General features: G+C 37.2%; 1 long non-coding RNA gene across 1 annotated transcript; it reads right to left on the bottom strand.

Annotated features, from left to right (window-relative positions):
* Positions 1-24,628: 24,628 nt before the first annotated feature.
* On the bottom strand, positions 24,629-54,793 carry LOC128626708 (uncharacterized). The gene is made up of 3 exons (XR_008390750.1): positions 54,705-54,793; positions 25,669-25,941; positions 24,629-24,751 (listed from the first exon to the last, which is right to left on the bottom strand). It is a non-coding gene; the product is annotated as an uncharacterized LOC128626708 (long non-coding RNA).
* Positions 54,794-72,089: the final 17,296 nt, after the last annotated feature.

The raw sequence follows: 72,089 nt of genomic DNA on the forward strand, positions 1-72,089 counted from the left end.
TAACATTTTTTATTATTATTACTCAATAAGATAGAAATCATTAGTGATTGTCATATTAACAGCATGGTTTAATAGTGATATTTGTATATGATAATTATACAGAAGCTCCATGCTTATTGACTCCACTTTAAAACAAGCTTACCCTTTCCTTTGGTTACTTTAAAAAATTTCCATAGGTAGAAAATAGATAGGGGGGAGGGCAAGAATAGTAGGGGAAATATAGAATCTAAAGAACTCGAGACATGTGGTCATAAACTAAAGGGGGGGATGGTGGGGGAGGGGGTGTGCAGGGTGAAGGGGAATGAAGGGGGGGAATAGAACAACCATAATGGAATAATCAATAAAATATATACTTTAAACATTTTTTAAAAAAAGAAAATTTTCTTAGCAAATACTCTCAGAAGAAATGTAAAGTTAAATTTCAGTGAGTCATGACAAACTCTATGTTACTAGAACACCAAAGTGTTGCTGTACCAGCAAGTACCTTGCAACCATTCTCATTAACTAGTAGCTTTGCAAGATAATCTTATTTTCTTCTACATAAGTTAGTTACAGAGCTCTAGCTACAATGTAAATCAATACTTCTAAAAGAGTGACATATTAAGGGAATGTGTGTACATTAAATTCTGTTTCTGCAGAGTATTACACATCTAGTGTTGGTTATGCCTTTGCAAATTAACCTTGCATCTCTTACTAATCATATTTTTAAAATTCATGTATTGCCTTTCCATATTTTTGTTCCATACTCCTCTTTTCTTTGTGGTGAGATCTTTTCTTCAAATTCTTTTTATCTTATTTTTGGAATTCTAAATTCACCTCTTTTTCATTTTTTGTCATCTACCAGGTCTGATGCAATTGAATTGCAGCATCATATTTTTGTCAATGAGGACTGTATCTGGTCTGAGGTAGATAACACCTAATTTAAATCTTAATTATAGAATATAGTTTATAAAACAATTCCAAGAGGAATGGGAAGCACGGTAGCTGATTGGAAGACTGTCAGCAATTCAGCATCTCTCTATTTTTAGAAATATGGCATATAATATTCACTGTTATATATATATATATATATATGTGCCTATATACATACATATAAGTACAGTTGAACATATGAGATCTGTCCGGAAAATATCCAGCCACTCTTAATATAACAAGAATGGTTTGCACAACATTGATGTAACCTAGAAGCCAAGAAGGGTGGACTGGAATGCACATGTGTGAACAGTGATGACTTCATTGTACTAGTCAGTGGGGGTAGAAGACACTATTGAGTGAGCATGTGTACTGTGCAGCCTCCATATTAAAAAATCACTGAGCAAGCAGATCGACTAATCTGCATCAAATTTTCTGTTAAGCTTGAACATTCCTCTGCAGTAACTACTTGGATGATTGAGAAGCATGTAGCTATGGATAACCAGTGACTGGAAGCTTCATTACAACAACATACCTCCTCACGCGTGACATCTTGTGCAGTTTTTTGACCAAACATCAAATCACCCAGGAGACTCAGCCCCCGTGCAGCCCAGATTTGGCGCCCTGGCTGGAGCCCAGATTTGTGACTCTGGCTTTTCCCAAAACTATAATCACCTTTGAAAGGGAAGAGATTCAGACTATCAATGAGATTCAGGAAAATACAACTGGGCAATGGATAGTGATTGGGAGAACTATGTGAGGTCCCAAGGTGCCTACTTTGAAGGGGACTCAGGAATGCTTGTCTTGTGTACAGTGTTTCTTATATCTTATATATTCTTCAATAAATGCCTCTGTTTTTTATGTTACATGGCTGGATAAATTCTGGACATATCTCATATGTACATACATGTATACACATGTATGAATTATGTATTTATTTATAAATGAAGCAAATGAAAGAATTTAACAAACCAGGTAATGGGTACAAGAGTGCTTATTTTATTTTCACTATATTTCTCTGTGTTTATATTATTTATTTTAAAATATTTTTAAAATATAACTGATCTAAGTCCATGAGTCAGAGGGTCTAGATTTTTAAATTTGAAGTTAAAACCCTACTTCATTATTTCTAAGGTGAAATTGTATCTTCTTTTACATTCTTCATTTACTTGCAGCATTATCAAACCAAATGCCTTCTCCAGTGCTTCTAAAGTCATCCCTTTTTTGGAGGACATTCCCATAACTTGATCATATCTTACCTTTGGCTCTTGATTTTCTTTTAGCTTCAGCAATTACTTGCTTTGTAATCTTAGGCCGCTTATTTAAATTTTCTGCTATATGCCTTCAATATGACATGAAGATAATAGTAGAAGGTAGCTCCTAAAATAATTTGGAGGCTTACAGGAACTAATGTATGTAAAGCACTTAGAAAAGTTTGTGCCAAACGGCCAGTGCTCCCTAATATTTGCTGTTGTTATCTGCCTTACAGTGTGGTTGTCGACTTATATGCTATTAAACCACTTGAGGGTAGGGACATTATATTGATTTTGAATATGCTCTTAAAGTGAGATTCATTAAATAAATTGGTGCAGAGATTCACAAACTACATTACAATAAAAATGAGAGTTATGGTGATTAGCACACAAAATCTAGGACTTTCAGGTTTTTCATACTGAAATAGCCCTGGAAAGCCTGAAGTGAGACTTAGTGAAAGGTGGCTGAACTGTCTATGACAAGTAGTATGGTTTTGCAAGACTTTAAAAAAAATTTAATTGTAGTAAAATAAAACTTAGCATTTTAACCATTTATAAATCTACAGGTCAGTGGCATTCATACATTCATGTTGTGCAGCCATCACTGCTAACCATCTCTAGAACAATTCCATTTTCCCAAAGTGAAACTCTGTCCCCATTAGACACTATTCCCCATTATCCCACCCCCAGCCCCTGGCAATCACCATTCTACTTCTGTCTCTATGAGCTGGAATATTCTAAGTCCATCATATACATAGAATCATATAGTATTTGTCCTTTTGAATATGCCTTATTTCATTTAGCATAATGTCTTCAAGTTTCAATTAAGTTGTAGCATTTATCAGAATTTCATTCTTTCTGTGGCATGTGGGACATGCCATACAATATCCGATTGTACGTACCGTATATCCACCCATCTGTCAATAGCCACTTGGTTTACTTCCACCTTTTGGCTATTGTGAATAATGCTACTACAAACACTGCTATACAAAATATCTCTTCAAGACCTGATTTCAATACTTCTGGGTACATACCTAGGAATGGAAATGCTGGGTCATATGGTAATTTTACCCTTAAGTTTTTGAGGAATTACCATACTGTTTTCCATAGCAGCTACACCATTTAAATTTATTTTTGGTTTTGCCATTTTACTTATTTTTTAAGTATAATTGATATATAATATTATATTAGTTTCAGGGGTACAACATAGTTGTTCAACATTTATATATCTTATTAAGTGATCCCCACAATTAGTCTAGCAACCATCTGTAATTGTACAAAGTTATTATGATATTATTTACTCTATTTCCTTTGTTGTACATTACATCCCTGTGACTTACTCATTTTAAAACTAGAAGTTTGTACCTTTTAATCTACTTAACTCTTTTTGCCCCTCTTGCTGGCAAATCATCAGTTCATTCTCTGTTTCCTTTTGTTCATTTGTTTTGTTTTTTAGACTTCACACATAAGTAAAAACTATATTCCACATATAAGAAGACTTTTTTCTAGAAAAGATGATCATTATTTAACAACAAAATCTTTTATTAGTTCCAGTAGTACATATTTTATTTCTATTTTGGAAGTATTTTTTATTCTACAAGTGTATATATACACACAGACACGTCAAAGATTTAATTGTGATCTGATCTGGAAGATAAGTTGATATAAGATTAAAGTTGGAAACAACCAGACTTGAGAGAAATTAGATACCTGTTTTGAAAGGTGGGAAGATGGGGTGGAAGCAAAATGGATGACAAGCAGAAGATCCAACCAAGAAGGCAGAGTATAGTGGAGGAAGACCTGGGACTCAGGAAACCTAAATTCCGTACCAAAGAACAGCACAGGCTCACCCCTTTGAGTCCTGTACATTCCTGGGTCTCAATTTAACTACCTTTAACATAGTTGTAACTACCAATAAAATATTGTGGAAACATTTATTCCTCTTTCACATGACACCACTCCTCACATGAAATGTTGGATTAAAAAAAAGCAATGGCATATTGTGGATGTTGATGTGGCCACAGCATTAGTCAGAAAGTCCTAACCCTGCTCACAATACCAGTTTTCAATACTGTATCTCACATCTGACAGTAGGATGTTAGCAGGACCTGTACTGCTGAATTCCATGCTACTCTGAGACTATTGCTGAATAGTTCTCAGCAAATGGTAACCTTTAGCATTTTCTCTTCCTACTTCCTGATTCTCAACCTTTATTTTTTATTTCTTTTATTTTTATTTTTAAATTAGTTATCTCTAAAAAGCACTTGAATTAGTGCCAGGCAGAGCCAGCCTCAGGGGACCATACCATTGGCAAAACTTTTACCAGGAAATGTTCAGTGCTGGCCTGTGTCTTTTACAATCAGGAAAATGGGAATTCTGCCATTGCCTCTGAATCAGGGCCCTACTGGCAACCATGTTGGACTGTGCCTCTCAGCTCCAACCTGTGCAATTTTAATGTCATTTTAGGTGAGAGGCTTTGCCACCAGTGTTGCTGAAGCTAAACAAGGGATACCTCACTGTGAGAAAAAATATTCCATCTCTTCCTTGATGGAAGTGAAGATGGTCTCCAGACACAGAAGGTGACAGGTGTCAGGGAAGCTAGATAGAATATTTCTCAACAATGATTTGGAAGCACGAACAAAAACCTATAATGATCCTAGAGAAGGATCTGTATTTACACAGAAAGAGGGGTTTATGCTGGCAAGACTAAGGCAACTGAATTCATAGAAAGAAACCCCAATAGAAAGAAAAATTTTAAATTCTTTAACAGTGAGAACAGAACATTAACTCTTTCTTTATTAGGATCACTGTTAGCTCTTCATATCTTAGAACAGTGACTTTCTAACTTTTTCATAGCACACATAAATTACTAAGATTCTTCAGCACACCAAAAAGTGTATTATATTTTTTGCTGATCTGACAAGAAATACATATAATTTAAATTGATTTACAAAAAAAACAAATAGACTTCTGCCCAAGATGGAGGCATGGGTAAACATACTGTGCCTCCTTGCACAACCAAGAGAAGGACAACAACAATTTAAAAACAAAAAACAACCAGAACTAACAGAAAATCAAACTGTATTGAAGTCTGACAACCAAGGAGATAAAGAAGAACCATTTGTCCAGACCAGTTAGAGGGGCAGAGATGAGTAGCAGAGCAAAGAGGACTCCTGGCAAGGCAATTGCTGGTGGACCCAGTAAGGTGGCAGCTGGTGGAGCTGGCAATCCCACCTTCAAGTGCAGATAGACGGGGAGGAACAATTGGGGAGTAAAACAGACCATGCAACCCAGGGCTCCAGTGCAGGGAAATAAAGCCTCAAACCTCTGATTAAAAACACCTGTGGGGGTTGGGGCAGCAGCAGGAGAAACTCCCAACCTCACAGAAGAGTTTATTGGAGAGACCCACAGGATCCTAGAATGTATGCAAACCCACCCACTTAGGAATCAGCACCAGAAGAACCCACTTTGCTTATGGGTAGTGGGGGAAGTGGATGAAATCCATCAGAGCAGAGCAAGTGCCACTGTTCCCTCTCTGACCCCTTCTCCACATATAGCGTCACAATGCAGCAACAGGGGTTAACCACCTTGGTGAATACCCAAGGCTCCGCCCCTTACTACATAACAGGAGAGTTGAGACCCCCCCAAAATAATGTCCCAAATGAAAGAACACATCAAAACTCCAGAAAATATACAACTAAGTGTTGAAGAGATAGCCAATCTATCAGATGCACAGTTCAAAACACTGGTAATCAGTATGCTCACAGAATTGGTCAAATTTTGTCACAAATTAGATGAAAGAATGAAGGCTATGATAAGTGAAATAAAGGAAAATGTACAGGGAACCAATAGTGATGGGAAGGAAATTGGGACTCAAATCAACATTGTGGACCAGAAAGAAGAAAGAAACATCCAACCAGGAAAGAATAAAGAAACAAGAATTTAGAAAAATGAGGAGAGGCTTAAAAACCTCTGGGACATCTTTAAATGTTCCAGCATCTAAATTGTAGGGGTACCAGAAGTAGAAGAGGAAGAGCAACAAGTGGAAAAGTTATTTGAACAAATAATAAAGGAGAACTTCCCCAATCTGGCAAAGGACATAGACTTCCAGGAGGTCCAGGAAACTGAGAGTCCCAAAGAAGGTGGACCCAAGGAGGAACACACCAAGGCACATCATAATTACATTACCCAAGATTAAAAATGAGGAGAGAATCTTAGAAGCAGCAAGAGAAAAGGAGACAGTTACCTACAAACGAGTTCCCATAAGAATGTCAGCTGATTTCTCAAAAGAGACCTTGCAGGCAAGAAGAGTTTGGAAAGAAGTATTCCAAGTCATGAAAGGCAAGGACCTACATTCAAGATTGTTCTATCCAGCAAAGCTTTTATTTAGAATGGAAGGGCAGATAAAGTACTTCTCAGATAAGGTAAAGTTAAAGGAGTTCATTATCACCAAGCCCTTTTTAAATGAAATGTTAAAGGAATTTATCTAAGAAAAAGAAGATAAAAACTATGAACAGTATAAGGACAGCAAATTCAGTTATTAACAACCAAACCTAAAACAAAAACAAAAATGAACTAAGCAAACAACTAGAACCAGAAGGAGAACCACAGAAATGGAGATCACATGAAGGGTTATCAATAGGGTAGTGGAAGCGGGAGAGAGGGGGATAAGATACAGAGAATAAGTAGCATAAGTAGTAGGTAGAAAATAGACAGGGGGAGGGTAGGAATAGTATAGGAAAGGTAGAAGCCAAAGAATTTATATGTATAAACCATTGACTAAGAAGGGGGAATGTGGGTGGGAAGGGGTGTGCAGGGCAGAGGGGAGTGAAGTGGAGAAAATGGGGCAACTGTAATAGCATAATTAACAAATTATATTTTAAAAACCCAAAGAACTACCTACCTTTTTTGCTCTAAAATGACTTTTAAAAAGTCAGGTGCCTCTACCTGTATATAAGGATTTCTGGTACCAATAATTAACCAATCATCAGTGGATTGAGCATGGGCCTGCGAACCAGAGTATCGCGGTTCGATTCCCAGTCAGGGCATGCCTGGGTTGCAGGTCAGTTCCCAGCAGGGGACACATGAGAGGCAACCATACATTGATATTTCTCTCCCTCTCTCCTTCCCTTCCCCTCTAAAGATAAATAAATAAAATCTTAAAAAAAAAAGAATTAACCAATCAGACACACCTTATTATGTGAAATGAACAATAAGATGGACTCTATTATATGAACTATATATTTTATGGCTCAAGACAGGGCATTCATACTGGATGGCTATTGTTGTGTCGGCTGTTATGATTTTTTTCTTTTTTGTTTTTTTAATGTATTTTATTGATTATGCTATTACAGTTGTTCCATTTTCTCTCCTTTATTCCCCATCACCTTGTACCTTCTCTCCCACCACCACTTTCCCACCTTAGTTCATGTCTGTGGGTCATACATATAAGTTCTTTGGTTTCTCCATTTCCCATACTACTCTTAACCTCCCCCTGTCTATTTCATATCTACCAATTATGCTTCCTATTTCTTGTACCTTTTCCCCCATTCTCCCCACTCCCCCTCCCTGCTGATAATCCTCCATGTGATCTGTATTCCTGTGAATCTGTTCCTGTTCTAGTTGTTTTCTTAGTTCATTTTTGTGTTTTATTTTTTAGGTTAGGTTGTTGATAGTTGTAAGTTTGTTGTCATTTTACTGTTCATATTTTTCATCTTCTTTTTCTTAAATAAGTACCTTTAACATTTCATATAAAAAGGGCTTGGTGATTATGAACTCCTTTACCTTATCTGGGAAGCCCTTCATCTGCCCTTCCATTCTAAATGATAGCTTTGCTGGATAGAAGAATCTTGGATGTAGGTCCTTACTTTTCATGACTTTGAATACTTCTTTCTAGCCCCTTCTTGCCCGAAAAATTTCTTTTGAGAAATCAGCTGATAGTCTAATGGGAATTCCTTTGTAGGTAACTGTCTCCTTTTCTCTTGCTACTTTTAAGATTCTCTCCTTATTTTTAATCTTGGGTAATGTAATTATGATGTGCCTTGAGTGTGTGCTTCCTTGAGTCCAGCTTTTCTGGGACTCTCTGAGCTTCCTGTACTTCCTTAAATTTTATTTCCTTTGCAAGATTAGGGAAATTCTCCTTTATTATGTTTTAAGATAAGTTTTCAATTTCTCATTCTTCCTCTCCTTTTTCTGGCACCCCTGTGATTCAGATAGTGGAATGTTTAAGGTTGTCCCAGAGGTTCCTGAGCCTCTCCTCATTTTTCTGAATTCTTATTTCTTCATTCTTTTCTGGTTGAATGTTTATTTCTTCCTTTTGGTTCAAACCATTGATTTTAGTCCCAGTTTCCTTCCCCTCACTGTTGATTCCCTGTACATTTTCCTTTATCTCATTTTTTATAGTTTTCACTTTTTCCTCTATTTTATGACCATACTCAGCCACTTCTGTGGGCATCCTGATTACCAGTGTTTTGAACTGTGCATCTGATAGTTTGGCTATATCTTTATTGCTTAGCTGTATTTTTTCTGGAGCTTTGATCTGTTCTTTCATTTGGGCCATACTTATTTGTTCTGGCATACCTGTTAAGTATAAGGGGCAGAGCCTTAGGCATTCGGCAAGGCAGGACAACCCACTTTGCTTTGCTGTGGTGCCATATGTGGGGGAGGGGTCTGAGATGGAAAAATGCCACTTGTTCGGTTCTCGGTCAGCTTTCAGTTACTTCCTCTACTACCCACAAGTAAATCGGGCCCCTCTGATGCTGATTCCGAGGTAGGTGGTTTTATGTAAGTTCTAGGACCCTGTGAGTCTCACCAACAAACTCTCTTGTGAGGCTGGGAGTTTCTTTCACTACCTCAACCCCCATAGGTTTTTTCAGTCAGAGGTTTTGAGGCTTTATTTCCCCACACTGGAACCCTAGGTTTTGTGGTCTGCCTTGCTCCCCAGTTGTTCCTCCCAGTTTATCCACACACAAATGGGAGACTGCCCACTCCACCAGCCACCACCTCACCCGCTGTACCAGCCACCACCTTGCTGAGAGTCCTCTTCATGTCCTCTGCCCATCTCTGTCTCTCCTACCAGTTTGGATAAATGTTTCTTCTTTAACTCCTTGGTTGTTGGACTTTCATACAGTTCAAGTTTCTGGCAATTCTGATTACTTTAAAAAAATTAGTTGTTCTTCTTTTGGTTGTACGAGGAGGCAAACTGTGTCTACCTATGCGTCCATCTTCTGTTGTCATTTTTTATTTGACATTCTAAGGAAAAAGAAGTCAGTATCTCTGACAAAATAGTCAGGTATTGTGTATTTAAAAAAATTTATGGCACACCGGTTGAGAATCACTGTCTTAAAATAATAGAGAACAGGCATCTCCGCATAGAAAAATAGAGGTCATAATAACCTGAATTATATCTCTAAGCAGTAAATTGTAGACCTGGCATATGAAATGAAATCTTCAATTTCCAGTGTAAATTTGGTCTCAGTTTTGTTATTGTTTTTTGATCTATAACAAGCATGTAATATTTTCCTTTAATATGAGACTTGATCACTATTATATTTGATATACTGCATATAAATTTTTTACATAACCAAAAAAAAATTCTACTTTCTAATCTATGTTTTATTGTGGAAAATCAATAAGGTGTACTAGTAGAACCTTTCTTTAAAATGTCTTCAAGTTCAGTCTGTTATTGATACACTCAGACTCACATATACATTTGGATACATATGCAATAGCCTTCAGGAAATAAACACATGTAATAACATCTCTATAATGTCTACTTTTATCTCCAGTTTTGGAAGTGATGTGGTTTTTTTAGGGCTTTTCTTTTTTAATTTTATTTAGTTATTTTTCAAGTACAGTTTTTTGTCTATTTCTCCCATCCCAGCCCCCCCGCCCCGTCTCCCCACCTCCCTCCCATTTCCTCCCCCCCCCCCAGTCCTCATCCCTGTGTCTTTCATACTTGTTCCTCAAAATCCCTCCCCATTTTTCCCCTTAAATTCCCTTCCCTCTCCCCTCTGGTCGCTGCCCACTTGTTCTCTATTTCAGTGTCTTTATTTTTATTCTGCTTGCTTGTTTGTTTTGTTGTTTAGCTTCCTGTTAAAGCTGAGATCATATGGTATTTGTCTTTCAACACCTGGTCTATTTCACTCAGCATAATGCTTTCCAGTTCCATCCATGTTGTTGCAAAGGGTAGTAGCTCCTTCTTTCTCTCTGCTGCATAGAATTCCATTGTGTATATGTACCACAATTTTTTGATCCATTCATTTACTGATGGGCGCCTAGGTTGCTTCCAACTCTTGGCTATTGTAAATTGTGCTGCTATGAACATTGGGGTGCATAGGTTCTTTGATATTGATGTTTTAGGATTCTTGGGGTATAATCCTAGCAGTGGAATTGCTGCTAACCCCTATTCTTCACAGACTATTCCAAAAAACGCAAAAGGATGGAAAACTCCCAAACTCCTTTTATGAAGCCAGCATCATCCTAATTCCAAAATCAGATAGAGATACAACAAAGAAAGAAAACTTCAGGCCAATATCACTGATGAACATAGATAATAAAATCCTCAACAAAATATTGGCAAATCGCATCCAACAATATATCCAAAAGATTATACACCATGACCAAGTGGGATTCATCCCAGGGATGCAAGGATGGTTCAACATTCGCAAATCAGTAAATGTAATACATCACATAAACAAAAGCAAAGACAAAAACCACATGATCATATCAATAGACGCAGAAAAAGCTTTTGATAAGGTACAACACCCATTTATGATAAAAACACTCAGCAAAGTGGGAATAGAGGGAGCATTCCTCAATATAATAAAGGCCATATATGAGAGACCTACAGCCAATATCATACTCAATGGGCAAAAACTAAAAGCTTTTCCACTAAGATCAGGAACAAGACAAGGATGTCCACTTTCACCACTTCTATTCAATATAGTTTTGGAAGTTTTGGCCACAGCGATCAGACAAGAAAAGGAAATAAAAGGCATTCAAATAGGAAAGGAGGAAACAAAACTGTCACTATTTGCAGATGACATGATAGTGTACATGGAAAATCCTATAGACTCTACCAAAAAACTGCTCGAACTAATTAATGAATTTGGCAAAACAGCAGGATACAAAGTCAATATCCAGAAATCAAAGGCATTTTTGTATACTAACAATGAATCAGCAGAAGCAGAAATCAAGGAAAAAATCCCATTCGATATAGCAAAAAGAAAAATAAAATATCTGGGAATAAACCTAACCAAGGAGGTAAAAGACCTGTATGCAGGAAGTGATGTGTTTTAAAGAGCAATTGTTTTCTCCATTTTCTTCTATTTGGAACAATAAAAAAACAAATATTTTTACAAACAAACAGCTTTTAAGAAATTTGAAGGAGGAAAGTAAAGACTGAAACTGATTTGCTAGACCCAAGGTTTTTTATTTGATTGCCTTTGAATCAGGGTTTCCAGCTCCAAAAGTTACCTGAACTTTGTTGAGAAAGATCAATACAAAGAATTTGCATGAAAGCCCTTACTGGTAGTTTAAGTAAACTCAGTGCCCAGCACTTGATGATATGAAGCATAGCTGTAATAAGTTGAGGTCTCACTGACCCAGTGGGAAACTATAGATTGATACTTCTTTTGTTGAACAGCCTGTGATTTCATTAATTTCACTGACTGTAATTCTGAGTGAAATTTATGAAGGCCACAAAGTAGAGTTAGTGAACCGCATGAAATGTCAACATGTCCACTTTAGACTCTGTATACTATGTTTCTCTCTTTCAACTCCCACCCATACTGTTTGCTTTGCCAGGCGGCTTTTTTCTCATCTAATTTATAGTGCTTTAACATTTAACTATGACCTTATCGGAGCTTTATTTCTGACAGCACTGGAAGATCTCTCTAATGCCATTGACCACCATAAATATTTTACTGGGAATATTCTGTTTTCCATGTAGGCAGCAGAAATACACACACAGCATATACACACATCATACATACCACACACACCACAGCACCTATCATACAACACATGCTATATGAGCACACATAGCACATACATCTACCACACGTACCATACAACACAGCACATACCACATATCATATGCACATATTACACCCACCACACCACACACACAAACCACACATAAGATATATACCATGTACAACACACACCAAACACACATCATAGCATACAAGCACATAAGCACACACATCACACACACCATACATATCTATATCACACACAGCACATGCCACACATACATCACATACACCACCACATAAACACATATACATTACATATACCATGGACAATACATACCACACATCACATACTACATGCCACATGCCACTTACCAAATAAACCACACACACACACGATGTCTCAGAGGTAGCATCTATAAAACCACTTTTTAAAGTTTAATATCAGATAGATTCTTTTACACTTCATACTCATACTGAGCAATTCATTTTCTGTCTATGGTGTTTTTTCCTGTCTTTAATAAAACACATCCCATCTCAGCCCTGGCCTATCTGCATAGTGCCCCTTTCTGGCTCCAGTGCTGGGTATCTAAGTAGGTTTATCAAAGCTAAGGAGAAACCAACTGTTGAGAGAAAGGCACAGTAACTTTTCTCTGCTAGGTTTGGAGTTGTGAGTTGTAATCTCAGAGTTGGACGGGAGTGTCTGTTTGAGAACAGAGCCAACCCAGAGGTAAGCAAGGCTGTAATATGGATGGAGTCCAGGCCTGCATGCCCTGCCAGGTCCCTCTCCCTACACATCCTACTTATGACCAGGAAGCTTTTTTTCATCAGTTTCAGTTGGATTTTTTCAGTTTCAGTTGGGTTTTCTGTCATTTGCAATCTGAAAATTCTTGACTAATAAATGATTTTTAGAGAATGTTAATTTGTTATCTTTCTGAGATAGTTTGAATACATAGTATTCCTCTAGGGCTGACATTTTAATTTGTGTGTTTAGTAAATGACTTTTTTCCCACCAATAACACATAGGCAAGTGACATAAACTTAAATTATAGAAATTATAACTCAGAGTTTATTATGATGCCTCGGCATTAATAATAAATAGGGATATTTTAATTTTTATTAATATAATTTTATTTAGGCATTTTAGATATTTTGGCTAGGTGTAACATAAGCATATAGCCATTAATTAAAAATATTAAAAGAAGTAAATATTTTTATTTAGAAAGGTGATATATTAAAGATGAGACAAATGCTATCTTAACTGTAAATTAACAAATCAGATCTCTTAAAATAACAATGAGATAGCCAAAATATGAGCAAAAATAAATATTTTAATGTACTTATTCTGTCAGAATTTTATAAAATGCAATAATTACAGTAAAACACTATTGATATTTAAATTAATACCTAATATTATTACATCTGTACTTTCATTATTTCAGTACTCTGTGTATATGGATGTGCTATGTATAAATTTTTTTCTTTTTAGTGAGAAAAGAAGCACTATAAATTATAAGTTTAAAAAAGTTAACAACATATCACAAAAAGATCCCCAAATCAATAAAAACAATATATTTTATTCACTAATTATTTCACATATCTCTAAAACACTTAGCCTATGTTTTTGATGACATACTCTTTAAGTGCTTCTCTAACACTGATTTTATAACAGAATGTTCCCTAAAGATAATATAGACTTTCCTTTAACATGGTTGACAGATATTTTTTAAGTTTTTAAAATTTTATTTTTCAATTACAGTTGACATTCAATATTATTTGGTTTAGTTTTTAGGTGTACAACATAGTGGTTAGAAAATTATATACTTTACAAGGTAATTCCCCTGATAGTTCCAGTACCCAGGTGACACCATACACAGTTATTACAATATTATTGACTAATTACCTACACATTTTTTTCAGTTTCACAACATGTTACTGGTAATATCATGTAAATCTTAACAATTATTATCAAGTTTCTTTTATTTATGAGTGTAAGATTTTAGGACACTAAAAATATTTTTGTGAAGTCACTACTTGTAAACACTTTTGGAATGGATAACACACATTCAATTTGTCCTTGATGGTTTTCTTGTAGTGTTGTCTTATGAACTGTACATCATTTTCACTGACATCAGTATTTTGTATAAGCTACCATCATTGCCAGAAGTAAAATGTTTAAGACCACACCAATACTATCTGCTGAAATGTGATGGAGGAGAAAGTGGAAAGATATGGGAATCTTAACTATTGTAAAACATCTTATCTTTTAAAATTTTTAAAAATATAACACCAACTGAACACAAGGCCCCTTCTAAAGTTGGAATGGGCCAACATGAGTGGTGATCCTAAAACATAACTTCATTAATTTCAGCTATGTTCATCTCTGGATAACACTAAAAATTAGAATAAATTGGGCTAAATCTCAGTTCCAGTGTACTAGATAGAAAAATTAGATACCTTTCTTTGCCAAAATATTCTTCTATAATTCCTAGGAAAAAGACCATTATACTTCTAGTTTGCATAAACACAATAAGTAATTTCCTGGTCATTTGATGTGTACTTTGGTCACTCCTCAAGGCTTTGATTCTCTGTTGGTTCCATTAGTTCCAGGAGTTAAAACTGGGAGATTAGCTTCCTCTTTGGCCATTGTGAAAGTTGAAATGTGTCCCAAATGTTCCTGGGAGGTCTGGTTTTCTAAAGTGTTTGTAAACACTCTAACAACACATCAGACTTCCTAGAGATTCTTTAGAATTTTGTCTCCTTACTATACAATCCAATGACCAATATTTTAGAAGCTATCAACACTCGGAAAGTATAGAAAAGGGTTGTAGGGTTGTCCAACCCATGGCACATGGGCCGCATGTGGGCCAGGATGGCTATGAATGCAGCCCAACACAAAATCATAAATCTACTTAAAATGTCATGAGATTGTTGTTGTTGTTGTTTTCATTAGTGTTTGTGTATTTAATGTGTGGCCCAAGACTCTTCTTCTTCCAGTGTGGCCCAGAGATGCCAAAAGTTTGGATACCCCTGGTTTAGACTATACCAGACTTACCTCTATGTATTCTTGTAACGTCTGTTATTTATTTGATTAGAAAATGGTGAAGTTTCTCTTTTTGAGTTTCTTGCTTAGGGGAAAGGCATACATCATGTTGTAAGGCTACTCAAGCAACAGTGGGAGAGACTCATGTGGGGAGGCACTGAGGCCTTTTAACAGCAACCAGAATCAGCCCCGGCCATGTGATGATTTATCTTGTTAGTGGATCCTTTGGCCCCAGCCAGGCCTTCAGATGTGGCTGCTGCACTGACTGGTACCTTGACCACTACCTTAGGAGACACTCTAAACCAGAACCAGCCTCTCTTAAATTCTAATCTGTAGAAATTGTGAAAGTAAATAATGATTTTAATTATGAATTTAAGAAATGTTCAATGGCTTTATTGAGGTATAATTCCCATCACACAAGTGACTTAGTTAAAATGTACAATGCATGATATTTTAGTATATACACAAAGTTAATGAAAATTTATAAAAACTGTTACAAAATACATTTATCATAAAATTTACTCTCTTAAGTATTTTTAAGTGTACAGTTCAATAGCGTTAATACATATTTTTGTATGACCAATCTCTACAACTCTTTAATATTCTAAAAGTGAAACACTATACCCCCTAAAACTAACTCTCTATTATCCCTCCCCCTGCCACTAGTTTTGACTTTCTATCTTTATGAATTTGACTGCTCTACTCTAAGTACCTTGTACAAGTGGAATTATATAATATTTGTCCTTCAATAACAGTCTTATTTCAATTAGCATAATGTCTTCAAAGTTCATCCATGACATTGCATGTCAGCATTTTATGCCTTTCTATGGCTAAATAATATTCCATTGTTTATCACATTGTTTTAGTGGAGTTGTGTAAATTCTTTGTGTATTTTTGAGATTAAACCCTTGTCTGAGGTATCATTGGCAAATATGCCTTCCCATACAGTTGGCTCTCTTTTTATCTTAATATTGTTTTCTTTAGCCATGCAAAAGCTTTTTATTTTGATGAGATCCCATTTTTTTATTCTTTCCTTAATGTCTTTGCTTCAGGGGACATATCAGTAAAAATATTGTTGCATGAAATATCTGAGATTTTCCTGCCTATGTTCTCCTCTAGGACTTTAATGGTGTCACGGCTTATATTTAAGTCTTTTATCCACCTTGAATTCATTTTTGTGTGTGGTATAAGTTGGTGCTCGAGTTTCATTTTTTGCACGTAGCTGTCCAGTTCTCCCAACACCATTTGTTGAAGAGGCTATTTTTACTCCATTTTATGTTGCTACCCCCTATGTGAAATATTAATTGACCATAGAGACTTGGGTTTATTTCTGGGCTCTCTGTTCTGTTCCATTGGTCCACGTGCCTATTTTTATGCCAATACCAGGCTACTTTGATTACAGTGGCCTTATAATACAGTTTGATATAAGATATTGTGATCCCTCATACTTTGCTCTTCTTTTTCAAAATTGCAGCTGCTATTCTGGGTCGTTTATGGTTCTATCTGAATTTTTGAAGTGTTTGTTCTATGTCTGTGAAGTATGTCACTGGTACTTTAATAGATATTGCATTGAATCTGTAAATTTCTTTGGGTAGTATGGACATTTTGATAATGTTAACTATTCCAATCCGTAAACATGGTATATGCTTCCATTTGTTTGTGTCTTCCTTAATTTGTTTCTTCAGTGTTATATAATTTTCTGAGTACAGGTCTTTTACTTAAATACTAAGTTTTAATTATGTATATTTTTCTAGGAACAAATTGTAAATAATTAGTAAAATAAATTCTCAAACATATAAATATATTACATTAGGATAATATTCTGAAAGAGATGTAGACTGGAAATGTAACTTTGAAGATAAAATAAATTTATGTCAAATTTATGACTGTTTATGAAAATCTTGTGCTAGTATTTTAAACAGAAAATGGTAGTTATTAAATAACTGTGCTACTGGTATTGCCCTGGATGCATTTGAAAATGAGGTAAAGTTTTATTTACAGATTTAAATATTTTCAATACACTGGAAGTCATCTCCTTTGCAACTATTTAAATTTAAGGTAAGATTTTTGGATGGTAATACATTCATATAAAAGGGGGCATGTAGATATTAAAAATTCTTAAAGTAGATGGGTGGTTTTCAAAAAATATATTTTTTTTAGAAAGAAAACTACGTATGACTTCATTAATATGTGGAATCTAATAAGCAAAATAACCTAACAAACAAAATGGGAACAGACACAAAATAGAGAACTCACAACTATCAGAGGGGAGGAAAATAGTGGGGCTGTGTGAAAAAGGTGAGGGGATTAAGAAAAAACTCATTGACAGACGACAGCATGATGATTAACAGAGACGAAGGTAGGTAAGGCGAGGTAGATGGGGATATTGGGGGGATGGGTAAATAGTTATCAAAGGAGACTTGGGGAGTTGAACAAATAATATAATATGTGGTTAATGTGTTATAGAATAATAGTATGCCCAGAACCTACATAAATCTATTAACCAATGTTACCTCAATAAATTTAACTTTTAAAAAACTTTAAAAAATAAATAACATTTTTCTATTAAAAATTTAAATTGTAATTTTTCTATTTTAGAAGAACCAAGAGCCAGTAAGTGTATATTCAATATAAGAAATCATAAGAGGGTTGACTGAGGGACAAAATGTTGTGACAGAAATATCTTTTGAATTAATTTCTTAGATCTATTCAATTATGTTGGCCAATTATCTCCTGTGAAATTATTTCAGCCATTTGTAGGTTATTAATCTTAATCCTTCACTCTTCTCCTATCCCATTGGTTACTAGATCACATGTGGTTATAAGCTCAAATCCTGGAGTTATTTATTATTTCTGAATTATAGTTGATACACAATATCATATTAGATTTAGTAATTAGACATTTATATGACTTATGAAGTGATCATCCTGATAAATCTAGTACCCATCTGACACTAAAGATAGTAATTACATTCTCTATAAAAATCCAGAAGATTTTCAGTGTAATTTTAATGTTACAGTGTTATATTCTTTTTTTTTTCAATTAGAGTTCACATTCAACACCATTCTGTATTAGTCTCTGGTGTACAGCATAGTAGTTAGACAATTATGTACTTTATAAAGTGTTCCCCCTGATATTTCCAGTTCCCACCTGGCACCATACATAGTTATTACAGCATTATTGACTACATTTCCTCTGCTGTACTCCACAGTGAATGGGTGTTTTAATCATTTTGTGGATGAAACTATAACATAAAGGCAGCATCCCTTGTCAGTCAATTTAACATAAAACTGTAGAAGGTTGCACTGAACATCTGAATAGAGGTGCCCCAGCTTGTCATGTTGCCATAGAATAAGTGCTATTTCAAGCCAGGAAAAGTGAAGCTTGGTCGCCATACAAAAGACCTCCCCAATTGTGTATTGCTGATTTCCTCACATTGTGGGCCTCCAGGATCTGCTGGCAAACATGGGGGTGAGTCAGGCGTGGGTGCCTGATTCCAGGGCCTAGATAAGGCATCTGGAAATCTCTCCACGAGCCCACAGAAATGGTCACTCATTTTATCAAGATTGCTTAGGGTGGTGCCAAGGGCATGGTCCTGCTGGGTCCTGTGTTGCCTATATGAAGGCAGGTTTGGAGTGTTCTGTGGTGAATCCACCCAGTCTGACTCCCAGGCTGTGTGCTGTGGGATGAAGGAATTCAGCCTCAGGAAGGAGCTTTTATCCACAGAGAAAAAAACCCAAGGCAGTTCCTGGCACTTAGAAGGAACTAATAAATTTTCTCTGTATGAATTACTTCAAAGCAGCCCTAAAGATGTAACCCCAAAGGTTATAACCCAGACAACATTTTAAGTCTATTATTTCCCTTAGAAATATGCAAGTAGTGAATAAATGAATTAAGCACCTCAGCAAGCTTGTGTCAAAAGCCTGTCGCCTGATTTGTTCATCATGACCCCTGTGAATTCCTCCCTCTCATGTATTCTCCTTAACTGAGTGCCAGATGATGGAGACCCAGTGCTTGCTGGTTAACTGAAATGTTCACAGGCACGTTCAAATCCACTCCAGAAACACCCTCCTGCATCTCAGCTAGCCTCCTGATCTCTCCTTTCAGCCATCCTCCATTCATTTAATTATAAAATGCAGAGCCATCTTCCATCTTTCACTTTTCTCTCTCCCATATCTAATAGTTTGTCTGTTTGTTTTATTTTGATAAAATGCACAAAACATAAAATATACCAATTTAACCATTTTTAAGTACAAATTGGTGGTATTAGGTATATTCACATTGTTGTGTAACCATTGCCACTATACATCTCCAGAACTTTTTCATCATCCCAAAAGTTACTCTATACCCATTAAACAATAACTCCTCATTCTTCCTCACTTTATCTAGCCTCTCTATTCTATTTTCTGTGTTTATAAAATTGACTTTCTAGGTACCTCATATAAGCTGAATTGTACAGTAATTGTCCTTTTGTGTCTGGCTTATTTCACTCAGTATAATGTCTGCCAGATTTATCCATGCTGTAGCATATCAGAATTTCCTTCCTTTTTAGGGCCGAACAATATTTTATTGTATGTGTATACCATATTTGTTCATTATTTCATCTGTCAATGATCATTTCTAATAGTTTGTTAATCTTATTAATTACTATTTTATCATTACTCCATTATTCTAGTTGACACAGAAGTTTCTTAATTCCCTAATTTGTCTCTGTCTTAAATGTCCTTCCCATCTTTCTCATGCACCTTATCAAGTTACCTAAATTTCTAATAATTGCTCTATCCTTTATGTCTCAATGACCTAGGCCCAACCATTTTTACCTCATCTCACTACTTTTATTAGTAGTCCTAACAGTCATCCTACTTATCAGATCAAGAAACATTTGTTGGATGAGTTCTGTGTTTGGAGCACAGAATAAAACAGAAAGTCAGGAAAGGCTCCAATGGACAAGTTCACCCTCATGAGCTGGAGAATTATTTCAGAACTCTTCACCTCTGCCTCTCCTATACCCTCATTATGACTGTGCCACCCCACCACCTGTTTTCTGGTCTGTTCTTCATGCCCCACTATGTGAGCCTTGTCTCCCAGTGAAAGTGGGAGTCCTATCCCATTGGTTTCTAGATCACATGTGGTTATAAGCTCAAGTCCTGGAGTTAGATGGCCTGTCCTCAGCCCCCATCTCTGATACACACTAGCTTGTACTCTAGGATAAATTTACATTCACGTAACTCTTATATAGTATATTGTTACATTTGTTCTATTTTACTATTATTGTTGCTAGTCTCTTACAGTGCCTAATTTATAAATTAAACTTTACCATAAGTATATATGTATAGGAAAAATATAGGGTTTAGTACTATCCTAGGTTTCAAACACCTACTTTGAATCTTGGAAAATATCCTGCATGGGTGAGGGGGGACTACTGTGTTACTCCATTTACCTTTTTGTAATTATCCTTAACCATAAATTTTAGCTTATTTTTTAAGTTTCTATTCTCTCTAAAATATCTTCAAATGTGCTTGGCACAAGGAGTGTACTGGTAAGAGAGAGGCCTTGGCTCTGCTTTTCTGGAGCTCGTAGTGTGACATTCCTGCTCCATTCCAGAGCTCCGTGGTGATGGCTTCCTGCATTACTCTTCCTCCCTCCCTTCTCTCTTTTTATTACCTTGCTTTCTTCTTTCCTGCCTTTCTTCCAACAAATGTACATCAGGTGCCTACCCTGTGCTGCATGCTGGAGACCCTGCAAATGCTGGGGACCCTGAAACAGCCAGAACAGTCACTCGTTCATTGAGCGGACTAACTAATGAAGAAGACAAATAACAAATGTGTAAGTGAATAAATAATATGACTCGAAAGAGCGATAGATACTCTGGGAAAATCAAGAAGTATGCCAGGAGTTGCGTATGCTGCTTGATGTAGTTCTGTCAGGGACATCCCCTCTGAAGGGACTTAGAGGACAAGTGACATGATTAAGTTGGCAAGTGGCATGATCCAGTGTATATGAGATGAAGGAGGAAGACCAGGTGGGCTGCCACTGCATAACAGGCATAGAATGTGTTCACTAAACACCTACCAAGCAGAGTATTTGCTGGTACTAACTGTAATAATGTAACTAATTGAGCACCCACCTCTGGCTTATGGCTTTTAATTTTTAAAAATCAAATAAGAATTGAGTAGATACCGTGTTGTCTGAATCAGATCCTTAAAATCTTAATCCTCTGTTAATTAGAAGAGTGAATTTATTAAATTTTTAAATTCAAAAAGGAAATAATTTGGGTGGCAGTGGTAGCAATAAAAAATACATTTAAAAACTGTAAAACATATTTCCCACAAGAGATTTTACATAACAGAAGAGACAGATTCAGTCCTTTCATCTCTTTCTGATACGTGTTGATGTAATTTTAAATAATTCATGGGGTGAGTTTTTATTGTTTCTTAAAGACAATTGTTTTCATATTTCAAACATTTTTCTATTAAAAATTTAAATTGTAATTTTTTCTATTTTAGAAGAACCAAGAGCCAGTAAGTGTATATTCAATATAAGAAATCATAAGAGGGTTGACTGAGGGACAAAATGTTGTGACAGAAATATTTTTTGAATTAATTTCTTAGATCTATTCAATTATGTTGGCCAATTATCTCCTGTGAAATTATTTCAGCCATTTGTAGGTTATTAATCTTAATCCTTTACTCATCTTCTATTTCCTAAATGCATGTCAAAAAGGAAAAAGGAATCATTGATTAGCCCAACTAAACATCAAAGGAATAATCTTTCCCATAAATCAACCCCTCCAGTCTTTAATTGCTTTGTGATTTCTCCCAAACTTCCCCATTTATCTGTTGAAGTAACTATTTCTAAAGCCTTAGGTTTTTTGCCAGAAATTCTTTCTTGTTTTTTTGGGTACAAGTTATTGTCCAACTAGTGATGACTGGAAAATCAAACATGGTGAACAGCACAGAGAATATCAAATTTGAGAAATTTAGTCACATTTCTTCTTGGGCATCAAACTGACCAAAACCCAAGACTCTCAGTTCCTCACTTCTTTAGAAAGTGCGTTCATGTCCTAATTATCAGAAAGGTTTGCCTTTGTTTTCTTCTCTTTTAGAAATGGAATTAATTTGACAATCACCTCCTTCTTTCTAGACCTGAGTTATTGATTTCTGCTTCATTTTCTGGCCCCTCTTCTAAGTTCTGAAGACACTACCAAAGGGGAATATTGATCAGCAGGCTGCCTGTCGCTTCCTTGGGCACAAAGAAACAAGCCCTATCACCTCCATACCCCAGAATAGAACTAAAGGTAAAGGGTCAGAGATGAAAGGCTTCTGATTAGTTCTTTTAATCAGCCTCCAAGCAAGCTCTGAGCCTTTGTTTACACCTGTCCTTGGAGTTTAAGATGGAAAACTTTTACTCCCAGGCCCCTGCATGGATGTAGGTGAAGCAGAACCCTTATCTTTTTCAGTTCTTATTGGGAGAGATGGATTGTTTGTTGTGAAGGCAGTTTGCCTCTTCAGGTGAAAAGCTTATGTTTCCTGGGCCTTTTATTTGCTGTCTACGCTGCCAGGACTTCATCAGTTATAGGGATCTCAATGCTTTTAGGCATTGACTAAAGAACATGGAAATTAATTTCCTTTGAGAAGAAGAGTATGCAGACCCTGAGGGACTCCTTTTTCTCTCCTCAAGTTGCAGTTATGCCATTGACTTCATTGTTCAACCAGAGCTGAGAGAGTCAAAGGAGTTTCACAAAGTGGAGAGAAAGAATGCAAAAAAAAAAAAAGAGAAGTCATTACTTATCCATGTTCATGGAATGACAAATTAAAATTCAGGAGGGCAACTCTGAACAATCACCTGAAGAACAAAAGTTTTCTAAAGTGGCCTTGGCTTGATCCATCCCCTTTACAGTTAACTCGATGACTAATCTGTAAAAACAAGGTCCTGTCATAAAATTATGGTAATTCTTTGTTGATATTTCATACCTATTCTCTCCTTTCCAGTCCTAGATTATTGCCTTAAAGCAAGCATACATTTCTCATTTGAATTTTGCCAATAGTATCCTTTAGTCTCCTTCCCCTTGCAATGCTCTAGTCACTTATAGTCTCAGTTTTCAAATAAGGAAAGCTATTTTCATGCATATTTCTTAAATTGTCTCTAGTTTCTAGAGCCGTATACATATATGACTATGCAATATGTCCAATCACTACAAGTAAGGAAAACATATGCAGAGTTTAGTTTAATAATCACAGTAATTCTTCCTGCTTCATTTGATTGTTAGGGTACAATATGGAGGTGGGCATAATACCTTTGGGGTTTGGGTGGAGAACAGCCCTCTTTACCTCTCCTTGCTCCCCTTCTATGTTCTTTTTCCTGAGAGGGGGAAGAAAGAGAAGCGGTTTTCTCTGGTCTCAGAGCAATAGCTTTCAGTCACCTCCTCTTTCCAGACCCTGTAAAGCTGTCTCCCAAATCTGTCCAAACTATTTTTCGATCCCATTAGGAGCTTCATGTTCTAGTCCTCTCGAATTCCAACACAGAAACCAAAGAGCTGGTGTATTTGACACTGTGTAACCATACCTACAACCAGTTTACTGGGGAAATGTTCACTGTGGTACTTTACACATCACTTAGAACTTTGTGTGCAAGAAATATACTTAGAAATTATTTCCACAACTGACTGAGTACAACTAACTATAAATACAAAGCACTTTTTAAGTGTTTGTGTCAAAGTTTAGTGATCAACCCTATGGACAAAGGTGGCCATCACACAGCCTTGTTGGGAAATGAGAATCTCAGATCTCCTGGGAAGTAAATTTACATTTGCTAAATTTCTTTGAAAATATTTTTCAACCATGCATCTACCTTTCATAACTATTTCAATCATGAATAAAATGTAACTCACTTTCTGGATTGACTCTGTCCATATTTTAGATTGTGAAAATCAAACCTAGCCTAATATAGGAACAATGGGAGCCACAGACACCTGACTCACGGAGGCAATGTTTTCTTCTCTCTACTCCTCCAGTGTCAATTTAATTCTCTCATAAAAGAAACAGAATGGTTTTCAGAAGCCTATCTGTAAATTCTAATCTTATCACGATAAGTAAGAAATCTAAGTGCTGTTATTTTAGAGTATTTTCCATCAACAACCAACCCAGTTGGTAACTCAACTTGGGTCATAAAACAATTCACATAGATACTGGGATTAGTAGATCTTTGAAGACAGTGTCAATCAAGATATGGTCACTTTGTACCTACCCTGCTGCTCCTAAATTCTGCTGCAGGTTGGCTCCTTCTTGTTGTCTAGCAATTCTAGATCACTAATTAACAAATACTTGGGCATGTGAACATTGCTTGTCCAATGAGTATATAATGAAATTTAAACTCGCTCCATTACTCCATGTGACCAGCCAGTAATAAGCGCCCTTCAGAATTAACCTGCTGTGGTTGGGTTAATAGGTTTATTATTTTTTTATTTCATTCTTGTTTGATCTTCACTACATGTAAGATTTGGGCTATTTTTATGATTGTGTGTCCAAGGACTGGAAGCCTTGCAAGGAAGATGTCCTAGGGAAGACTGAAAAAAGAAATAAAGAGAAAAATTTGTTTTAGAAAACACTGTAAAATCCACCTACCAAAAGACTTTAGAACTAGTCCTACTCTCTCATTAGCTATATATGTGATATAAACAAGTAGACACCCTAGGCATGTTTACCCTCTTATTTAATGATGAGATTGAACTAGTTATATTCTTTAGGTTTTTCTCCATTAACTAATCAATATGTTAATTAATTAATTGTCCCTCCAGACCCCAACCTGGTTCCTGTTTCATAACACTGCACGTGTGTGCTGTTTTCCTAGGCTGGGTGCTCATCCCAGGTGTTCACACAGCTGGTTCTTTTCTCCAACAAGATTCGCTCTGATGGCAGCACCTCCCAGAGGCCTTCCCAACAGCCCAGCCCTTGCAGAGAGTCCACCTGCCTCCTCCCTGCTCATTTGGGACAACACATGTCACCATCCAAACTCAGAATGGATCACATTACAGACCTCGAAGATTTGTGTCTGTCTCTCCCTTTCTTCTTTATATCCATATTCCCCCAACCAGAGAAGCACCTGGCTCTCACTGGGGCTCAGTAATTGTTGGTTGAATGAATGTCCAAAGAAGAAAGGTATCACTTCTGTATCAAATAGATTGTTTACCTATGTTGTGACTAGCTATCTAACTGTCATAACCAGGGGTGTGTTTTTTTAAGTATTAGCTTTATGTTTTGGACCTTTTATTACAAAATAGTATTGAACTTAGAGAAAATTTCTAAGTATAGTACAAAGAACATTTGTCTACCCTTTATCCAAATTCATCATAAGTCATTTACTATAAACTAATACCGTGTTGTCCTGCAAAGCTTAATATGCCTGAAAGGGGTGAGTAATTCCCTCAGTTGTGCCAAAAATTCAGTTTGTTGATTTCACTTGTTTTTCTGAGACTCTACTTACCCAAACTGAAAGGAATAGTGAGAGAGAAATCTGAATAGTTAATCAAGGAAACCGTACTGGTTTCCCTTTTCTTCAGCAGCAAAGTTTTGCCCTGTCTCAGACAGACCATCTTGGGGCAGTTTCTTCAACTCTGTGTTGTCCATTTTGGCATTTGAGAGCAGTTTACTGCTTCTTATTCTTTGGCACATTTGTTTCTTCATCATCTCAGCATGTCTTCTCCCCCATCTTCTTTCTTTTCTTTTAGCAGAGAGTTTGCCAGAAGGTACAGACAGACTGAGGATAACAAGAAAGCAGTGGACACAATTAATTAATTCTTAAACCCTTTGGGCTAAATTGAAAAGTACCCGCAGTGACCTGTGAAGATGGCATGATGAAATGAAGAGCTGACAGCCAAGCTGAAAGCAGCCTGTTCTGCGCTGACTGCTCCGGAAGGTATAGAGATGGAGTCTGGAGGTCATGGCCATCAGTAGCTCTCTTCTCTGAACCTAACAGATAGTGTGCCATCATTGCACATCATCATTGTTTGTTACACTATTGACACAGAGATGAGCTGCATCATCACCTACCCTGTGCAGAAATTGCTGTGTCCTCCCTCCTGCAGAAGTAAATATTTACCAGCTCTGCCTACATCCAGGTGCATCAGCTTTAAGGAGGCAAATGGTGACATATGGCCAAGTCAGCTTGGGGTCAGACACCAAGGGGCACAGGCGTTGGGCTTCTCCTTCCTGTACTTTTTGGGATTCCAATTCATTTAAATCAGCATTTAAATACTCTTGTCTTTTGAATTCCCAGTAATCAGTCTTGAAACTAATCTTGGTCTCAGGTCTAAGTATGTAGACTTTGTGTATTTCCTCACTGTCAACATCAAGGCTTAGGAATTAAAAAGATGGGGAAAAAGAGGAAGAAATTAGATGAAAACGTAAAAAATAAGGGAGGAAAGGTCCCTGCAGTGGGTGGCTGCCTGAGTGATAGGTATACTTTCTTTGCTAACATTCCCAAATCATGGAGCTGTGGCTTGCTTTCCCAATCCAAACTAAAATATGGGTATGGTGGAACCCCATGGAGAGAATCAAGTGTCCAACAAAGTGAATTATTAGACTGGGTTTAGAAGCATAAACATACCTTTGAATAAGGATAGAGGACCCAGATAAAGCCCAGAGCTACAAAAGATGTGAGATCAGCAGTTAGGAATAAATAAAACCTTTATTGAACCATGCATTACAGATGCCCTTGATTTTTAATCCTCAGAGTCACCGTGAAAGGATGGTATTTTGATCCCCATTGGAAAAGAGAGGCTATCTGAGTCAGAAAAGGTCAGTGACCCACCTAAGTTCACACAAGAAGTAAAGGACAATGCTAGGTATCCATTATTGCTCTGACTTCAAATCCTACCCTCATTTCTCCACAGAATCTTTACTGCCGCTTATCTAGAAAACAACAAACATGGCTGGAGACAAATTTAAAAGCAAAAACAGCCAGAGGCAAGCAAACGTCAGGGAGAGGCAACCCCAGCTGGCAGGTGGCTAGGGAGAAGGGACCTGAGGCTGAGGCAAGGAGAAAGGCTGGATAAGGCTGGCAGCCCTGCTCCCATGCAGACAGCCCCATCCTGTGAGCAGATGGTGGCACACGTTTCCTCAGATTTCACAGCCATTGTTTTCTGCCTTTATTATATGGTCTCACTGTCTATCATGGACGGAAATGAAGTTGGCCTGGAATGGTTTCCTCTTCCCACAGTCTTCTTGATTCTATATTGACAGATGACTTTAAAATATAATATCCTTATAGATATGAAAATGAAGCCGATCTATTTATTTAAAGGCCAGAACTGTTTTTTTACCTGTTTTAACATGAAAGACAACCATTTGCCATTTTTAGTCCTCTAAGATTTCCTTATCATGCCGTAGTCTAAAATATAACTTAATTTTCCTGGGTCATCTGATGTTGTCAATTGGAGACATGTGGTGTCGACACTTGGCTTTGTTGGAGCTTTGCCACCGTTTTCCCCAGTCCCAGGCCTCAGCCAAGTGATCACAGGTTTACAAAGGTGGGTAAAGAGGAGCAAGACCCTGCTTTCCTGGGCAGGGGCTTGCTTTACCCCATGGCCATTGTACCTAGTCTTCCTCACAGGTTTTCTTTAATCTACAGATCTTTTCTCTTTCACTTTCTTTGTCTCCTAGAAGGCCCATGTGTGTGTGAGTGTGTGTGCGTGTGTGTGTGCTTTGGTTTGTTGGTTATGATGTGCAAACCACATGCTTTTTTTGTTTTCGTTATCTTCGACCTGATGGGTCTCTCACACCCTGGACAGAGAAGGTATATTTTTTCATTTTACAGTGTATTTCTGTCAGTATAATTAGTCATTTCTGTGGCCCTAGAAATGTCTGTTTAAATGTCGGGTTCTTTCAGCTTTCATGTAAAGTGTATTCTAATTTGCTTCTGAGATATTGATGGTGATAATACTTATTTTCTGTAACACCACAAATACTATTATCTGGATGATTGGTATTTTTACTAATGTTTGTAAAGAAATTTTTAGAAGAACTTTCTTGTGCTAGCGTACATTATCTCATTTAATCTTATATAACCCATGAGGTAAATACTAGAATCATCCTCCAATTTATAAATGAGGAAACTGGCTGTGAGATATGCCAAATAATTTGCTGTCAGCTCAGAGCCAATAGCGATGGGATCTGCTAGGCACAGGGGGAGCTGTACCTGTCTTGCTGTGAGGCCATCACCCTGAGTGTTCTACAGGGCTGGGTAGAACCTTTGAGCATTAACTGGACGTGTTGGCAGGGGTAGGGGGCAAACTGTAAAAGTCTCCTGGTTAGTGCCATGTGCTCATTTTCACCTTGAGAACCACTGACCTCAAAGATAAATTCCACCACTTTTCATTTGCTTCCATCAAATATATTATATAATACATATATATTTGTGTCCATCAAAATGTATTACAATTTAATATAATATGTTTAATTATATTAAATATAATTACTCTCCACTTATAAAAATTAAATCTAGGAGCAACCTACCTGAAATGACCATTTCATCTTCTGTACTAAGAAATTATTCAAAAAAATTATTGGCCTGGAAGATCATATTTGCTTTCTAAAGGACCATTCTTTCCTACTCTGAAGCACCTTTTCACTAGAAGAATTTGGCAAACTGTGTCATATTTGGAACTTTTTAATTGAAACAGAAGTTCTACACTGTTTATCATCTGCTGAGGGTTTTAAGGGGAAAGTGTCAACATAAATTTGGAATTTCCTGACTTCTGCAGATTTGAGTTACAATCTTGACATGACTGGAAAGGAAATCTTAAAAAAAATTTAGAGTGTTTTATTGTGGAAATGTCCCCAAATATTTTCATCCCATTTTCCCAGAGAAACCTGACAGCTTGGGGAGGGGAGAGGGTGGAGAAGAACAAAACGCAACAGCCACATCCTTGAACTCTTTTGTGTGTTTAGAACAATGTCCAGTTAAAATCAAACAATATTGCTGCTAAATCCGTCTAAAATAGTCCTTGGTAAGGGCTGTTGCCTGATGGAACAACCCTGTGGGAAGGGCGGTAGGTAGAAGTGATGAGAGCTAGGGCTTCTCTAAAAAGCAAGGGTTCAATGCTAATGGTGAAGACTGCTAGGCATGACAAGATACAGTATCTTTCCAATAACCCTGTCATCAGCTCATTTACTATCTGGGACTTTAAATCCCTATCCAGCACAGAATGAATACCACCACTGCACCCAAGTGGAAAACAAAAGCCCGGGCAAGGGCTGGGGGTGGGTAAGACTCATAACGGAGAAGTCATGAAGTCTGGCTTTCTGGCCAGATTTCCTCTGGAAGATGAGGTGCGGCCGGCACTGTATGTGTGGACCGCCTGGGAGGGGACACACACCCTGCCTTCAGACGGCAGGACCTCAGCCTGGCCTGCAGCCAAGGAGCCAGACGCCAGGCCCCGGGCTCTCAGCGGTGGGAGCGGTCGCTGCGCCTGGTTATACAATGGTATTATCTCAAGCCAACCACGGCTGCAGAACCTCGCAATGTTTCCTGTCCTTGCATTGCAGCACAAACTGTCCGATTTCCAACTGCTTTCGGACACACTCACTGGCACTCGGTCGCCAAGCTGGGAATATAAATGTCTAAAGCCACTTCTTCCTTGGGAATTGCAGACACTGCAATGCCGTAATCCATTGTATTTTTATCCCCTCTGGAAGGACCTGCAAGACCATGAGTCACTTGAGGAAAAGGATTAACTCTCAAAACAGCTTATGTAATGTAGGCAAATGCTTGGAGTGTCTTCTACTAGGGGAACACAGAAACGTCTTTGAAGTAATCTGCCCACCACACAGTTTATTCCTGTTGGCCCATCATTTTATTCTCGTTTCCACTTTTGAATCCTAGCAGTCTGTACCCAAAAAAAGCAAGGAGACTGGCGGGAGAGGAAAATTTGGGTAAATGTGAAGGAGGGAGCTTGTTTTTAATATACAGAAATTATTTTCAATATACTTTGACAGCATTTGGTAAACTGTTTCAGTACTCTCAATTACAGCATTTGCAGTACACTTTAGAAATTTTAAAAGCCATTAAAGCTTACCTAGTCTAGCAATGTGTTGAAAAAGGCCAGAAAGAGTAGGTTCTTCATTTTCTTTTTTAATTGTTTGGTGTTCTTGGTTTTGGAATATTGCGATTAGGTAATTAAATATCTGATCCAGTCTTTCCCACCATGTGCCTATGCTGGAAACTTAACTTTTAGCAACCTGCTCTGAGAAATGAAAGGTTTACTCTAACTAACAGTTACCAGAAATGCTCTTAAACATTCTGCTTCCAGGTCAGGAAATTTCTGACCAGCCTTGAACTTTGCTACAAGCTGTGGTACTTAAAGTGTGTTGGACCAGGCTGGCTGGAGGTAGGGAGGGGAGGGGTGCAAATCCTCTGATTTGTGCTCAAACTGACAATTCCTGCAATTGTAGTGCAAATCTTTCAGTAGAACTGGATGTCAGCTGCTCCAAATAATGGGGCTCTTGGTTTACCTTTAATGTGCCTAGAGAGATCTTCTCCCTCATCCATATGTATGAAGACTCCTCTTGTCCTTGCTTTTGTGGCAATAGGCAGGCTTTTTTAGCCTAAATTAAGTGGCATGTTGACCAATGTTTAACAACCAGCAAGAAATGGCCCCAGGGGAAGGCATTTGTCATGACCTTTAATGAGACAGACATAGAAATGTAGAATATTTTAAACTCTGAAGTAGTATTTCAGGCAAACAGAGAATATAAGGATGCCCTGGCTGGTGTAGCTCAGTGGACTGAGCGTGGGCCTGCGAACCAAAGGATCGTGGTGTGATTCCCAATCTGTGCATATGCGTGGGTTGCAAGCCAGTTCCCAGCAGGGGACGCACTAGAGGCAACCATACATTGATGTTTCTCTCCCTCTCTCCTTCCCTTACCCTCTAAAAGATAAATAAATAAAATCTTTAAAGATAAATAAATGAAATCTTTGAAAAATATAGGGAGTCACACAACAAATGTCCATTAACTCACCAACCAACTTTGATGAAATCCAAAGATTTTATGATATTTACTACAGAGTTTCTTTTAAAGAAACAGCTGAGTGCTTCTGAGTCCCCTCTCTGACATCATTCCCCTCTCCCTGCACAGAGGCAATTGCTGTCTGAACTTTGGCATTTATCTTTCCCCTGCCTCTAGAATGGATGTTCTTTAAGCACTCACTGCTCTGTAAAGGTTGGCATGTATTCTGATGATTCGGTATGAGTTTTTCAATATAGGAATACCATCCTTGCCTGTTTGTTGCCAAACATGAGTTTGTATAAAAAATATGTAATACTATATTATTTGTTTTAAAACTTGAATATATGGTGTGATAATGCATATAACCTTTTTGATAGTTTTATTGACATATAGTTCACATGCCATACAAATCACCTAAAGTGTAAAATTCAATCATTTTTAATATATTCACAGAATAGCACAACCATCATCACAGTTGACTTTAGAATATTTTCATTGCCTTCTTCCAAGAAACACCTGTAACAATTAGCAGTCAATCCCCTTCCTCCCATCCAGCCCCCACCTCTCAGACCTAGATTGCCACTCATCTGTTTTCTATCTCTATGCATTCACCTTTTCTAATCGTTTCATATAAATGAAATTATACAATATGTGACCTTTTGTGTCTGATTTCTTTCAGTTGGCACAGCATTTGTATAGTTCATTCATGTGTATTGTATTGGTACTTCATTCCTTCTTATTGTCTGAAACTTGATTCTATAAGTGTTATATTTTACTTATTTATTCATCTGTTAATAGATATTAGAGTTTTTCTACTTTTGTCTACTATAAGTAATGCTACTATAAACATTTCTATACAAGATTTTGTGTGAACACATTTCAGTTTGGGAGGGGGTATATTCCTAGAATTATGTTGATGGCTCATACAAGAAATCTGTGTATAATATTTTAAGGAGTTTCTAGACTGTTTTTTAAAGAAGCTGCATCATTTTGCATTCACAACAGCAGTGTAGGAGGGTTCCAATTTCCCCATATCTTTGTCAACACTTCTTATTGTCTGAGTTTTTAATTACAGCCATCCTAGTAAGTATGAAAAAGTGATTTGATTTGTATTTTCCTAATGACTAATGATGATGAACATTTTTCATGTGCTCATTGACTAACTTGTAAATCTTTTTTTAGAAATGTCCATTCCGATCATTTGTCTATTTTTGAAAAAAATAATTACTTGTCTTTTTTACTGAGGCATAAGAACTCTTTATATACAGGGGTGGGCAAAAGTAGGTCTACAGTTGTTAGCATGAAAAAAAACATGTAGGTTATGGTTATTAAATAGCTTTGTTAACTCAAAAGAATGTTGCAGCTGTGAACCTACATTTGCCTACTCCTGTATTCTAAATAGCTCCTTTATGAAAGATATGATTTGCAAGTATTTTCTCCCATTCCATTGGCTGTCTTTTCACTTTCTTGATGGTGTTTTTTGGTGTACATAGCCTTCAAAACTTTTAAAGTTAATAAACTTAGATAAAACAAAATTATCCAATTAGAAACATAGAATGCTAATGCATTGATTTTAAACAATTCCAACTTCTGTAGTAATACTCAGCAGTATGTGTATTGTGTATTGTGTATTACATATGGATCCATTCTCTTATCAATAGGAATTTGGGCTGTTCCCAGTATTTGGCTATGACAAACAACTCCACTATGCATGTTCTTGTGCATGTCTCAGGAAGCAGGTTTTCAAGTGTTGACTGGGTAAATTCCTAGGAGTGGAAACCCAGGTATCCCCATCTGAAAATATCTCTTTAGGTATTAGATATTATCGATTATTCTTTTTCTTACCAGCAGTGTATTAGAAATCTCAGTGTGGGACATCTTTGCTAATATACTTCCTAGTGTTTGACATTTAAATTGTAGGTATTGGGATAGATGTGAAATTCAGCCTCAAAACTGGGTTCAAATGTGGTCTGACTGTGGCAGCATGTGAGGGACAGATAAGCTGCTGATGCTGTTTTGTTATTTGTAACACAAAGTGAAGAAATTGTGGCAATAACATGTTCTTGTGTATTGATTGCTCTGGAGTCCCTCATAAAAATAGAACAATATTAATAACTGTATAGAATATTTGTTTGTTTCCTGTACACAGTCATAGTTGGCTGTATTATATCACAATTATGTCAACTTTATTTAGTGTGCAGCATATTTTAAATCTGCAATAAAACTTTTTAATAATCAATATGCTATTGATTTGTAATGTGCTATTGATTAGTATAAGCTCTTTTCAAGTTTTTTAGAACCTGGAAGTCCTGTAAAAGAAGAATACATTCCTTTCCTTTCCCATTATTAGTCCTTAGTTTTCACTTAGTTGTGTTGTTAATCATTCAGATTCCTTCAACATTTTCCCATGTAGCTCAACTTAACTCTTTAATTTTTAGGAGTTGACATTTTAAAAGTTAGTGTCTTTTGTACCACACATGTCACACATATGTAAGCACTACACATGCCAGACATGTGTAAGTACTACATATGTCATGCACATGTCATACACATGTCATACATATGTAACCTTGCTGGTAAACCTTTTGAAATTAACCCCACTTTCAAGGCAAATATTAAATAAATGAGACCACTATGGTATTCTAGATATCTTGTTAAAGTTACATTTAAATCAATAAACTATAACATAATATTTATACAAAGAAGAAAATGGCAAATAAAGGATTTTTTGTGCTTACTGGGGTTTGATTGGAAAGAAGACTAAGAAGTTTCAATTTGAATTGTGAGAGCGCTAAAATTTAAATAATTTTTTTCAACTGAATTTTCACGTGAGTGTTGATCTCTTTTTTTTAGCACATATAGGTAGAACCGATACAGTAAAGCAAGCAAACAAATATTAATGATAAAGTTAGAATTCTAATGAGGAAAGCGTTATAAACATAGTAGTCATTACTATGGTAATCATTCCACAAAGTGCTTTTTAAAAGTGTATTGGAACAGAAGCATTTTCTTACGGAAGGTTAAAGGTAAGCTCAGCTTTTCACGTACATTCATTATACCCTTTACTCCTCACCAAAAACCTAGGAGGAAGGCACTACCTTGCTCATCCTGGCTTTAGCTCTTTGCCAGAATCTTCTGCAGATTTAGATGATGATATCAGTTTAGGCTCTGAAAGTAAACTAAAATTTAGCATCTTTGGATATTTCCCTTCAGCAAATTTTCAGGAGCCAAGAAAGTTCAAGAGTTTAATTGAAGGTAGCTGGTCCATTCAACTGTACCATGAAGCATTCTCCCTCAGAGCAAAAAGTGAAATCAAGAAATACTGAGATGTTCTTCTAAATTCTACTTCACCAAAGTGGTGAAAGACTGAAGTTCAGCCTCAAAGTTATTTTTAGTGAAAATTGGGTAGACTCCAGTGAGCACCATATTTTCTTGGCCAGACTCTTTCATCTCTCTGGGAAGAGCTCGGCTCTCTATGTAGCTGGTGGGACATTGCCTATGGAAACTGCACAAATGGAGAGATGAAGGTTATGAAGCAAAGAGGTTCTGACCCTGTCCCCAAGCCAGTGAACCTTCAGTGGTTTTATAGACTTTGTAACAAAATTACAGTGGATATGCTGCTGACTTGATGTGGAACTGTCAGACCATGAGGGGCCAGAAAAATGAAAGTGTCCTACTTCATAGGCTCTGTAGGTGTTCAACTTCTATCCATGTCATCTGCCTCTTACGTAACTATGACGAAATTAAGCAGCCACCTGAGTTAGATCTATTTAACATGTTAGCTTTGTCACACTTTAGCTTTGTGTTGAATTCTCTGTGTTGTTCTCGATGGTAAATTAAGAGTAATAATAATATTGTAATATCCCACAGGGCTAATGTGAGGAGTAAAAAATTATAAATGTAAAGTGCAGGAATAGTGTCTGGGAAATAAGAAATTCTCAATAAATATTAAAGAGGACTGGGATTATGTTATGATTAATAATACATATAGTAAATTCAGGGGAAATTAAATTAATTCTTGATGTACACAGAAAATTACTTGGCTAAACCTTTAAACTTTAAAAAAATTATTCAGGCCCATTAAATTAGATGTGAAATCAATATAGGTCTTCTCAATGCCATGGTCAAATTGAACTTAAAGAAGAGTACCTTTACATACCATGTAAACATGTAACTTTAACAGATGATCTTGAAAATCTGATTAGTTTTTCTGGTTTTGGACATACATATAGAAACAGAAATCATCTGTGGATTCATTTTAACATTTAAAATCAGCACATATTTTATTATGTCAACATAGCAAATATTTTTAAATATAAAATTAAGTTTAAAATAAAAGGCCACAAAAACATTATTTTACTAAGTACTTACTGCAAAAGAAGTTCATCTGTAAACTGTCTGAATTTCTAACTTCCTGGCTATTTTTTGACTCACACAATTAAGAAATGGACAAGTCAACATGTAATAAATAGGGTTTTAAATACTTACAATTAATTTTTCCTCTAATTTTTATTATCAGAAAACAGAATTAAGAACACACGCATATACGATTCCCCCAAATTAAATCTGTTTAAATAGTGTCATATCAGATGATACCTGTAGCAAATCTAAATGTTATCTGAATAATTCTTTGTAATTAGTGTGTGTTATGCAATTATGAACCTTCACCAAAGGTTCATGAGTTCATGAGTAAGTGATTTTTCTTTTCAAGAAGTGGCTCATGAGTGTTTTCTTAAGTAAATTATAATGATAAATCAGCAGTAATATCTTAAATAAATATCTTCTAACATTTTCCCTTGATTTCCATGTCCAGTGTGAACAATTTATTTAAGGAGGATTATTTCTGCTGACAGGAAAGTTAGAAAAAAAACCATTCAGCTGAAGAAGGTTTCCTGATAATCACGGAATCTTTGAAAGCTTGGCTTTGGAAATCACTAGATGACAGTTTAACCCTGGGGTCCCCTCATTGGGAGGAAACCCTGGTGAGAACTGAGTCTCCTCATTACTGGAGGGCATGCCTGCCAGAACAAATCATTTTGGAAGAGGGCTATTTAAATAGAAACATAAATGGCCACCGACAAATTTCAGGAAATAACAGTCAGGGGGAGTCTCCAAGGTTGTCAAATCTTGTTGTTTTTTTTTTTCTTTTTTCATTAGGGAGGTGAGATGAAAAAGCAGGAACTATCCTTAGTCCTTCACGAACTAGAAACATTTCCTAGTCCAACTAACGGAAAAATACCATGCCTCAAAATTTCCAGAGAGTAATGATTGAAACTATTATGACTGGCCAAGGTTAAAAAAAATAAAATCTTTACATATAGAAAAAGGTACAAATTACAAATATATTGCTTAATAAATTTTCCTCTTTTATTTTTATTGTATTTGTTTCCATTCATTACCATTTATCCTCCTAAACCCGTTTCCCTCCACTCCCAGCAATCACCACACTGTTGTCCATGTACATGAGTCTGTTTTCCTTTTTGATCAATCCCTCTACCTGCTAACCACCCCACCATAGCTACCAATCAGCTCTCTATCTATGACACTGTTTCTATTTTGGTTAGTTCAGTTTGTTCATTAGATTCCACAAAGGGGGACCTACCCAGATAAAAAACAGAATTATCTTCTGGAGGGTGGGCGCCTGTGGTACAGTTCCCCCTGCTAGGTGAGTATTTTAGGAACCTATCTGTATCAGTGTACTAGCTGGCATTGTTGTGAGAGGCTGTATTCTATTTCAGTGAATTTTTTTGAAGGCTCTCTCAACACATTTGTCTATTTCATAATGGGTAATTTACAAGTGCACCTGCCCACACTGCCCTGTGTTCAGCAGTTTTTGACCAAAAAGAGCATGACCCCATGCCCTATCCATCCTATTCATCTGATCTTGCGCTGAGCAACTTTTTTTGTTTGTTTGTTTCTCTGGATGAAAAAAGTCCTCAAAGAGAAACATTTTACCAACCTGAAAGAGGTGAAACAAAAAATGGCAGAAGCACTTAAAGACATCAAAGTTGATGAGTTCAAAAACTGTTTTGAGCAGTGGGGAAAACTCTTGATAGGTGTATTGCATCGAATGGAGAGTATTTGAAGGTGACTGAAGTTTAAATGTGTAGGAATAAGTACACAATTTTTATAAATAAATTCTTTTTTGAGGGGTTCCTCACTCAATGAGTGGACTCATATGATATTGTCCTTCTTTGACAGGCTTATTTCACATAGCACAATGTTCCCCAGGTCTATCCATGCCATCACAAAGGGTGAAATTTTCTTCTTCTTTTTTCTACTGCTGAGTAGTATTCCATTGTGTAAAATTGTGGCAAAGTATACATAACACAAAATTTACCATTTTGGGGGTGTACAGTTCAATGGCATTAAGTATATTCACATTGTTTTTGCAACAGTTGCCATCATCCACCTCCAGAAGTTTTTCATCTTCCAGAAATGAAATCCCATACCCATTAAATAATAACTTGCCATACCACTCTTCCCAGGCCCAGAGAGTGTGTTTCTCTGAATTCAACTATTCTAGGTATGTCATATAAGTGGAATCATATAATATTTGTCCTTTTGTACATGGCTAATTTCACTTAGCATAATGTCCTCAACGTGCATCTTGATGAATTTTATCAAAGTGAACACGCTTCTGTATCCAGCACTCTGATCAAGAAACACAACATTGCCAACACCAAAGAAGCCCCTTCTGTCCCACTTCCATACAGTGACCATGAGGGTCACCATGTCCTTAGTCAATGAGAGGAGTGGGAAGAAGATGGAAGACTGAGGTTTCTGCCTCCATCCTCCCCAGTAGGAGAAGGTACACATTTGCTCTGTTCTATATGTAAGATTTTAGCTTACTTGCCAAGGAAAAGCTTGGAAATGGTTGTCTTAATCAATGTTCATATTACACTCTCAGTATCTGGATAAATGCCTTGAGTTGGCCTTATTTTGGTAACTTTCATTTATGTGACTGTTTAGGCAGCACCTCTTGGTGCTGCTAACATGTGGTATATTTATGCAATATTATGCAGCTATAAAAAGGAAATTCTGTCACATGCTATAACATAGATGACCCTCAAGGTCATTATGCTAAGCAAAATAAGCCAATCACAGAAGGACATATACTCCATGATTCCACTCATATGAAGTATCAAAAGTAGTCAAACTCATAGAATTAAAAAAAAATTGAATGGTGGTGCCAGGGGCTGTGGGGTAGGGAAATGGGGAGTTATTTAATAATAGATCTAGAGTTTCAGTTTTTCAAGATGAAAAAGTTCTAGAGATCTGTTGAAAAATAATATGAATATAGTTAATACTACTGTACTGTACACTTAAAAATGATTAAGATAATAACTTCTGTTATTTTTTTTACCATGATAAAAATAGTTTTCTAAAAAGTTGAGCTTTCTAGTTCTGGAGCTGTTCACCCTTAGAGAAATAATTTGGCTTCTTTTTGGGACTCTTGAAAAATGAGGAAAGTGTCACAATATTAACCTGCCTAAAATAGTTTCTATAAATAAATGCCTAAGCAACTTAATTAAACAGAAATATCACACTGTCATCATAAGTGTTAGTGTGCATACTTTATTATCTTATTTACCTGAAGGAAAATTGCTACCATTTCCTGATCTAGATAAAAGTTCTCATAGTTTAATTAGACAAAAAGATATAATATTACATAAAGATTTGCAAAGAAACAAGCTAATATTTTTCTTTTTGAAGAGTAATAATAGGTAAAAATATATTTTTCTTATCCCTAATATATCTGACTTTTATTTGGATGCCATTCCATGATTTGTGAGGATTTGTTGTACATTCTTTTAGTCTAGGTTGCAGGAAACCATTGAAACACAAAAGGCTGCAATAGGTTGACTCAGAAGATGCCCTTTGCTAATTCCCCGTATATATAGAAGTGAGTTGTTCTCTGATGGTGCCTTCCAATCTAATATAATAAACATCTTTCCATTAGTTATGTAAAGAGTTATCCGCACAGCCAAGAGTAGACCCCAAATCTGCCTTTTCTTTAACTTTGGACTGAATTTCAAGATATCAATTCAGAGAAGCAGACAAAATTCTTGAACAGACTACTCATAATTATACTTGCTGCCACAATAAAAATCAAAGAAATTCACAATTTGAATATTGTGATCAGATAGCTATTTGGGGCCTATGAAATTACAAAATTTTTTTGTTATTGGTTTTATATATTTTTTCAGCTTTTTAATTTTTTATTTTAAAATGTCTTTATTGTATTTTTTCATTACCATTTAGTCCCTTTATATACTCAACCACCCTCTCCCCTCACAATCACCACACTTGTCCTTGTCCATGACAAGGACAATCCCTTATTGCTCAGTCCCTCCACTCCCTGCTCTCTATTGCCCCTTAGGTGTCATCTGCTCTTTGTCTATGAGTGTGTTTCTGTTTTGTTAGTTCAGTTTGTTTATTAGATTCCACATATGAGTGAAATCATATGGTACTTGTCTTTCTATGACTGACTTATTTTATTTAGCATAATGTTCTCCAGGTTAATCCATACTGTTGCAAAGAGTAAAATTTTCTTCTTTTTTGCAGCTGAGAAGTATTCCATTATGTAAATGTACAACAGTTGTTTTATCCACACATCTACTGATGGATGTTTAGGCTGCTTCCATATCTTGGCAATTATAAATAACACTGCAATGAACATAGAGGTGCTTATGTTCTTTCAAATTAGTATTTTGGGTTCATTAGGATATATTCCCAAGACTGGAATTGCTGGCTTGAAAGGCAGATTCATTTTTAATTTTTTGAGGTATCTTCATACTGCTTTCTACAGTGGCTACACCAATCTGCCCTCCCACCAATAGTGAAAAAGGGTTCTCCTTTCTCCATGTTCTTGCCAGCATTTGATGTTTGTTGATTTATCAATGATAGCCATTCTGGCAGGTGTGAGGTAATATTGCATTGTGGGCTTTTTTAATTGTTGTTCTAACACAGTTGTGCCAATTTTCTCCCATTGCTCTTTGCTCTCCCCTGCCCTGCCCTGCCCAGCTCTGGCTGTCATTGAGCATCTTTTCATATGCCTATTGGCCATCTGTATGTCCTCTTTGGAGAAGTGTCTATTCAGGTCCTTTGCCCATTTTTTAATTGGGTTGTTTGGGGGGGGTTTGGCATTGAGTTTTATAAGTTCTTTATAAATTTTGGATATTAAGCCCTTATCAGATGTACCAGTGAATATGTTCTCCCATTTTGTGGGTTGTCCTTTTATCTTATTGATATTTTTCTTTGCTGTGCAAAACCTTTTAAGTTTGATGGAGTTCCACTTATTTATTTTTTCTTTTGTTTCCCTTGCCTGGGTAGATATATCCAATAAAATATTGCCATGAGCAATGTCTAAGATTTTGCTGCCTATCTTTTCTTCTATGATATTTATATTTTTGAAACTAACACTTAAGTTTTTAATCCATTTGGAATTTATTTTTGTGTATGGTGTAAGAAAGTGGTCTAGTTTAATTTTTCTGCAAGTATCTGTCCAATTTTCCCAACACCATTTATTGAATAAACTATCTTTAGCCCATTGTATGTGCTTGTGTCTTCTGTTGGATATTGACTGACTATAAAGCTGTGGGTTTATTTCTGGGGTCTCTATTCTGTCCTATTGATCTATGTGTCTGTTTTTATGCCAGAACCAGGCTGTTTTTGATTACTATGGTCCCTTATAGTACAGTTTCATATTAGGTAGTATTATTCACTCAACTTTGTTCTTCTTTCTCAGGACCCCTATTACTATGTGTGACCTTTTCTGGTTCAATATAAAATTTTGAAGTATTGTTCCAGTTTAGTGAAATATGTCACTTGAACCTTGATAGGAATTGCATTGAATCTATAGATTGCTGTGGAAAGTATCAATTTTAATGATGTTAATTCTTCTTATCCATGAACATGGTATATGCTTCCACTTATTTGTATTTTCTTTAATTTCTCAAATGTTTTTTAAAATTTCATTAGAATTTTGGGTGATTTTTCTTCTAAGAAGCAGAAAATACATTATTTTCAAGTTCACATGGAAGAAGAATATACCACGTGTTAAGACATAAAACAAGTCTCAAGAAATTTAAGAAGATTGAAATCATAACAAGCATATTCTATGACAATAAAGGTACAAAACTAGAAATCAACCATAGGGGGAAAAGTTAAAAATGTACAAATTCATGAGGACTAAATAACAAGCTACTAAACAATGAATGAGTTAACAATGAGATCAAGGGAGATATGAAAAGATGCCTTGAAACAAATGAAAATGAAAACACAGCAACCCCAAATCTCTGGGACAATGAAAAGCAGTCCTAAGAGGGAAATGTATAGTACTCCAGGATTAGCTTATGAAATAAGAAAAATCTCAAATGTACAATCTAACTCTACACTTAAAGAAACTGGAAAAAATAACAAGATTGGTATAAACACAGGGACGTCCACTTTTCCTGCTCTTATTCAACACAGTACTAAAGTCCTAGGCATAGCAATCAGATAAGAAAGAGAAATAAAAGGCATCCAAATTGGAAGTGAAGGGGTAAAACTGTCACTATTTGCAGATGGCATGATACTTTATATAGGCAACCCTAAAGATTCCACCAGGAAACTTCTAGAACTGATAGATGAATTCAGTAAAGTAGTAGGATAAAAAATAAATATTGAAGTCAGGGGCATTTTTATACACCAGTAAGGAACTATCAGAAAGAGAAACTAACAATCCCATTTACAGTTTTTAAAAAAAAATACTTAAGAATAAATTTAACAAATGATGTATAATACCTGTACTCAGAAAATTATAAGACAGTGAAGAAAGAAATCAAAGATACTAATAAGTAGAAGCATATATCATTTTTATGGATAGAAAGAATTAATATTATTATAATGTCCATAACTATCCAAAGCAATTCATATACTCTATGCAATTCATATCAAGATACCAATAGCATATTTCACAGAACTAGAGCAAATACTCCAAAAATTTATATAAAGCCACAACATAACTCAAATAGCCACAGCAGACTTGAAAAAAAATGGAGAAACCACGTTACCTGATCTTAACTTATACAACAAAGCCATAGTAATCAAAACATCTTAATACTGGCATAAAAACAAACATATAGATCAATAGAACAGAATGGAGAGCCTAGAACTTACTTCATGCCTTTATAATCAATTAATATTTGAAAAAAAGGCAAAAACATAGAAGGGAGTAAATATAGTTTACTCAATAAATGGTATTGGGAAAATTGGACAGGTACACACAAAAAAATGAAAGTAGACCACCAACTCATACCATACACAAAAATAAACTCAAAATGGGTAAAAGACTTAAATGTAAGTCATGAAACCATAAAAATCTTAGAAAAAAATATAGACAGTAATATCTCAGACATCTCTTGCAGTAAAATTTTTGCCAATATGTCACCTAAGGTAAGGGAAATAAAAGAAAAAATAAATAAATGAGACTACATCAAACTAAAAAGCTTCTGCACAACAAAAGAAACCATCAACAAAATGAAAAGGGAACCCACTGTGTGGGAGAACATACTTGTCAATGATACATCTGGTAAGTGGTTAATTTCCAAAATATGTAAAGAAATTATATACTAAACACCAGTAAGACAAACAATTTAAAAATGGATAAAGGGCCTGAATGGACACTTCTGCAAAGAAAGCATACAAATGGCCAATAGACATGTACAAAGATGTTCAATGTCACTAATCATCGGAGAGATGCAAATTAAAGCCACAATGAGATGTCATCTCATACCTACCAGAATGACCATCATCAATAAATCAACAAACAACAAGTGTTGGTGAGGATGTGGAGAAAAGGGAACCCTAGTGCACTGTTGGTAGGAATTCAGATTAATTCAGTCAATGTGGGAAATAGTATGAAGATTTGACAAAATATTAAAAATAGAACTGACTTTTAACTGAGCAATCCCACTTCTAGGATTATACCCTAAGAACCCTGAAACACCAATATGAAAAATATATGCACCTCTATGTTCATAGCAGTGTTATTTACAATAGCCAAAATTTGGACAGCTGAAGTGCTCATTGGTGGATAGATGAATGGATACAAAAGCTGTGGTGCATTTATGCAATGGAATACTACTTTGCCATAAAAAAGAAGAAAATCATACCTTTTGTGACAGCGTGAATGGACTTAGAAATTTTATGCTAAGTGAAATAAGCCAGTCAGAAAAAGACAAGTATCATATGATCTCACTTATATGTGGAGACTAATAAACAAAATAAACTGATGAACAAAATAGAAACAGAGGCATAGATAGATATATGGAACAGACTGACAGCTGTCAAAGTAGGTAGGGGGTCTAGATAAAATAAGGTGAAGGAATTAGCCAGAAAACATATAGGCATAACCCATAGACACAGACAACATTGTGGTGATGTCTAGAGGGAAGTGGGTGGTGGCTGGGTGAATGTGGGCAAAGGCAGGGAAAATAAAGACATCTGCAATAGTGTCATTGATATAAATAAAGAAAAAAGAATTATGGGTGATTTTTGCTTTTTGAATTTGTCAGATTTCTAAAAATACTAAATACATGCTATTTTTATAAACACACTACACTATTTGAGAGTATGCTATAAACAAATGAACACACTTCATTTCATTCATGTTCAGGAAGTTAAAACTAAGCCAGTGAAAGAAGTAGTGAGCCAGCTGTATAGCGTTTCTTTGGCACCAGCTATTTCCTTTGCAGATACCAGAGGATGAGCGGGCATAGCTCTTATATTCTCAGGTACAAAGGAAATGGGCAATGACACAGATTCACCTGGATTCCAGGAAATGGGGAAAGGCAGGTGCAGGAGAGAGAAGAAAAATAGGAACCAAGCAGATGAGGATTAAAATCTGATTTTCACCACATTCTGATGGAGAAAAATGACAACCAAGTACATTACAGGTGGTATATTTGTTGTTATAACCCAGGTAAGCTTTATATTAGTTTATGAAACTATATTAAAATTATTTAGAAAAAAATCCACAATCTATTTTTCAATATTAGAGAGTTTTTTAATATTTGTTTTTAAAAGTACCATAATCTTTTTTTACTATATTATTTAGAAGTGAGAATCTAATCAACCTTATTTTGACCAAGTGAAACAAGAAAACATTATAACATTAGATTAAAATTCAGGGATTCTTAAATGAATAACTAAATTTTCTTCTTTTAGTGATTATATAATATTTTTTCTAAGCGAGATTACTGAACTTTAAAATAAGGCACAGATGCAATCTAATTTCCAAACAACATAGCATGGAATAAAAAACTACCTCATTTTGCCCTGGCTGGTGTGGCTCAGTGGCTGGATCGCCAGCCTGCAGATCCAAAGGCTGCTGGTTTAACTCCAGGGCACATGCCTGGGTTGTGGGCAGGTCCCCTGTTAGGGGCATGCAAGAGGCTACAGATCAACGTTTCCCTCACACGTCGATATTTCTCTCCCTCTCTCCCTCCCTATTTTCCCCTCCTCTAAAAATAAATAAATAAAACATTAAAAAACTCCCTAATTTTAAGGAAATAGATCATAAATGATCTGGAAAATATTTTTATCTTACATATATTGCCATTTTTACAACAGTCTGACCTGGAGAGATGTGTGTGATATTAAAATGAAGTAGATAAGTAAAATGGTTAGAACACCTAAAGTGACAATCAGCAACATTTAATCCAAGGCAACATTTCTAGCAGTGGGTGAGATGCTGGACATTTGGGCAGAGTCTGAGAAATTCAGCCTCCTCATTTCATTAAATTCTCCGGATCACTCTGTTGAAAAGGTAGGGTTCTTTTCCAAGTGAATTAAAACCCTTAGGCAGAGCTAGATTCTTACATATGGAAATAAGAAAAAGAGAAGCACAGATGTGTCTATGTGAGCCACAGCACAGCAGACTGACAAGCGCCAGCCCTGGTGCGCATCACATTTCATTTCTATATAAAAGCTGAACTTAGAAAATGTTGGGTCAAAAATGAAGACAGACTGGGAGAAACTGTAATGCAGGTGAGTCCAGTCTCTCTGATGAGATTTCACACAGGAGAGAGATTCATGGGCAGTGCAGAAGGAGGAGGACAGGTTTACTGAGCAGCTGCTATGCCCTGGGTATGGTGTGGGGTTTTTCACACCTCTTACTCCATGTCATCCTTGCAAAGGTAGTCAGTAGAGCTTTTCTGTTGGAAATAGTGCTGCAGTCTCATGGCTGATTAACAGATATCACCATACCACAATATTGGTATTAAAATTATTTTCAGAAGATATCTTAAAACTGCTTTTCTTTGTGTCAGATTATTAGCAAGACCTTGAACATTAATAACTGGGACCCAGATGCCTAATGTCCAGTTCAGTCCTATGCCTGACTCACTGGATGGCTTTAGTGAAATCATTTTCTATCAATGAGTGTGTTTCCTTGTTAAGATGAAACTAAAAATATATATTGTCTTCAGAAATATGGTAAGGACTCGCTGAGTAATCTTTGCTAAGAAATTATAACTTTGAAAAAGGACTATTTCATCATAGAGGAAACTTGGGAGTTTCCTGATCTTAAAGTGATAACATAAAATGAAAAACTTACTTCAACCTCCTCCATTAGACCATGAGACAAAAACTGGCTTAATTCTTGTGCTCTTTGATGCTGGCTAAGAAACGGTACAGTTGCCCTGAGCAGCACACTGAAGCCAGCCTCCAGCAGACAGGTGCTCTCAGGACAGAGCAGTTTGTTTTTGTGTGCTAATCAGCCCAGAGCCAAGCCACTTGATCTCTCATCTCCCTAGCTGCCCAAAGTTCACACTCTCTTTCAGGTGCTAAATCCAACTAACAATTTTTCTTTGAACTTTCTATAACTGCCTACCAGTTAGTTTTGCAAGCAGTGGATTTTCTAAATTAAAAAAAAATCTGCTTTACTTTCATTATTTTCTTATAATTTTATTCTATTCTAATGTGAGTGCCCAACTCTCATAGCTAAGAAGGTTTCAAAAGGCAGTGAAGAAGAATAGAAAAAGCCAGACGTGGAAGGCAGGCAATGAATCCTGGCTTTGCTACAATTCTATTATAGGCTTGGACATGTTACTTACTCCTTTCTGAGCTTCAGGTCCTTTGATTGTATATTGGGAATAATATTAACCTTGTAGGGTTGTCGTGAGGACTAGAGATATTTTATGTATACCTTTTATGAAACAAGAATTAATGTGTGGCAAGTTCCTTACCTTTTAGTATGGCTGCAAACCAGACAAAGAAAGACTCTGCTAACACTCTGGTGCAGACATGTTCAACCTTTTTCATCTCATGGCACACATAAACTAATTACTATAATTCTGCAGCATACCAAAAATATATTTTTTGTTGATCTGACAAAGAAATAGGTATAATTTGTATTCACTCATACCAGATGGCTATTGTTGTGTTGGCTGTTGTCATTTTTTCCCTTGACAATCTAAGGAAAAAGAGGTCAGTGCTCCTGATTCAATAGTCAGGTATTGGATGATTTAAAAATTCTTGTGGCACACTGGTTGAAAATCACTGCTCTAGTGGGAGCTGTAAAGTTATTGGGTCTTAAACTTGTATTAAAACAGGTGAACACTCAATAGACATGATGGCACTTCCATTTTGTGTGCCAAGGAGCTCTTCTTTATCTTCTCAACATAGCACAAGAGAATACTTTGAGGGGTCATTGGTCTCATATTGCTTCCATTATTACTACTTATTCGAACAATTGCTGAACACCTGGTGCAGGGACTTGGACCAGGCATTGGAAACACTGGTGAATGAAATGTGGCCTTGTCCTCAAGGGGCAGACAAACCGAAAATTACACTTCGGTGGGTTGAGTACTGTGAGGATCTTGGGGATGCAAGAATGCTTCTGAGCTGGTTCTAGGAAATTGGGTCCTGAAAGATGAAGAGAAACTTTCGAAACACTGAAGAGGGTGGTATCGTCTCAAAGACAGAAAAAGAAAGGAGTTGTAGACAGGACTGAGGCACAGGCTTGGAAGGAACAGAGTGTGTACTGCCTTTGGTGTGGCATCAAATAATTCAGTTCAGTATAAGTTTAGAGCTTGGAGCATTGTGGAGGAGCGACAAAGAGGTGAGACTGAGGATGCGTAAATGAGGAAGGGAGGGGGTCAGCCTTGTATGTGTGCTGAGGAATTTAAAGCCTCTTCTGCAGGGCCTGAGATTTGTGTTTTAGAGAGAAGAAGACAGGTTGGAGACTCAGAGTAAGAGAGGTTGGAGCCCCGGGGCACTAGTAACCGGAGCAGTCAGGGAGCAATGCCTGAGGGAGATGGGCAAGACAGCGACCAGTTGTTTGCGTGTGGAATGATGAGAGAGCGATGGAGGATGTGACCTGGCTCTCCCCGGAGGGGAAGGTGGTGCCACTTACCAGGGGAGGCAGGAAAATGGCACCTATCTCATTCTAGCCCGAGGCCCCGGGAAAATTACTTAACTATCTGTTCCTCGGAAATGAGGATGATAATAACAAAACTGCTCAGAGTTGCTTTATTGTGTGGATTAAATAAAATAACACATATAAAACACCCTGAGCAATGCCTAGAGCTCAATGTGTACTAGTTGTTATTCTTAAGAATACGGGAAGATAGTCTTGGAGAAGAAAGAAAATAGGAGGAACAGGTCTAATTCTGTTTTAAATATAAGAGGCTGCCTCAAGGCAGGCCGCAAAACGGGTTTAAGAACCCATTTTGGCCACCCTGTCAAAGATGAGTGAGCTTATCAGAGTGTCGCCTACTGGCTGCTAGCTGTGCAAACCCAGAAAAACTCTGTTTTGAGCAGTTTCATGAGATCTGAGACATGTGGGCCTGTGAACCCACATTTGCTTCAGAGCTGGGCAAGAAAAATATAAATGGAAATGCTAATGTATCAATTCCTGTAGACTGTTCAGTCTACGATGTCTGAGACAGCTAAATCCAGTGAAAATGTGAAGTGGGTACAATTTGTTTTACCATGACTGCTACCAACTTCTCTGATGTTTTCTAAAAATCTATTCCTTCTAAGATTTTTCATGACATCAACAAATTATAAGTATTTAGTGGGTACTTTAAAGGTATATGTACCCTAAATGGGAAATTGATGACCAAGGCACTTCAAGATCAGTTTGCACCTCCTCTCACTCACTAAAACAGTTGAGCTTTAAAAGCTGGGATAACAGAGGGCTTCACCAAGCCCATTACTAGACACTCACTGGTATTCATCACAAACTCTTCAATCTGATTCTTCACTTTCATTCTTATGTTCGCCTTCATTCTGGACACATCTGACTTTGTGGCCTCTTAACTCCTTGACCCAATGACCTTATTCTCTGCTGGGCCACTGCCTCCTGTTCTCACGATACAGAAATGTGAAGTCTGAAATGTATTATCTCTTGAAATTGCTCCACCTCCAAAATCACAAATTCAAACATCCTACTTGCTGGCCACGAATCCTGTCACTGCTGCTTCTTGTGCAAAAATTCCCACCAAAACCACCATGGTGACTTCTGCACCTTCTCACTTTATCCCTATTCCTGGGCTCCTCTCCTCTGAAGTTGCTCAATGTTTAAGTTGGATTCTGGGGCCAACCACTTCCTTCTAAGCACTCTAAGCTCATGTATACTCTTTATGTTGCACATGCCTAGCAAACTCGAATCTGAATGAACTCTACCCACTATCTGTCCTTGCACTGGGCAGCTGGGCATTACCGGAGGAAAGTTCCCCACATAGGCAGGTTGGTATCACTTGATCACCAAGCACATGGGATGCTCCCTTTTGCTGGCAATCTCACTATGCCTCTCTGATCCGCATACTTTCCTGCCCTCTGAAAAAACTTTTCACACATTTTCTATCTCATTCAACCTCAAATATGACCCATCTCATCCTCATGACTTCGCTTCATGGTTCATTAAAATACAGAAATACCAGACAAGACTCCCCCCCTTGATTTCTTGCCACCAAATCTCTACCACTACCTCTATCTGCCCTAGTTTTCCTCTCTTCTTTACACAGTGGAGTGGCTGTTTGCTCTTTTTAAAAGTTTATTTTTCATTCTGCTTTGAACTTGAAGATACTGAGAAATGATTTATGGTTGCAGCTATGTGAAGGACATTAGTGACCCTAATAAACACCATATTGAAGTGAGTTAAGAAGGAACTAGAAGATGGAGAAAGCAACAAGAGAGCTATAGACAATTTGAGAAATCTGATCATGAAAGGTGATTACTTACTGCTTTCTCCCAAACATTAGGCTATCAGTTATTGCTTTCATCTTTCCCTTCTTCCTCTCTACACATTTCTTCTGCTCTTCAGTATACAAAGGTCTCTGTCATCTTATCAATAGCAGCGACAGCAAGACAAGCAAGACACAAAACCCATCTTTCAACCTTGCATCCCTCAGTTATTTGCCTATTAGGTACTTCCATTCATAACCAGTTTTTTTTCCAGTGGGTTGTCTAAATCTTTCTTGTTGCTTTTCCACCTTCCAGATCCTTCAAATCTCACTTTAAAATGGCTGTTATTGGAGTTATCAATAACTTCCACATTGCTGGAACCCAAAATTATCTCTCAGTTTCCTGAGGTGTTTCCCTGGGACAGTCCTCATGAGAGACTTGCCAATTTGGAAAAGTAACTTCCAAAGGAGATCATTCAATTAGTTTGACAAATCAACTGCATACTCTGAGTGAGGCACTAGTTAAGTATTGGGACTTTATAGTTAAATAAGACGCAGTTCTGTTCTCAAGGGCCTACAAGCTGGCACTATCAAAAAGAAATGGTGATGCGCCAAGCTACAAGCAGCAAGTGAATAAAGCCCATGGTGCTCAGGGAGCACAAAGAAAGAAAGATTAACCTTCTCTGCAGTGGTCAGGAAAGGCAATGCCTAAGCTGGAGTTTGTGAGGTGAACTTGAGTGGTTGAAAGGTGGGGGAGCATGTCCCAGGCAATGAAATTGTGTGGCAATGGGGATCCTATTGCATCAGCAACATGCAGGACACCTCGTTTCATGTGGGGCTGCAAAGCTTGGGGTAGAAGTAATGATGGGGAGAGGAGGGCAGATATGGCTGGACATATGGTGATCTCTGCCTAGCAATGCACAGGTGCTCATACCAAAGATGCTGACCTCTAGCCTCTTTCTCCAGTCCCAGTGACATCAGAATCACTGCTTAGTTATGGTCCTAGGTGTTAGCAGGTACTGAATACATGAAAAACGATGAGATATGTTAGTTAATAAAACTTGCCACATTATTTGTGATGTTTAAATTAAACATGCTAGCTCTGGCTGGTGTGGCTCTGTGGATTGAGTGGCAGCCTGTGAACCAAGGGGTAGCCAGTTCAATTGTGGGTCAGAGCACACGCCTGGGTTGCAGACTAGGTCCCCAGTGGGGGGACATATGACAGGCAACCACACATTGATGTTTCTTTCCCTCCCTTACCCTCTCTCTAAAATTAAATAAATAAAGTCTTTTTTAAAAATTACCTTTAAAAAATTAAACATGATAATGTATCTAAATTGCTTAAAACATGATTAGGCAGAGTAGAGAAAATGGAATATAATGGCTAGACCACCAATATATGGGACCAGATTTCCAGGGTTTACATTCTAGTTTCACTACTTACCATGACTTCAGCCAAGTTACTAAGCCTCTTTGTATCATTTGTACTTTGGAAATTTTGATAGTATCTAATTCACATGGTTATCATGAGGGTTAAATTAGTTTATATGTGTGATGCACCTAACTCTTTGTAACAATTTATAATAATTATTCATAATGATCATTTATAGTAGTTCTTATAAACAATTATTTTTAATAATTTAAATTATGATTGAAAACATGCTAGCCACCAGCCTAGGCAATTAGTAGCAACCATCCATAGACATAAACATTATGATGTTGCAAAGTCTAAATAGCTTTTCTTCCTCATTTAAAGTACAATTGAATAATTCATGTATAAACTAGTATGTCTGCATGGAATTTTGTTCTAGAAGGTCAAAGAGAGACATAACTGCTCTAGGTATGCATTCTGGAGGGTTCACATGACATTTTCCCCATATTTTTTATTTATTGTAATTTTAGCTTTCAGATTTACTCTTCAACTAGTCCAAAGAGCATGTGTTTTTATATTCTGGAAAACTGTATCAACCAACAGTGTACAACAACAGAAACTGGTTGCAAAGCTTTCACTTTTAAAGAGTTTCCAAGGACCCTGCCCTTTTCCTAAAGGGTTCTTTTCCCTTTTATGGATGAGCAACAGGCTCCAAGACAGTGTAAATAGAACTTCCTGTTCCAGGGAAGTGCTGGCTCCTGCAGGAGCCCAGGGGTCCTTTGGGAAAACTTGATAGGAACTATGAGCTGTATGTGAGCTGAGGCCCAGGAGTCAGCTGAGCCAGCAGGGAGGGAAACACATTTAACAGCCCCTTTGTGCAGACACAGGTCCCAGAAGCACTTCTGGGAAAGTAAGTCTGGTGCCATACACACAGTCCTTGTGAAGAATGGCAGGGAAACTGGCTGGGCTGCAGAAGGACGTTCCCAGATTAGACGCCCAAACCCTGGACCTGGCTGCCTTGAAGAACCAGCAGATGTCTTTCTTGAATTCCCACAATTCTGGGATCCTATGCTTCGCATGAGTAGAAATTTAAAAATGAGAGGGGGAAAAAAAAAACAAAACCCAAATTGATCCAATAACAAAGCCTAGTCCAATAACAAATATTTTTCAGAGTACTTAGTGTTTATACATTAGGGACATAAAAATTAAAATCTCTTTTCCTCCCTTATTGACCATAATATTTTCCCATACTTTCAAATAATAATAATAAAGGCATTATCTATTATGGTTGAGTTGATGTGTCATTCATTCTGATAATTGTGACCTTTAACTTTTGTGTGCTTCACCAGCTCATCAACGATGGCAAGACAATAAACCAGATGAGCATAACTCATCCTTTTATACTTACTTATAATGATACGATGACAATTAAAAATATTAATTTGACAATCTCAAGCATTTACTGAGCACTCGCCACATGCTAAGCAGTGAATTAAGCCAACAGTAAAAAACTAAGCATGAACAGACAAATTATGTTTGATAATTTAAGTATGTGAATATACCACCATAACATTATTTTATGGATACTTGTAAACCAAAATAATACTACAAAAATATAAATAAAAGTCATATGAATAAACAAATACGAGTTCTTATCATTTCTTTTTGCACCATAGCAGTTTATCTAATAAAATATGGGAACCTCAATTTGGAGACATACCATATAAACTGTTATTATTTTTACTTTAAAGATGAGCAGTTGAGGTGTACAGAGGTAAAATCTTTATGCAGTATCACCAGGGTATCACTTGGGGACAGGCTATTGGCTTCTGTGTCCTCCCTGTGACCGCATGACCTTTCTCACTCTAACTGCACTTCCAGGAAGCTGTACCATTCTGCTAGTGTATTCATATTTCTGGTTCTTCTTAATCTGAATATTAGATTCATGTACTCAAACAAGATGTCAAATGTGTTCTAGTCTTACCATCTGAGATCTTTAAAACAACTGAATCAATTTTGTAACTTTATCTTTGAGTCATACATAAGGATTTCAGAATGAATTGAAATTTGTTCCTCTGAAGCTTTCTTTCTTAATCAAGAAACAAAGCCCAAATTAACAGGATGGCAGTGGAATAGGTGGACGTTACACTTACCTCCTTCCAGAACCACACTGGAATTACAATTAAAATATAAAATTATCAACCTGAACAACCAACTGAAGACTAGCTGAAAAGAAGTCTTATTACCAAGGATTTATAGACAAAGCCATATCAAGACTAGTAGGAAGGGTGGAGATGCACAAAGAGGTGGCCCTGCTTCCATGGGCAGTGGCTGAGATTCTGGAGGAATATCTCAGTTGCAAAGGTTTCTCCTGAGAAGAGTAGGGTCTCAATCCCAAGCTGGGATCCCCAACCCAGAGGACCAGAGCCAGGAAGAGGTAACCACATACCATCTGACTATAAAAATCAGCAGAGTTTCTGTCTACCAGAGAGAGATAAGACTGCTAGAGACACAGGCACCTTTTAAAGGACCAATGCACAAAACTGCATTCATAGCCACTCACCTTGGGCTTTGGCAGAGGGAGGATAGATTGGATTAGTGTCACATGAGGAGAGACTGGGGTTTGTGGCTTTGGGGAGAGAGCTGAGGGGACAGCCACCAGGACCCTTCCCATACCGCAGACACCATCTTTCTTGGGTAGAGCACTCCCTTACTTAGGTCATCAGCCTGAGGAAATGCAATAATCCCACCCTCTGGACTCCCTGTCACCCTACCCTGTGGAGTTTGTGCCCTGCTGAGAATTCAGGGCCTGGGCTGGGGTATAGAGTTCCAGGCTGACTTGGGCGTTTTCAGTAACTGAGTTGTGTTGCTTTGGGGTAAGTGAGGCCATTCCCCCTGCATTCTCATGAACCTGACTGGTGCCTTCTCCTCATAGGAGATCCAATCACCACACATTTTGGACTCCCAGAGGCCCCACTCTTTCAGCTCCCAGTGGCTTTACCCTGCTGAAATCTAGGCATAATATGAGACAGACTGAGTCGTGTGGTGGCTCTAGGGTAGGGGACACACCCCCTTCCCCCAAGCCTGACCAACACCACCCCCAACAAGAGATCCAATAGCCCTGTGCTCTTGACTCCCAGCAGCTTTGCCCTGTTGAAATATGGCACCTAGCAGAATCTGGGACAGAGTGAGTTGTGTGGCTGTAGGGTGGGGACCACTCCCCCTACTTTTCCCCAAGCCTGACTCATGGGAGATTCACTAGCTCCATCCTCTCCATACCTGGTGGTCTAATCCTACTGAAATTTGCCTTCTGGCAGAATCTGGGATACACTGAATTGGGTGGCTCTAGGCTGAGGGCCAATTTTTTCTCACATGGTTGATTGGTGCAGAGTTCTTCCTTCACACAGTCAAATCTTGGTCGGTTGGGGCCTGATAAACTCTGATGGCTTGCCTACCCACAAAGGTGTGTGAGCACCCAGTAGATGGCAGTTAGATTTGGTATACCCTGGAACATTGGTAAGTACCCTCAAACCCAGCACTGGTACCAAGTTTGAACCTGTATCATTCTGGTGAACAATGCTTGCCTCTACCTGGTTACTCACTGAGAACCTACCTCATGGAACTTGAGTACTACTAGAGGATCTTTCAGTAACTGAAGCTAACAGGAAGCCAGAAGGTGGAGGCAGGTGGAGCCAGTGCCTTGGAACTTTGCTGACCTGCCCTCAGGCCCAGTGCTACTAAAGGCCAGTCTTGGTGCACAGCTTTGTCCTTTCTGAGCACACTTAGTCCCTACAGATCAGCCACAAATTGTGGATCACTTCGTAGTCCCTAACAGTTTGCCCAAGGCCAGTCAAAGGCAGTATCTGACATTAGCTTGCAGCAGAGTCCCACCCAAGAGGCCCCAGAAATAACACACTCAGTGACCAGCTTCAGAGCAAGATCTGATAAGCTTCACAAGCAACATACCCAAAAGATCTTGGCAGGCATCAGACTCTGATGAGGTGAATTCTTCTTCTTTGTGGTCAGCACCTGTGCAGCAGCTTGTATACTGTGACCATAGTTAATCTTCACAGTCAGCCAGCCTGAAGGTTGAACACACACATGGATGGGCTAATAGCAATCTAGACTCAATTACAACAGGAGGGTCAATATAACCCACACAAGGGATATTCCTGGAGCACCCAGCTCAGGTGATCAAGAAGACTGAGTCACTGGGTTTTAGAGTACATCTACTACATAAGATCACTCTACCAAGACTGGAAGTCATAGCAGATCTACCTAATACTTAGAAACAAACAAAAGGAGGCAATCAAAATGGGGAGACAATGATACATGCCCAAAACAATTTAAAAAAAACAAGCAGAATAAATCTCCAGAAAAAGAGGTAAATAAAATGGAGGCAAGCAATTTACTAGATACAGAGTTCAAAAAAAATGGTTATAAGGATGCTAAAGGAACTTGATGAGAACTTCAAAAAATTATTGAGAACTACAGTAGCATGAAAAAAACATAGAAATCATAAAAAAAGAGCCAGTCAGAAATAAAGAATACAATATGTGAAATGTAGAATACACTAGAAAGAATAAACAATAGGTTAGCTAATGCAGAGGATCATTTCAGCCATCTGATAGACAAGGTAGCAGAAAACATTCAATCAGAACAGCAAAAAGAAAAAAAAATTTAAATAAGGATAGTTCAAGGGACATTTGAGACACCATGAAGCATAACAATATCCACATCACAGGGGTACCAGAAAGAGAAAGGACAGAACAAGGTATCAAGAACCTATTTGAAGAAATAATGACTGAAAACTTCCCTAACTGTGGGGAGAAAAAGAAACACAAGTGTCAAGGTAGTACAGAAGGTCCCAGACTCCAATAAAATATATCATAATTAAAACAGCAAAGGTTAAAGCAAAGAAAGAATCTTAAAAGCCACAAGAGGAAGAGAGTCAGTTACCTACAAGAAAAGGATGTCACAGGACTGTCAGCTGATTTCTCCATAGAAACATTTCAGGCCAGGAAGGACTGGCATGAAATATCCAAAGTGATAAAATGCAAGGACCTACAACCAAGACTACTTTATTTGGCAAGGCTACATTTTACATTGAAGGAGAAATAGCTTCCCAGGCAAGAAAAACCTGTAGAAGTTTGTTCCCATGAAGCCATTATTACAAGAAATGTTAACATATCTTGTTTAAGAAAAAGAAAAAAAAAGACGAACATAGTTAAGAGAATAAAAAAGCAATAAAAATGTATCCATCAAAATCACTTTAAATGTAAATATCTTAAATGCATCAATCAAAACAATAGGGTAGCTTAATGGATAAGAAAACAAGACCACTATGTATGCTGTCTACAAGAGTCCCACCTCAAAAGTAAAGATATATACTGGCTAAAAGTAAATGGATAAAACAAGATATTTCATAAAAGTGGAAATGGGAAAAATGTGGGGTAGTAATACTTATACATAACAAAATAAAATTTAAAACAAAGGCTAGCCCTGGCCAGTGTGGCACAGTTGTTAGGAGCACTGTCCCACAAACTGAAAGTTCATAGATTCAAATCCTGGTCGGGGCCTAGGTTATAGGATTGCTCCTCTATTGGAGTGCATATTAGAGGAAGCTGATTGATATTTCTCTCTCACATCAATGTTTCTCTCCCTCACTCTTTCCTTTCTCTCCTTTCTAAAATCAGTAAGCATGTCCTCAGGCGAGAAATTTTTTTTAAAAAGCTATGGTAAGAGACAAAGAAGGACACTACATAGTGATAAATGCAAAACCCAACATAATGATACCATAATGATAAATCCAACAGGATATTATAATTCTTGTAAATGTTTATGCATCCAAAATAGGATGACCTATATATATAAAGCAAATCTTTTTTTAAAAAAATATTTTATTTATTTATCTTTAGAGGGGAAGGGAAGGAGAGAGGGAGAGAAACATCAATGTATGGTTGCCTTTTGTGCGTCCCCTGCTGGGAACTGGCCTACAGGGAACTGTCTGCAACCCAGGCATGTGCCCTGACTGGGAATCGAACTGCGATTGTCTGGTTCGCAGGCCCACGCTCAATCCACTGAGCTACACCAGCCAGGGTAAAGCAAATCTTGATAGACATAAAGAAGCGATTGTTAGTAATAGAGTCATAGTAGGGGATTTTAAAACATTATTGACATCAATGGAAAGATCTTCCAGAAAGAAATTAAACAAACAAGCAGTTGCTTTAAATGACATTCTGGATAACATAGATTTAAAATTATAAGCCATTATCCTGATGAAGACAGGTGCTAGAATTCTCAACAAAATATTAGCAACCTGGATCCAGCAGTGCATTAAAGCAATCATACACAATGATCAAATGGGATTTATTCCAGGGGTGCGAGCTTGGTGCAATATTTGCAAATCAATAAATGTGATATACCACATAAACAAAATGAATGCTAAAATTAAAAGATTATATCATTAGATGCAGAAAAAGCATGTGATAAAATTCAGCACCCATTTATGATAAAAACTGTCGGCAAAGTGGGAATATAAGATACATACCTAAACATAATAAAGGCTATATATGACAAGCCCAATGCCGACATCATACTCAATCGGCAAAAACTACAAGCATTACCCTTAATATCAAAAACAATAAAGGGATGTCCACTTTCACCACTCTTATTCAAATAGCACTGGAAGTCCTAGCCATGGCAATCAAATAAAAATAAAAGAAGAAATAAAAGGAATCAAAATTGGAAAGGAAGAAACAAAACTGTCTATTCGTAGATGACGTGACACTATATGTTGAGAACCTCAAAGATTCCACAAAGAAACTGCTAGAACTGATGAATGAATTCAGTAAAGTAGCAAGATACAAAATTAATACCCAGAAACCAGTTGCATTTATATATACATACAGTGAACTATCAGAAAGGGAAAATTTTAAAAAATCTTATTTAAAATTGCATCAGAAAATACCTAGGAATAAATTTAACCAAGGATGTAAAAGACCTGTACTCAAAAAATTATTAGACACTAAAGAAAGAAATTGAAGAGATATAAATAAGTGAAAGTACAAACTCAGTACATTGATAGGAAGAATTAACACCATTAAAATATCCACACTGTCCAAAGCAATCTATAGATTCAAAGCAATTTCTATCAAGATACCAATGGTATAATTCACAGAGCTAGAACAAATATTCTAAAAATTTATATAGAACCACAGGAGACCCAGAAGAGCCAGAGAAATTTTGAGAAAGAAGCACACAATAGGAGAAATCACGTTTCATGATACCAAACTATACTACAAATCAACCGAAAAGCATGGTACTGGCATAGAAACGGAGATATGGATCGCTGGAACAGAACAGAGAGAATAGAAATAAACCCACACCTATATGGTCGATTAATATTTGACAAAGGAGGAAAGAGCATACAATGGAGTAAAGGCAGTCTTTTCAATAAATGGTGTTGGACAAATAGGAGAAGTACAGAAAAAAATGAAACTAGGCTACTGTCTTATATCATACACAAGAAGAAACTAAAAATGGATTAACTTAATGGTAGACTTGAAACCATAAACATCCTAAAATAAAAACATGGGCAGTAAAATCTAGGATATTTCTCATGACAATACTTTTCTGATACATCTCCTTGGGCAAAGAAAATGAAAGAAAATAAAGAAAGAAAATAAATAAATGGGACTACATCAAACCAAAAAGCTACTGACAGCAAAAAAAAAAATCAAGAAAATGAAAAGAGAACTCCTGGTAGAGGAGATCATTATATATACATGTTAGATATATTTATATATCTAATAAGGGGTTAATTTTAAAAATATGTAAAGAACACATTCAACTCAAATCTAACAGGACACACAATCCAATTCATTAAAGGACAAAGGAACTAAATGGACACTTCTCAAAAGAGGACATACAAATGGCCAATGGACATACAAAAATGCACAATATCACTAATGATCAGAGAGATGCAAACTAAAATCACAATGAGATATCACCTCACACCTTTCCAGGATGGCTACCATTAAGACATCAACATGTATCTTTTATATTCGTTCCTGTAAACCCTTCCCCTTTTCCCCTGAAATTCTCTACCCTCTCCCTTCTGGTCAGTCTGTTCTCTATTTCAGTGTCTTTGGTTATATTTTGCTTGTTTGTTTGTTTTGTTGTTTAGGTTCCTGTTAAGGGGTGGCTGGGATGGGAGTAAAAGACAGAAAACTGTACTTGAATAACAATTAAATTAAAAGAAAACAAAGACATTAACAAAAAACAAGTGCTGGAGAGAATGTGGAAGAAAACAAACCCTAGTGCACTGTTGGTGGAAATGCAGACTGGTGCAGCCACTGTGAAAAGCAGTATAGAGCTACCTCAGAAAATTAAAAATGGATCTGCCTTTTGACCCAGCAATCCCACTTCTGAGAATATGTCCAAAGGAACCCAAAACGCTAATTCAAAAGAACATAAGCACCCCTATGTTCACTGCAGTTATAATGACCAAGTTATGGAAGCAGCCCAAGTTTCCACGAGTGGATGAGTGGATAAAACAACTATGTACATTTACACAATGGAATATTATTGGGCCATTTAAAAAAAGGGAAAATTTACTATTTGTGACAGTATGGATGGACCTGGAGAACATTATGCTAAGTGAAATAAGCCATTCAAAGAAAGACAAACACCATATGATTTCATTCGCATGTGGAATCTAATGAACTGAACTAATGAGCCAAATAAAGACAAACTCAGAGAGAAGGATGACAGTTATGGGGAGGGGGTTAGGGATTGGAGAAATTGAGCACAAAGGAAAAAATACTCATGGATATGAACAGAGTAGTGATTGCAGAGGCAAGGGGTATAAGGGGGCTAAACGGTAATGGAAAAAGTAAAGTAAAATAAATTAGAAATTGAATTGCCTTATAACCCAGCAAATCCACTTCTGGGAATATCATCAAAGAAATCTGAAACAATAATTAGAAAGAATATGTGCACCCTTATGTTTATTGCAGCATTATTTGCAATAGCCAAAACTTGGAAGCAGCCTAAATGACCATCAGTGAGTGAGTGGATAAAAAAGCTGTGGCAAATTCACACAATGAAATACTACTTGGCTTTTTAAAAAGGAGGAAATCTTACCTTTTGCAACAGCATGAACAGACCTGGAGAGTATTGTGCTAAGTGAAATAAGCCAGTCAGAGAAAGGCAAGTACCATATGATTTCACTCATATGTGGAATCTAATGAACAAAATAAATTAGCAAACAAAATAGAAACAGACTGGTAGATAGAACAGACTGACAACTATCAGAGGAAAGGGAAGTTGGGCAATGGGTGAAAAAAGTGAAGGGATTAAGGGGAAAAAAACTCATAGACACAGGCAATGCTATGGTGATTACCAAGAGACAGAGGGGTGGGCAGTAGAACAGGGTACAGGGAGAAATAAACCATATTGGAAGGAGACCTGACTTTGGGTGATGAACACACAATGCAATATACACATGATGTACTATGAGATTGTATATCTGAAACCTATCTACTTTTATTAACCAATGTCACCTCAAAAAGTTCAATAAAAGTACAATAAAATAAAATAAAGTCAAAAATAAATGAAGCCCAGATATTGGGTTTGTTGTGGTTATGAGTAAACATAGAACTAAAAATGGAATTAAGAAAATTTTCCACTTAGAATAGCCTCAAAAATAATAAAATGCTTAGGAATAACAAAAACAGTGCAAAATTTGTACTCTGAAAACTACAAAGCATTGTTGAAATAAATTTTAAAACTTCTAAATAAATGAAATAATAGCCCACATTTATGGAAGGCTTACTATTGCTGAGATAGTAATACTTCTCAAATGATTTACAGACTCAGCTCAATTCTTATCAATTCTCAACTGGCTTATTAGAAGAAATTTATAAGCTGATCCCAAAATTCATATGGAAATTCAAGGGACCAAAAACAGCTGAAATAATCTTAGAAAAGAAGAACAAGGCTAGAGAAATTACACTTCTTAGTTCAAAATTTATGACAGAATAGTTGTAAGCAGGACAGTGTGTCACTGGCGAAAGCTAAACATATAGTTCAATGGAATAGAATTGAGTTCAGAAATAAACCCTCACGCTTGTAGTCAACTGAATTTGACAAGTGTGCCAGGACAAGTCAATGGGGAAAGTATTGTATTTTCAACAAATGGTGCTAGGACAAATGTATATCCACATACCAAAAATGAAGTTGCTGACTTATCTTATCTCACAAAAAATTAATTCAAAATTAATTAAATACCTAAATGTAATTAATTTTATAGCTAAAACTATAAATACTTAAGAAAAAAACATATTTAAATTTTTGTGACCTTGGATAATGCAATAGTTCTTGTATGTGGGAAAAAGGACAAATAATCAATGGAAAACAATAATAAATTGAACTTCAAAATAAAAAAAACTTTGTACTTCAAAGGATACTATTGGGGGGGAAGACAATGCAAAGAATGAAAGAAAATTTTTGCAAATCATATATTGCATAAGGGGCTTATCTCTGGAATAAAGAACTCAACTCAATAACAAAAAGACAAGTTAGAAAACCCACTCAAACTTCTGGCCAAGATGAATGTCTAGGTAGATACACTGTGCCTCCTCACATAAGCAAAAAGACAACAACAAACTTAAAGACAACAACAACAAAAAACTAGAACTGCCAGAAAATTGAACTGTATGGAAGTCTGATAACCAAGGAGTTAAAGAAGAAACATTCATCCTCACCAGTAGGAGGGGTGGAGTCCTGCAGCCGGGGTGGAGAGGGCTAGTGAGTGGCTAAGTGATGGCTGGGTGAGGCAGCAGCTAGAGGAGCAGGTGGTCCCACATTCGTGTGTGGATAAACCTGGAGAAACAATTGGGGAGTGAGACAGACCACACAAGCCAGGGGTCCAGTGTGAGGAAATAAAGCATCAAAACCTCTGGCTGAAAAAACCTGTGGGGGTTGAGATGGCAGAAGAAACTGACAGCCTCACAGGAGAGTTTGTTGGAGAGACCCACAGGGTCCTAGAACATATGAAAACCCACCCACTGGGGAATCAGCAACCAGAAGGGCCCAATTTGCTTGTGGGTAGCAGAGGAAGTGACTGAAAGCCAGCAGAGAGCTGAACAAGTGCCATTGTTCACTCTCAGACCCCTCTGCCACATGCAGCACCACAATGCAGAAACATAGGTTTCCCCATTATGGGGAATACCTAGACTTCTGCCCCTTACTATGAAACAGGTGTGATGAAACAAAAAAAATGGCCCAAATGAAAGAACAGATCAAAACCCCAGAAAAAATACAACTCAGTGGCAAAAAGATAGCCAGCCAACCTATCAGATGTAGAGTTCAAAACACTGGTAATCAGGATGCTCACAGAATTGGTTGAGTATGGTCAGAAATAGAGGAAAAAGTGAAGGCTGTGAAAAGTAAAATAAAAGGGAACCAACCGTGAAAGAAAGGAAACCAGAACTTAAATCAATGGTTTGGAGAATGAAGAAATAAACATTCAACCAGAACAGAATTAAGAAACAAGAATTCAAAAAAATGAGGAGAGGCTTAGGAACCTCCAGGACAACCTCAAATGTTCCACCATCAGAATCATAGGGGTGCCAGAAGGAGAAGAGGAAGAGCGAGAAATTGAAAACTTATTTGAACAAATAATGAAGAACTTCCCCAATCTGGCAAAGGAAGCCCAGGAAGCCCAGAGAGTCCCAAAGAAGTTGGACCCAAAGAGGAACACACCAAAACACATCATAATTACATTATCCAAGTTGAAAGATAAGGAGAGAATCTTAAAAGCAGCAAGAGGAAAGGAAACAGTTACGTACAAAGGAGTTACCATAAGACTATCAGCTAATTTCTCAAAAGAATCCTTACAGGCAAAAAGGGGCTGGAAAGTATTTGAATTCATGAAAGACAAGGACTGGCATCCAAGATTACTCCATCCATCAAAGCTATCATTTAGAATGGAAGTGCAGATAAAGTGCTTCCCAGATAAGGTCAAGTTAAAGGAGTTCATCACCACCCAGCCCTTATTATATGAAATGTAAAAGGGACTTATCTAAAAAAAAATAAGATGAAAAATATGAACAATAAAATGAAAACAAACTCACAGCTATCAACAACTGAACCTAAAAAAAATACAAAAATGAACTAAGCAAACAACTAGAACAGGAACAGATTCACAGGAATAGAGATCACATTGAAGTGTTATCAGCAGGGAGAGGGAGAGAGTAAATGGAGGAAAGATACAAGGAATAAGAAGCATAAATGGTAGGTACAAAACAGACAGAGGGAGGTTAAGAATAACATGGGAAATGGAGAAGCGAAAGAATTTATATGTATGACCCTGGACATGAACTAAGGTAGGGGAATGATGGTGGGAGAGGAGGTACAGGGTGGAGGAGTATAAAGGAAAGAAAAAATGGTACTACTGTAATAATGTAATCAATAAAATATATAGTTTTAAAAAATGAGGCTGTTTTCCTTGAGGTTAATTAAGTGTGGGCCACTAGGAAGAGGTTTCCTACTTTCCCTTGTGGAAATAAAATGATGATTTAAGATTTTATTGCCCTTTTTCTTTTTTTTCCTAAAAGTTCATTGAGGTATGACTTACACACAATAAAATCCATCTTGTCTGCAACTCAATAATTTTCTGTAAATTTATACAGTTGTCCCAAATTCTCATTTCAGTTTTAGAACATTTTCATCTCCCCCAAATGTTCTCTGGTGCCCATTTGCATTCAATTCCTACTCCTACCCCAAATCTGCATCTCTGCTTTTTGTCTCTGTATTTATTATTGTCTCTGTGTTTGTGATAAAATTTATATATATATATCACATATTTTGAGCATGACTTCCCTCACTTAATGTTTTTTTAGATTTATCCATGTTGTTTCATATATTAACATTTCTTTAATTTCCACTGTTGAGTAATATTTTACTACATAAATATATATGCATTTTATTTTTTGATTCATTAGTAGATGATATTGCAGTGTTTCTAGTTTTTTATTATTATGAGTAAAATCGCTATGAACATATGTGTACAAGTTTGGGTGGATACTTCTCATTTCTCTTGAGTTGAATTGCTGGGTTATAGGTATACATGTGCTCAACTTTTTAAGAAACCATTAACTCTTTTCCAAAGTGGCTTTACCATTTTGTATTTCCACCATCTATGCATAAAGTTTCCAGTTGCTCCATGTTTTTGTTAACACTTGTTATTGTCAATCTGTTTCATTTTAGCCATTCTAGAGAGTCCATAGTGATCTATTCTTACCAACACCACTAGCCCTAGGCAACCACTAATACATTATCTGTCCTTACAGATTTTGTATAAATGGAATCATACAGTATGTGGTCCTTTGTGACTGGCTTCTTTTCCTTACAATAATGTTTTCAAATGTCCATCCATGTTTTGGCATGTGATAGTACTTTATTGCTTTTTATTGCAGAATGATATTCTGTTTTTTGTATATCACATTTTAGTTATTCATTCATCAGTTGGTGGACATTTGTATTGTTTTTGTTATTATGATGCTTCTATGAACATTAAGTTCAAGTTTTTTGTAGATGTGTGTTTTCATTTTTTCCTTGGGTATACACTTAGGAGTGGGATTGCTGTATCATATGGTAAGTCTATGTTTTTATCTGTTTGAGGAACTGCCAAACTTTTTTCTAAGTGTCTGTACCATTTTACATTTCCACCAGTAGGGTATAAGGGTTTCAATTTCTTCACATCCTTGTAACACTTATTATCTGTCTTCTTGATTATAACCATCCTAGTGTCTGTGAAGAAGTATTTTATTTCAGTTTTAATTTGTGTTTCCCTGATGACTAATGACATTGAGAATCTTTTTCATGAACTTTTGGTTATTTGTATATCTTAAGCCCATATTTTAATTAGATTGGCTTTGTATTATTTTAAAAATTTATTCTTTTACCATGCTTTTACCATGGTATAATACATATAACTTTAAAATTAACTATTTTAGGTGTACAATTCTGTGCTATTAAGTACATCTGAAGTGTTGTTCAACTATCACCACTATCCATCTCCAGAACTTTTTCAACTTCCCCAGCTGAAACTCCATACCCATTAAGCAACAGCTCTCCACTTTCTCCTTCCTCTTGTCCCTGAAACCACAATTTGACTTAATATCTTTATGAATGTGACTGTTGTAGGCAGCTCATATAAGTGTAATCATACATTACGGTATTTGTCTTTTCATGACTGGCTTATTTCACTTAACATACTATTTTCAAGGTTCATCCAGGTCGAAGCATAGTGAGTCAGAATTTTCTTCTTAAGGCTGAGTAATATTCAGATGTGTGAATATACTACATTTTGGTTTTTGATCATCTGTTGATGGACACTTGGTTTGCTTCCACCTTTTAGCTGTTGTGAATAATGCTGTAATGGACATGGTTGTATCAATATCTGTTCAAGTCTCTGCTTTCACTTCTTTTGGGTATTCTCAGAAGTGGAATTGCTTGATCATATTGTAATTCTTTGTTTAATTTTTTACAGAATTACCATATTATTTTCTACACTGGGTGAGCCATTTTATGTTAACAATAAACAAATGTTCTAATTTCTCCACTTCCTCAATAATATTTGTTTTTTTTTTTCTGATTTTGTTTTGTTTGTTCTTTATAACATTTATTCTAATGACTATAAATTGTTACCTCACTGTATTTTTCATTTGCATTTCTCTAATGATTAGTAATGTTGAGCCTCTTGTGATATGCTTATTGGCCATTTGTGTATCTTCTTTGGAGAAATGTCTTCAAATTATTTGTCAGTTTTTAAGTTGGGGTTTTTGAGGACTTTTTATCTTTTTTTAAAAAATATATACTTTATTAGCCCTGGCTGGTGTAGCTCAGTGGATTGAGCACAGGCCTGCGAACCAGACGATCGCAGTTCAATTCCCAGTCAGGGCACATTCGTGGGTTGCAGGCCAGTTCCCAGCAGGGGCCAGTTCCCAGCAAGGGGTGCACCAGAAGCAACCATACATTGATATTTCTCTCCTTCTCTCCTTCCCTTCCCCTCTAAAGATAAATAAAATCTTTAAAAAATAGTTTAAAAATATGTATATATACTTCATTGATTATGCTATTATACTTGTCCCATTTCCCCCTTTATTCCCCTCCATCCTGCTCATCCTCTCCCACCCATGTGTCATACATATAAATTCTTTGGCTTCTCCATTTCCTACACTGTTCTTAACCTCCCTCTATTTTCTACCTACCATTTATTCTACTTATTCCCTGTACCTTTCCCCCCTCCCCTTCCCCACTGATTACTCCCATGTGATCTCCATTTCTGTGATTCTTCTCCTGTTCTAGTTGGGGTTTTTTTAGGTTCAGTTGTTGATAGTTGTTTGTTGTCATTGTACTGTCAATATTTCTGATCACCTTCTTTTTCTTATATAACTCCCTTTAACATTTCACATAATAAGAGCTTGGTGATGATGAACTCCTTTAATTTGATCTTTTCTGAGAAGCCCTTTATCTGTCCTCCCATTCTAAATAATAGCTTTGCTGGATGAAGTAATCTTGGATGTAGGTCCTTGCCTTTCATGACTTCAAATACTTCTTTCCTGCTCCTTCTTGCCTGCAAGTTTTCTTTTGAGAAATCAGCTGATAGTCTTATGGGAACTCCTTTGTAGGTAACTGTTTCCTTTCCTCTTGCTGCTTTTAAGATTCTGTCATTATCTTTCATCTTGGGTAATTTGATTATGATGTTCCTTTTTTAAAATATATTTTATTGATGATGCCATTACAGTTGTTCTATTTCCTCCCCTTCATTCCCCTCCACCCTGCACACACCCTCCCCCACCATTCCCCCCCTCTTTAGTTTATGACCACGTGTGTCCAGTTCTTTAGATTCTATATTTCCCATACTATTCTTGCCCTCCTGCCTATCAATTTTCTACCTATCATCTATGCTACTTATTTTCTGTGCCTTCTCCCCCCTTCTCCTTCTCCCACTCCCCTGTTGCTAACCCTCCATGTGATCTTCATTTCTATGGTTCACTCCGGATCTAGCTGTCCTCTTAGTTTGCTTTTGTTTTAGGTGTGGCTGTTAATATCTGTGAGTTTGCTGTCCTTTCACTGTTCATCTTTTTTATCTTCTTTTTCTTGGACAAGTCCCTTTAATGTTTCATATAATAAGGGCTTGGCGATGATGAACTCCTTGAATCTGATCTTATCTGAGAAGCACTTTATCTGTCCTTCCATTCTAAATGAGAGCTTTGCTGGATAGAGCAATCTTGGATGTAGGTCTTTGGATTTCATGACTTGGAAAACTTCTTTCCAGCCCCTTCTTGCCTGGAAGGTCTCTTTTGAGAAATCAGCTGACAGTCTGATGGGCACTCCTTTGTAAGTGACTGTCCCCTTAACTCTTGCTGTTTTAGGATTCTCTCCTTCATTTAAACTTGGCTAATATAATTATGATGTGCCTTGGAGTGTTCCTTCTTGGGTCCAACTTCTTTGGGACTCTTTGAGCTTCCTGGATTTCCTGAAAGTCTGTTTCTTTGGCCAGATTGGGGAAATTCTCTTTTATTATTTGTTCAAAAAGTTTTCCACTCATGGCTGTTCCTCTTCCCCCTCTGGTACCCCTATAATTCAGATGTTGGGGCATTTAAAGATGTCCTGGAGGTTCCTAAGCCTCTCCTCATTTTTTAAAATTCTTGTTTCTTCATCCTTTTCTGTTTGGTTGTTTCTTTCTTCCTTCTGGTCCACCCCCTTGATTAGAGTCCCAGTTTCCTTCCCATTACTATTGGTTTCCTTTGTATTACCATTCATTTCAATTAGTTTAGCCTTCATATGTTCCTCTAATTTGTGACTAAAATCAACCAGTTCTGTGAGCATCCTGATCACCAGTGTTTTGAACTGTGCATCTGAAAGTTTGGCTATTTCTTGGTTGCTTAGAGTTATTGGCTCTGGGGCTTTGAGCTGTTCTTCTTGAGCCATAATGTTTTGCTCTGTTCACGCCTCTTAGGTATGAGGAGCAGGAGCCTTAGGTGTTCACCAGAGCAGGGCCACCCAGGTTGCTGATTTGTGGTCAGAGAGGGGCCACCCAGGTCACTGGTTTGTGATGCTATATGTGGGGGCGGGGTCAGAGAGGGACAATAGCGGTCCCCCTCTACTGCTTCCTGCCACTGGGGCCTGCGGGGTCCGTCTCACTGCTCGCTCCTTTGCCAGTTTATCTGCGCGCGAATGTGTGACCACGGTCAGCCCTCACTGGGTCCGGCCGCTGCTACTCCACACCTGCGATTCGCCCACTGCCTGCATGCCTGGGTCACGCGCCCAGGTTGGTCCGGTGGATCTTTCCTGCCCAACCCTGCTCCGCTGCTGGCTCTGCCCCTCTTACCAGTCTGGCTGAAGCGTTCCTTGTTGTCGGACTTCCGTATAGTTCAATTTTCATGGTTTGGCTGTGTTTTTATTGCTAAAACTTTCTTGTTTTTAAACTTGGTTATGTGAGATGGCAAAGTATTTCCACCTACGCCTCCATCTTGGTAGAAGTCCTGATGTTCCTTGTTGTATGCTTCCTTGGGTCCAACTTTCTTGGGACTCTCTGAGCTTCCTGGACTACCTGGAAGCCTATTTCCTCTGTCAGATTAGGGGAGTTATCCTTCATTATTTGTTCAAATAAGTTTTAGATTTCTCGCTCTTCCTCTTCTCCTTCTGGCATCCCTATGATTCCGATGGTGGAACATTTAAGGTTGTCCTGGAGGTTCCTAAGCCTCTCCTCATTTTTCTGAATTCTTGTTTCTTCATTCTGTTCTGGTTGAATGTTTACTTCTTCATTCTTTTCCAAACCATTGATTTAAGTTCTGGTTTCCTTTCCTTCACGGTTGGTTGCCTTTTATTTTACTTTTCACAGCCTTTACTTTTTCCTCTATTTCTGACCATACTCAACCAATTCTGTGAGCATCCTGATTACCAGTGTTTTGAACTCTACATCTGATAGGTTGGCTGGCTATCTTTTCGCCACTGAGTTGTATTTTTTCTGGGGTTTTGATCTGTTCTTTCATTTGGGCCATTTTTTTTGTGTGTTTCATCACACCTGTTTCATAGTAAGGGGCAGAAGCCTAGGTATTCCCCAGGATGGGGAAACCTATGTTTCTGCAGTGTGGTGCTGTATGTGGCAGAGGGGTCTGAGAGTGAACAATGGCACTTGTTCAGCTCTCTGCTGGCTTTCAGTCACTTCCTCTGCTACCCACAAGCAAATTGGGCCCTTCTGGTTGCTGATTCCCCAGTGGGTGGGTTTGTGTATGTTCTAGGACCCTGTGGGTCTCTCCAACAAACTTTCCTGTGAGGCTGTCAGTTTCTCCTGCCATCTCAACCCCCACAGGTTTTTTTCAGTCAGAGGTTTTGACGCTTTATTTTCTCACACTGGTGGTCTGTCGTGCTCCCACTTGTTCCTTCTAGTTTATCTGCACAAAAATGTGGGACCACCCATTCTGCCAGCCATGGCCTCACCTAGTTTGCCAGCCACAGTTTTGCTTGCCCCTGTCCTCCAGACGCTGCCTTGCCAGGCATCCTCTCCACCCTGGCAGCAAGACTCCAACCCTCCTACCAGTCTGGATGAATGTTTCTTCTTTAACTCCTTGGTTGTCATACTTCCATACAGTTTGATTTTCTGGCAGTTCTGCATTTGTTTTTAAATTTATTATTCTCCTCTTTTGGTTGTTCAAGGAGGCAAAGTGTATCTACCTATGCCTCCATCTTGGCTGGAAGTCAGCTTCATTATTTTTTATTTCTATTTTTTCTGTTTGTGTTTGAGAGGAAAGTGAGATTAATTAATTAGTTTTAATTATTTAGTAAGTGTTTACAACTTGGTACTTTAATCTTCACATAAATGTATATACTAAGAATCCCATGGTTAGTATTTTTAACCTTTTTATTGAAATGTAATTCATACACCATACAATTCACACATTTAATATATATAATTACATAGTTTTTAGTATATTCACAGATTTGTGTTCATCAGCACAATCAACTTTAGAACAATTCCTTAACCTCAAAAGAAACTCTTATATTTTAAAAAATGTTATTACTTTTCATGCAAAGTAATCTATATTATTTATGTTGTCTATAATATATTTGCTATTTTTGCTGCATTAATGACCTTTTTAAAGTTTGCTGTTTTAATTTCTAATATGACTACTTTTGATAGGTACAACCCACAAAAACAAAAGCTTTGGGGGTTCTAAATAATTATACAGTGCAGAGTATTCTCAGTATCACAGGGTTTGAGAAATGCTGGCCTATATACCCACCATGATAGTAGTCTCCTCTTATCCATGGGGGTACACTCCAGTAACCCTAATACATGTCTGAATGTGCGTATAGCACCACACCTCATATAATTATGATTTTTGTACACATGCATAATTATGATAGAGTTTAATTTATATAAATTAAGCACAGTAAGAGATTAACAACAATAATAATACAATAGAACAATTATAACAATATATAAGGGGGGAACCAAAAAACAGAATTTATTTCTAAAGAAGTGTGTATTTATTCTTACATGTTTAAACCTCAGTCATCTTCAAAGTACTCTCCATTCGATGTAATACACCAATTGAAAAGTTTTTCCCACTGCTCGAAACAGTTTTTGAACTTATCAATTTTGATGCCTTTTAGTGTTTTGCCATTTTGTTTCACCTCTTCCACATCAGCAAAATGTTTCCCTTTGAGGACTTTTTTCATCCTGGGAAACACAAAAAAGGAAGTTGCTCAGGGCAAAATCAGGGAAATGGGGAAGGTAGTGTCATGCTGGTTTTGGTCAAAAACTGCTGACCACTCAACACAGGAGTAGACAAGTATACTCAAAAATCACCCATCATAAAATGGGCAAACATATTGAGAGTCTTCAAATTAAAAAAATCACCGAAGCTGAATGCAGCCTCTCACAAAAATGCCAGCTGGTACACTGACACAGATGGGTTCCTTGCATACTCACTTGGTGGGAGAAGTCTGTACTACAACGGGCCCACTCTCCAGAAGATAATTCTGGGTTTTTTTTCTGGTCCCCCTTGTACTATAATGAAAGTTATGTAATTGTGGTTACTTGTTTCTGGGGGTCTCTTGCTGAAGTCTTCATATAGACCCAATGCTTTATGTGCAACACACTGCCATTAATTGAAACACATTTTCTGTTGATATCTAGTACCCACAAATTTAATGTCTTCTCCACCTTAAATAAGTCGTTATTACACACTGTGCCCATAACTTTAGCAATTCAAGCAAAAGTCAGCAAAATGAGCACAATTTTTTTATTTCACAATTTTACTAATAAAAGATTTGTTCTTGCAAATAGATCTTAGCAACCTCAGCATGTGATTTGTTTTTTTGTTTCCTTATTAAGTTGGAAACTAACATTTTTACTTGAAGCTCTTTATGGCTCTTTGTTGGCATATCTGAATTGCCAACATCACTGCTCTTGCACATTGGGGCCATTAACAAGTAAAATATGGGTCATCTGAACATAAGCACTGTGATACTAAGAGAGTTGACCTAATAACCAAGACAGCTATTAACTGACTAATGGGTGGGGAACTTACACAGCATAGGGATGCTGGACAAAGGGATGATTCATGTTTAGGGCTGATGGTGCAAGACAACGTGAACTTTCATCACACTACTCAGAATGAAACACAATTTAAAACTTATGAATTGTTTATTTCTGGAATTCTCCATTTAATATTCTTTAGATCAAGACTGACTGCAGGTAACTAAAACCATGGAAAGTAAAACCATGGGTGAGGGCAAAACTATATCTTGATTTTGTCGAGTCCCACACATTTTTCAGCATTCTGACAATATTGTTTTCTTCTTCTACTACTTTCCTGAAGTTCTTTACAGTAAGATTACCTATGAATTCTTAATTTAAAAATCCAACTCATTTTTTCATCCCTTATTTGACCACCCTTTAGCCTCTGACATTGTCCTATTGACCTTTCCGGTGTGTCTCCTGCCACTCCCAATTTGTACAATACCTTATTTCTTAGCCATGCTTTGGGTGTAATAGTACTTTTGCTCAGGTGGTCTCTCTGTCTGGAGTGTCTATGTCCTCTCTGCTATAGACCCGCAGAGTGAGTTCTGCTTTCTGTTTTTTCCTGGTCTCTCCTGAAAGGTGTTCTCTGAGATCTTCCCTCCCTCTCAGCCCAAGGTGTACTTGGCTACTTTGTTTCAACTCAGAAATCCATTTGAATCAGCCCTTATCACATACCACTATATTGTAGATATTTGTTTATAACTGTTTCCCTACTAGACTGTGAATGTGGGGCTGTGTCTCCT

Source organism: Artibeus jamaicensis, unplaced genomic scaffold (genome assembly GCF_021234435.1).
Source record: "Artibeus jamaicensis isolate MK-2021 breed Jamaican fruit bat unplaced genomic scaffold, CSHL_Jam_final scaffold_916, whole genome shotgun sequence".
Lineage (NCBI taxonomy): Eukaryota > Metazoa > Chordata > Mammalia > Chiroptera > Phyllostomidae > Artibeus > Artibeus jamaicensis.